This window comes from Solanum verrucosum, unplaced genomic scaffold (assembly GCF_900185275.1).
Source record: "Solanum verrucosum unplaced genomic scaffold, falcon-dt-bn FXZP01000086.1, whole genome shotgun sequence".
Lineage (NCBI taxonomy): Eukaryota > Viridiplantae > Streptophyta > Magnoliopsida > Solanales > Solanaceae > Solanum > Solanum verrucosum.
This window is the reverse complement of record NW_026020100.1, coordinates 1,754,167-1,816,556: the sequence shown is the minus strand read 5'-3', so window position 1 is coordinate 1,816,556 and position 62,390 is coordinate 1,754,167. Positions and strand designations below refer to the sequence as shown.

Here is a 62,390-nt window from a genome sequence, read left to right as displayed (position 1 = left end):
TTTTTATAGTCATGCTGCTGACTTTTTATTTGTTGTAGCTCTTTGTCAATATTTTCTACTTTTGTGCAAAGTAGAGTCATAGCTTTAAGTATTTCTTCTATAGTATTTTCTTTTTCAGTCTGTGTAGCTTTGTCTTGAGATGTAATCTGCAATAACATTCTTGTTAGTACATATCACTTCTATTGTAAATGTAAAATTTAATATATTTAATACTAGTCTTCGTATATCTTTGGTCGTTACTGAATCTTGTACCTTTCTTGTTATCCACCATTTTACCTACGTATTATCTGTTCTGACAATAAATTTGTTATATACAATGAATGGTTCAAAGGCTAATAAACATTTATATATTGAATATAATTCTTTTCTATTTATTTCCCATTTTATTTCGGGAACGTAAATGTTCCTGAATAATATCTGCAATGATGTTCTTGTCACGCCCCGAGCCTACACCCTGGGCGGGACCGGCACTCGGAGACCATTGCTGGCCCCAAGCGAACCCTTGGCCTGGCTTTCTTAACTCAGCGGAAACCTACTCAACAGAATAACTCAATGCTATGCAGAGGCATAAACAACTTAAATGATACATATCTGGCCAAAAAGGCAACTCGAGTCTCAAAATAGAATACTTACATATATACATAGATAAGAGACTCAAAACTAACTGACTGACTGTCTATGAAGCCTCTAAAATACTTAGATGGATGTTGGGACAGACCCCACAACACCCTAATAAACAAAACTAAGAGAACAAAATAACTGAGCCCTTTGGAAGCAAGGAGGCTCACCACTGACTCTAGAGTGCTCAACTGGATCAACGGTGTGCAGGATGCTGATCCTGGGTACCTGCGTCTGCCTCATAAAACGATGCAGGCCAACTGGCATCAGTACATGGAATGTACGAGTACGCGAGCTGGACCGCTAAAAACAACTTAAGCTTGAAAAGGGAACAAGAGATCACTTACCTTGACTCTGAGCGACTCATATACATAACTGAACTCAAAGTAAAGCAATAAGACACGAGCCACACATATAAAGCTTGTAAAAGAATGTAAACAACTTAGATCGTTAAGGATAAAATGACAACAAACTCCACTTTTCTTTTATAAACATAAAACAGCTTTTTGTGGGAGGTTCTTTAACCGACAACCACCACTACGAGCCTTAGTGATGATACAACGTTTTACCTCACGTTGCCAAAGGACCATCCTATACCTTGCCATCGATATAGGACCTTACTTTTGCTTAGTGGATCCACTAGCCTAATCTTGCGTGATCATCTAAAAAGAATGATACGACAAGTCCCATGTTGGCGCATGGTTCTTATGGAGAGTTGAGTTAATATGAACTCGTGTCCCCAATTCGGTGCTCAATACTACTCCCAAAAATACTTTGGCTCATGCTTTTAAAATAACTTCTTTCTTTGATTGAGATACTTACTCAAAACTTTAGCCCAAAGGCTCCTTTGGGGAAAGAAAACGGGATTCCCTTCTTATTCAAATATAATAGCATTTACAACCTCCTTTGGGAATACTTAGTTCCCTAATAGTTTTCTCTTTTTTTTTTTTTTTTGAGAAATCAACTTTAAACTCATGACTTAGCTTGAAACTAAGACTCTTACTCGACTTGAAACTTCACTTGACTTGGAACTATCTTCCCTTGAAGTGGAATTATGAATTCAAGGTGTTCGATCACATGTTATGGAAGGATTCTTGAACGCTTAGACGCACTTTGGAACGTCGAAAACAACTATAAAACATAGGTGAATTACTTTGGAACATGTATGAGAAAGTGAGAAAAGAAGAGGGGAAACTTGGCTGAGACTTCAGATTTCTGGTGACACAGATGGGACTTACGGTCGCCATCGACGGACCGTAGATGGACTTACGGTCCGTACTGCAGGTCCGTAGATTGCGTCAGAGATTTTTCCCCAGAATTTCATTTAAGAAAAAGACTAAGTGTTGGCCTACGGTCATGACTTACGGTCCGTAGGTCAGGCCACGGACCGTAGGTCGTGACCGTAGATCGATGCCCCAAAAACCAACTTCTGTTTCGATTGACGGTTGACCAGTACGGACCGTTGATCGATCTACGGTCCGTAGGTCAGTCCCGTAGATGGGGATCGACAGCTCAGAAACTTTTGCAAATCGATGGTGGATCAACCTCTAAAGGGTCATAGCTCTTAGAATCATAATCCCCTCAACATACAAATAGGTTTCAACTTAATGCACAACCCAATCAAACCTCACAACGAACAATATCAACCACAACTAACAACTTCGACACTTCAACAACAATTCCCAAATCTTTTCTCAAAGCATAAAATAAACTTGGTGTGTGTGAGGGAAAGGATCAACCCACACGGAAAACTCACATACCTTGATAGGGATCACCCCCGACGAAATTCCACAATGGTCTTGACAAATCTCCTCTTTCTTCTCTTCTTCTTCTTCTCCTTCTTCTCTTCTTCAATCACAAGAACCCTAACTCTTTCTCTTACCAAAAATGGGACAAAAATGATCCAAAGATCATCCTAATACAACAATATGAGCTCAAAAGAATTGGCTAGGGAAAAGACTAAAATGCCCTTAATGATTCCCGGACGGATCTCCTTGTCAACTGCCCAACTTTCGAAGGTCATAACTCCCTCATACGAACTCGGAATCGTGCAAACTCGGTGGCGTTGGAAAGGTCGTTCCACGAACTTTGCAACCATAACTGGAATTCCACCTAACCCATCCTGAGCTAGAATTTATGTCTGTTCAAAGTTGGCCAAAATTTCACATTTTCCATACTTAGCCAAAATTTTCCAAAACTTTAAATTCTTTCCAAAAAATGAAAATTTCCAATTCTAAGCCTCTTCAATTATTTCATATTGCCGGATGTTACATTAATGTTGTTGTCTGTTAGCGACCTTTCTTTCTCTGTTGTAATCCATTGCACCATTATCCAACCTTAAAAGATGAATGTGACAAAAGATTAGAGATATAGCAAGCATAATCAGTCCTTTTGCATCAGGCATCATCAAATGTCCCTTGCAAAAATCAAAATTCAAAAAATGTTTGGGAAAATGCATAAGTACCCCCAGCCTATGCCCAAAATCCCTGAGACACACCTAACCTTTACTAAGGTCCTATTACCCCCGAACTTATTTTTTAATTAATTTTCCACCCCTTTTCGGCCTACGTGGCACTGTCCTTGAAAGAATTGTCAACACGCGTTGGGCCCACAAGATAGTGCCACGTAGGCCGAAAAGAGGTAGAAAATTATATATAAAATAAGTTCGGGGGTAATAGGACCTTAGTAAAGGTTAGGTGTGTCTCAGAGATTTTGGGCATAGGCTGGGGGTACTTATGCATTTTCCCAAAAATGTTTGGCAATTTATTTTTAAAATCCTAGTTACTGTGTTCTCGCAATGCAGTTTCAAAATAACACAAACCAGTATCTGGCGACACTGGTTTGATTAGTTTTTGGTTGCTACCAAAAACGATCTTTCTAGAACAGGAATGAACATAGCTTTTTTATTATTGATGATCATAAGAATTAGTACTCTGTGGTGAAAAACACACTTGAATTTCATTTATGAAACCTGCACACCCGATAGTTCAGATATGAAATTCACAAAAATGTGATACTTCAGCTGTGTTTTTCACCACTAACTCTTAGATATTAGAAAGGGAAAATGCATAAGTACCCCCCAGCCTATGCCTAAAATCTCTGAGACACACCTAACATTTACTAAGGTCCTATTACTCCCGAACTTATTTTATATATAATTTTCTACCCCTTTTCGGCCTACGTGGCACTATCTTGTGGGCCCAGCGCATGTTGACAATTTTTTCAAGGATAGTGCCACGTAGGCCGAAAAGGGGTAGAAGATTATATATAAAATAAGTTCGGGGGGAGGGGGGTAATAGGACCTTACTAAAGGTTAGGTGTGTCTCAGGGATTTTGGGCATAGGCTGAGGGGATACTTATGCATTTTCCCTATTAGAAAACATACTCTTTTTGTAAACTACAAGAAGGTTACCCCTCTGACCGTTTTAAAGTGAAGCCTTGTCAAGTTGTTTCACTTGGAAAAATTAAACGACTTTCCAAGTGAGACCTGACTGCTATCGTAAGGTTTATTTACGTAGTGACTTCAGAAAAAAAGAACAAACATTTTTGGTTTTATTTGGTTCTCGAATCCTAATAAATAATTTAAATAACATGTTGATGCAATGCTCATGAAAAAGTGCAATTACACTTAACCAAAGCCGACTCAACAACATTGGGGGCTTAAAACAAAATTTAAGAGAGAGGCCCTAATTTTGTTTCCATCATATGTACTTTTATTTAAATATACTTTTCTAGCTATTTCAGATGCAAAGTCATTAAGTACTGTTTTATAATCAATTTTTTTAATAATTCATTTTCAAATGATGATATAGCTAATTCATTCAATCTATCTTGAGACATTGTTGATCTTAAAGAAGATTTAAACAATTTTAATTTCGAACAAAGAAAAATTTGGTTGAGCCAACGATTACAGGAACTGTTAACATTATCTAATAAGCAATATGTGTATATGAAAAAGAATCAAATCTTTTTATTTGATTGAGTATTTTCATTACCTGATTATCTTCTACTTGTATTATTTATCTTTAACACTTTTAATTCAAAAAATAAATCTAAACCATCAATTCAGAATAACTAGTATGTGTTAAAGAAAGTTCAAGGTTAAGACAATATTTTTAAAAAAATTTCATCATCTAGTAATCTTAATATTTTACCACTAAATAAGAAATCAAAAATATTTTTATATGCTTCAATTGGTTCAAATTAAAGTGAAAAAATAGTTTGATCTACTCTACATATATAACGTAATCAACTCTAAAGATTCTTCAAGGGACTTAGTGATTTCGTTATCCATATTTTCATCAAATTGTTTCTTACGAAAATCATATTTATAATCATGTCATATGCAATTTCTTTAGTAGAAATCATAGCACTCATAGTACATATAATTTTATTTTTTAAAAATAAACAACATATATAAGTAATTATTTTTTTTAAATGGAGGCCCCCAAAAATATGGGGGCCCAAGTGATGGCTTTAGTAGCCTAGGGGTTAAGACGGTGCTGCACTTAATTATATATTTAGAGAAAACAGAGAGTAAATTGTTCAATTTTTACATAGAGAATGTTTCCTTAGTCTTAATTTACTTATGATTTTGTTTTGTTTAGGTTTTACGATATAAGAGGTGGCTTGTTGTGGGACGGGTCCATTTCGAGGGATTCTTAGTTGTGGAGGGAAGAGGCAGGTAAAAGAGTATGAGTTATATAACAATGTGAAAGATTACTTGTTTTTCGACTCTGTTCATCCCACTAGCTGGCCTACCAGAAATACACCGAATTACTATGGAATGGAACTCCAGATGTAGTAGCACCTCTTCAAACTCCAGATCTTTAGATTGGATGAGATGACTTCATATCTCAGTGAGTCGTCATGATTGAACAAAGTCGAGAAATAGATGGAATCACGCAATGTAATAAGAAGGTTGTGTGCATCTCTTACCTTGTTCTTCTACATCCACTTTGTTACTGTAGTTTGGCATTGCACCATCACGTGATTAGATAGCAGTCAGCAGACATGATCAAATGTCCTCTGCTAAAACCAAATTTTCAAAAAAGTTGAAGAAGAACATAAAGAACAATCCTTTTCTGGCTTCATTTACATTTGAAGAGGAGAGAAAACATGTTTGTTCAGTGTTTGATCTTTTAAAGTCACTTTAACTATTGATAAGTAGGAAATAATCTTTTTTCTTCTTCTTAATCTTATATTAATAATAAAAATAGAAAAAGTTCATGTATCTTTTTAACTGATAATATAGTAATCATGGTAATCCATCATTACTTTTTATTTAGATAATGATAAAAAAAATCATGGTAAAATAGAAAATATTTTTGTTTCATAATTTCTTCGGAATTGAAATAGGATAAACATTTTCTAATAAAAACAATCATCATTAGAAAACATGTGTGTTTAAAAAGAAAAGAAATAATGTATTTATTTGAAAAAAATGACATTTTTAGTCTATTAAGTAATAATAAAGATATTTAGACCAAACTATTGACGACAAGAGCACTTTTAGACCAATCTATTAACTGACGATATTTTTGTTCACTTTTTATGGGAAAACTATACAAACTAGACCCACTAGGGAAGGTATTTACTCAAATTGGACTTAACTAATATATTTACCCTTATTGGACTCACTGTCCAAATATTTTAGGAAAAACTATATAAATAGACCATAAAACTCAAAATAATTACATGCCCAATCCAAATTAATTCAAGAAATACCTATTCTTTTTGAAAAAAAGTACAACTCATACCCCCATTCATTAAGGTTGATAATTTTCGCTTAACTGATACTAAATCAGTATCATATACTGTATTGGTATCATTAAGGCTGATAATTTTTCTTAATTGATACTAAATCCATATATATATATATATATATATATATATATATATATATATATATATATTGTATTGGTATCATAAAAGTTTCTTGTTCAGAAATTACTAATTAGTAGTATTAAAAAAATTATGCGGGGCGGATTCATGCGGAGCGGGTCTATGCAGGGTGGGATGGGTTGAAAATAATAAAAAAAATATTATGCGGGACGTATTAAAACATTTGCGAGTTAAGTCAATCCGCCCCGCCCCCACCCCACACCACCCCATTTCCATCCCTAGTTGGTGCACAATTTAGACCACAAATCAGGTGGAAGAATATTAATTTTGATACAATTTGGGGGGAGGGGGCTGGTAATTGTAACGACCGGTTTCTGTCGTTATAGTAAATCCAACGGAGAAAGATTTTGGGCTGGAAAACTTTTTTGTAGTAACTTGGGATTTCCCAACCTAGTCCAGATTTGGACGAAATCGGAGTCAGTGAGGTCTAGGGAAATCTGGTAGAAATTTGGTGATTTAATTATGATTTTGATTATATGAGTAGATAGCAAAGGCGTTAAGAAATCCGTACGACTTTACGGAATTGAATTCGGGTGAGCAGAACTCCCGAAATAAATCTTGGCGTGAATGGGTAGTTTCTGATAGTCGTTGGTTGAAAGTGTGTTGTGAAATGGGGTCTTGAAATTATTAAAATAGCTCACTGTTTTGTGCAAGCCGCTTTGGCAGGGATTTCTGTTGCCATGGCGGGGACACTGTAGTGGGCTAGTGTCGCAATGGCAAGGCAGACGCGACTTAAAGTCAGAAATAAATCCCAAAAATGTTTTATTCTGCAATTTTCAAACTTGAGAGCTAAGGAACAAACCCAGGAGACTTCTTGACTATTTTCCACCATTCTTGAGGCTAAATGTAAGGTTTTAACTCCCCGAATTCATTTTTTGATCCGTAGAACGTAATCTAATGGGTAATTATCGATGGGGGAGGGTTTTGATATGGAAATTATGGTGGAAACAACCCTAATTGGGATATTGGGATCTAGGGTTGATGAGATTGTTAGTAATTCGAGTAATTAGTTTTCGTTTATTGATTCCCGTATTATATTAATTGTTTGTAGACTAAGAACAAGCGGAACGAATCCGAAAAGGGAAGAATCAAGTTTCTTAAGGGATTCAAGCTTTGTTTGAGGTAGGTGATGGTTGTGATTCTATGATTGTGTGATATATGTTTGTTCTTGCTTCATTATGATGCATGTATGTATGCGAATGTTGCATTATTGATCACATTAATTGTAAATGAGGATATATGAATGATGAATGCCATGAATCATGACTTGATTGTATGATTATCAGAATGTACTTTGTGATTGTGATTATGGCTTGTTGAATGGATCGGGTGTTGCATTCCGATACACTAACTTGAATTGGTTGCCACGTTGCGGCATAATTATGAGATCGGTTGCCACGTTTTGGCATAATCATTGGATCGGGTACCACGTTCCAGTATGCTAACAGTTTGTGTTTGGGTTCCATGAGAGAACCAATGACTTGATATAATTGTGATATGTGAGAGTTGTGAAACTGTTCGTTGTTCGTAAATGTTGATGATATTGTATATGTTCGGTGTATGCATGTTTATAATGTTGTTTGACTTACTTATGTTGCACTTAGTAAGATAGCCGCGTGATCCTACCAGTACACTGTGGTTGTGTACTGATACTGCACTTGCTCTTTCTTTGTTGAGTAGAAGAGCATCTTCAGGCGGCTATTGACAGACCTCGCTTAGAAGATCAGTGATAGTTCGAATTCAAGGGTGAGCCAGTTCTTCCGGGCTGCCATGAGTTCTCTTTCTGTCTATAGACTTTCTAGTTAGTTATTAGTACATTAGTTTGGGGTTGTAACAGTTCTTGTTAGACTTATGGATCTTGTTAGATGTTTTGGTACATTGACTTTTAGGTTCTAGGCGTATTTTTCCGCATTGTTTAGTTGTTAGATCATTTGGAAGTTTATGGGAACTTCAATTTTTAGCTATTTAACTTGCTTCCGTAACTTAAATGCCTTAGTATTTTGGTTGAGTTGTTAGTTTGGGTTGTCGTAATGATTCTCCCACCGGAGAGTTAGTGTGGCTGCCAATCATGATGGTCTGGGTCGTGACAGTAAATTATTTAAGTAGTGAGTCTAATAAGGGTAAATAATTAAATATATTGAATTGAGTACAATTTGAATAAACATTTTGCCTAGTGTATCTAATTTGTGTAATTTTCCTCTCTTTTTTCTTCAATACCGAATCAAGTCAAAATTTGATATTCGAATGCTCTTAGATTAGAATATTTGACTTTTGTATTTCAAAAATATTTTGTTCATTTCAATTTTTTGAAATAGGATTTTTTTTTTTGCGTTTACCACCAATATATTATTTTGCTATATAACTAAGTCAAGTTAATATATTATATTTCATATTTAATCAAACAATGTCGTGTCAAATTAATCAGCAAACAAATTCAATGATTTCTTTATTTTGTTTATTACTAATGTTGAATAAAATGAAATTGAAGCAATCCAAAGGGAAGAAAAAGATTGCCTACACGCCAAATTTTGTATAAAACAATAATATCAACTAGTAACCGACCATACTTTCCTTTTCTTTTAGAGGCTCATGTGTCATGACTTAGCCAAGTAGGTGATTTTTAATTCCAGTTTTTGTGATTTGGACTTAAAATGATAGTTCTATCACTTAAAATACTTATACGTTGGCTTATTGATTTAGGTAACTCAGCTAAATTATTTTCTCAGTTAGTAAGATTCAGGATTCACTTAACAATCAATTAAAATCTGATGCCACGTACGTTTCACTCTAATTTTAAAGCGTGGCAATATCCATATGCTTTATGGAAAGATATATAGGAATTTCTCCATGTGTTTGGTACTTTAATTTAATAATATATAACTCCAATTTATTCTTGAATGAAAAGTAATAATGCATTATATAAACTAACGAACTTGGTAAATGAAAGGAGAGTTGGTCTATATTTGTGCACACATAAAGTTAGAGGGCATAAATGTGAACTAAGACCAAGTTAAATGACATATTTATGTATTATCACCTTCTTAATTGTAGGCCAAGTTAACATGTTTACTAACTAAATGATTGTCAACCAGCCAGAACTCCTTCGATACATTGAAAAATAAACTGACTCTTCCAATAGAGTTGATGCAGACACAAGTATTTTAGTTTTAATCATTTGCACATCACTAGTACTATATATATACTATGCAAACATAAACCAAATTAATATATCCAAGTAATTGATCTTTCACAAACTCTAATGGCTTTGATCTCAAGTTTGTGCATCTTTGTTTTGGTAGCACATTTTGCCACACCAATTGTGTGCCATGAAAAACCTTATCAAGCTGCCCTTTTTGTATTCGGTGATTCAGTTTTCGATCCTGGAAATAATAATTACATCAACACCACTGCTCACTTCCAAGAAAATTATTTGCCTTATGGAGAATCATTCTTCAAGCCCCCTACCGGCAGGTTCTCCAATGGACGCCTCATTCCTGATTTTATTGGTAAATTTATTCACGTTTTCGCCAATTCTTTGAAAAGAATTTAATTGCGGTAGATAGTAGATAATCAACTTATGTGCAAGCTGACCTGAACACAATTATAATTAGTTGTATTTTGCAGCTGAATATGCTAATTTGCCACTTATTCCTCCGTATTTTGAAATTGGGAAGAAACCTTTCGTTCATGGAGTAAACTTTGCATCAGGTGGTTCTGGTTGTTTGGCTGAAACCGCTCGTGGCTTTGTAAGTGACAATATTTCCTTTAACTAATTACTTTTATGTAATTCTTGTTCTAATTTGATATTGGATGATTTTTTTTTTTATAAAAAAAAATGTTGGTTTCCATTTGATAGGTTATAGATCTTCAAACTCAGTTGAAATATTTCCAAAATGTGGCACAACTGATGAAGAAGAAAGTAGGTGAAACAGAGTCCAAACAGATCCTCTCCAATGCTGTATATATTTTTAGCACTGCCAATAATGATATGTTTGCCCCTTTATTTGCAAATTCGTCTTTTCCATATTCCGATAGAGAATATCTACAGATGATTATGGGCAACTTGACTTCTGTTTTAAAGGTAATATTGATCTTTTCTATTTCTTTTGATTTGATTTACTAGTTGTAGTTTTTATCTAGGTGTGTCAAATGGACAGGTTAGGCCAACTCTTTGTACTTTGTTTACAGGGAATTTACAAGGAAGGAGGGAGAAAGTTTGTGATGCTTAATTTGGGTCCATTGGGTTGTCTCCCTTTAATGAGAGCTCTCAATCTTCAAATTGGAGTTACAAATGGAAGTTGCATGGAGAAGGTGTAACATCCGTCAATTTGAAATAGCTATGAAGAAGCTTGAAATTGGAAGTAGCCATTTTTGGAAAAAAATACAGAATCTGGAAAAAATTGGCTAAGTGTGGAAATCAGTGATTTTTGGCCAACTTTGAGCAGTCGTAACTCCTAGATCAGGATGAGTTAGGAGTATTTCCAGTTATGGTTGCGAAGCTTGTGGAATGATCTTTCCAACGCCACTGAGATTTCTCGATTTCGAGTTCGTATGAGCGAGTTATGGCCATTGAAAGTTGGGCAGTTGGCAGGGAATCCGTCCGGAAATTTTAAGGGCATTTTGGTCTTTTCCCTAGCCATTTCTTTTGAGGTTATATGTGTGTGTTAGGCTGATTTTGGATCATTTTATCCTATTTTAAAAGAGAAAGAGTTAGGGTTCTTGAGAGAAGAAGAAGAGAAGAAGAAGAGAAGAAGAGGAGAAGAAGAGGAGAAAGGAGATCAACAAGTTCCGTCGTGGATTTTCGTCGGGGGTGATCCCTATCAAGGTATGTGAGTTCTTTGTGTGGTTTGATCCTTTCCCCCACACACCAAGCTCATTTTTTTTATGATTTGAGAAAAGATTGGATTTGTGTTGAAGTTGTTGAAGTTGTTAGTTGTTGTTGATGTTGTTAGTTGTGTTGTTGAAGTTATTGTTGGTTGTGGGACATGATTGGGTTGTGTATTTGAGTTGTGATTTATTGTATGTTGAGAGATTGATTATCCTTAGTGTTTGGGGTTAAATCCATTGAAGTAAGGGTGGTTTAGAGTTGAAGAAAAGAGGGAGAAAAGTCGGTTTTTTTCTGGGGAAAGGGCTGGCAACTGGGCAGAATGCAGAGTGCCCAGCAGCCCCTGTTGAAGCTGGACAGCAGTCCCATTTTATTTTATTTTATTTTTGTTCCTAGGTATTATACCTATGTTCCCTAGTTGTTTCCAACACTCCAAGGTACTTCTAAAAGTCAAGAACTCATCCGTAACATGTGAGCAAACACCTTGAATCAAAAATTCCAATTCAAGGAGAGTTAGTTAGAAGTCAAGTGAAGTTAGAAATTAAGAGTTAAGTTTAGAAGTTAAGCAAGTCAAGCTAGTTGTAAAGTTGTTCAAGAGTCTTTATTGAACGTTTTAATTTTATTTTTAGACTCAAGTGTCAAGTCAAGCAAAGAGCTTAGAGTTTCAAGCTAAGTAAAGAGTCTCAAGTTTCAAGTTGAGTTCATTTTCTCAAAGTTATTAGGGAACTATGTATTCCCAAAGAAGTTTTAAAGAAATGTCTTTACATTTAAACAAGGTTGGAAACTGAAATTTCCAAAGAGCCTTCGGGATAGTTTTTTTTGAGTAATTATCTCATGTCAGCAGGAAGAAATGTGTTTTAAAAACATAAGAGCCAGTACATTTTTGGGAGTAGTATCGAGCACCGAATTGGGGGAGCGTTCAAAGAACCCACAGCCCCCATAGAACCATGTTAGCCACCATGGGTAGAAAATGATCATACTCTTTAGATGAATCCTTTTCATATTAGACTAGTGGATCCATTAGGCAGTTCAGGTCTTATACCTTTGGCCGGGTATAGGATGCTCTGGCAGCGTGAGGTTGATCGCTGTATCATCACTTTAGCTCTTATGTGATGGTTGTCGGTTAGAGAAACTCCCACAGCAGTTATTGTATTTTTATACACGGAAATTATTGTATTTTATATACATCAGTTCAATTGTATTTCTATATACATCTCAGGCTTATTGTATCCTTGTATACACACAGAGTTTATATCATGTTTTAAACAGTCTTTCTTTATATCACACTTGTTTTAAATTGCCTTATATTGAAAGAAGTCAGTCAGGTTGAGTTGAGTTGAACAAGGTAAACTTTTCAGTTTCTTTCAAATTTCCTTCTAGCCTTTGTTGCTTAGTTTTCCAGCTCGCATACTAGTACCTTCCATGTACCGATGCCAGTGGGCCTGCATCGTCTTATGATGCAGATACAGGTACCCCGGATCAGCATCCTGCACGTCGTTGATCCAGCTGAGCACTCCAGAGTCAGTGGTGAGCCTCCTTGCATTCCGGAGGACTCAATTATTTTGTGTTCTTAGTTTTTGTTTTATTAGGATGTTGCGGGGTCTGTCCCAACATCCATCTCAGTATTTAGAGGCTTCATAGACAGTCAGTCAGTTAGTTTGGAGTCTCTCATGCATGTATATATTTAAATATCCTATTTTGAGACTCGAGATGCCTTGTTGGCAAATTACTTCCAGTTGAGTTGTTTTATAACTTTTCATTGCATTGAGTTATCCTGTTGAGTTAAGTTTCCGCTGAGTTAAGAAAGCCAGGCCAAGGGTTCGCTTGGGGGCCAGCGATGGTCTTCAAGTGCCGGTCACGTCTGGGGTGTAGGCTCGGGGCGTGACAAACTTGCACCAACTTGGCCAAAATGTTTAATTTAGCTCTCCCAGAAATGCTCAAACAACTAGAGAAGCAATTGCCTGGATTTAAGTATACAATATTCAACTTCTTCAAAGTACTTGTAGATAGCATTGACAATCCAACAAAATATGGTGTGTTCTATCTCTTCGAACTCAAAATCAAGTATATTTATGTTTGATTATATATTGGGCACCGTTGATTTATGAAAGAATAACTATTATACCAAGAGTACTAGTGTACGATAAGTACCAACATGAATAAGTGGAGAGGTAAGTACTTTTTTATCGTTAACCAGAGTTCTCAGGTTCGAACAATGGTATGAAGTCACCTTTGTTAAGGAATGCATAACCCCCAATGTAGAACTTCATGGTGCGAACCTGGATATAGTCTACCCCATGAAAAACTTTCAATAAAGCAAAAGAAAGAATTGGAATTGATCATAGAAAGATAAAACATAAATCATAAATAGGTTGTCTATTTCTATTCAGTTCAAACACTGTAGCAGAAATTTCATAGTTCTGCTAACAGAGTAGAATGTAGATGCAATAATCATAACAAAATGAAATCACACAAATATAAAGAATGTTTCCTTAGTCTCAATTTACTTATGATTTTGTTCTGTTTTGTTTAGGTTTGAAGATATCAGAGTCGGCATGTTGTGGAACTGGTCCATTTCGAGGGATTCATAGTTGTGGAGGGAAGAGGGAGGTAAAAGAGTACAAGTTATGTAAAAATGTGAAAGATTACTTATTTTTCGACTCTGCTCATCCCAGTGAGCTGGCCTATAAAAAATACACGGAATTGTTGTGGAATGGAACTCCAGACGTTGTAGCACCTTACAACCTAAAATCCTTTTTTAAACTTTCAACATAACCTGATGGTGGCATTTGTGGAATTCTTTTGTTAAAGCCCACTAAAGGAAAGAACAAATAATGTAAAAAGCTTGATCTCTAGTAATTTTTTTTGTGCTTGTTGTGTTCAACTTATGAGGAGTCAATCTTTAGATTTGATGAGATGACTTCATGTCTCAGTTGTCATGCAAGTTGTGTATGCAATTGGAGAAGGATTATTTGTGAGTGAATGTTCTTTAATTTGTTTTAAGTTACTTTGTTCAACAGCAATCTTTCTTTTGATCTCTGTTGTATTTAGGGGCTGCTCAATAAAGTTGGTCGTCTAAAGCCAAACTGTGATAAGAGAAGCGGCCCAATAAAGATGATGGAATACTAACTTTAGTCAAGAGCCGGGCACTCATCAGATGTCATCATATCCTTGGCAAAAACCAAAGTTAAAAAAATATTGTTGATGAACAAAAACAATCGTTTTCTGCCTTCATTTTACTTATAAGGAAAACGAAGAACATGTTTGGCAAATGATTTTTAAAACCTGATTTGCAGTAATTTCAAAGTAACACATACCCGCTGCCAGTATATATCTGTGAAGACATTGGTTTTCCAATTAGTTTTTGGTTGTTACCAGAAACGATCTTTCTGGATTAGGATTGAGCATACCTTTTTGAACCATTGATGTTTATCTTCTGAGAATTCGTAGTCTGTGATGAAAAACACACATGAAGTTCAACTATGATCAAACTCGCAAACCTGATACTTAATGTTGTACTTCAGGTGAAAAATTCACTTTTAGATATTCCCTCTTACACAAATGTTTTTTTTTTTTTTTTTAAATGGCACAGTTTCTACAACTTGATCATTTGCTGTCACACAAAAAAAAAAAAAAAAAAAAAAAAAAAAAAAAAAAGAGCTTCATGGCATCGACTTCAGCCAGCCAACGGTCTTTACACATAGATGATAGCTATAAATCTGATAGAGAAAAGTAGTCGAAAGATGATTTTATGTAATAAATTTTTGAGATTATAATATTTTGAAATTAAATCACTCAGTTATTTTTTCAATAATTATATGTAATAAATTTAATAAACAATTACATAACTATATCAAATGAAGTTATACTCGTTTTCGAATTCTCTCACCATATAGAGCTAGCTCGTACATATTATCCAACAGACATGAGACAACCTATCCTTTGGTGATTGACTTAGCCAAGTATGAATTTCAGTTTTTGATTTCAATGCAATTTTAGACTTGACGGTTCTTTAAAGTCGAATGTCAATCAAGTCTCACTCTAATTTTGAGGCATATTGACAATATCTTTTTTTTTTTCCAATGTCCATGATAGTGGACCGTGTTAAGGTTTTGTTCTGATTTTTTTACCTTATTTGAAGTTTATTTTTCTTTTGAAGGAAAGTCAAAGTATCATCATAAATGCTTGAACTTTTTCGAAAAGGAAAATATAATTCTTTTCCATATTTGATTTATTTTTTCCTTGAGGAAAAAAATTTGAACTCTATAATTAAAGACGTCTTCTCATATCAACAACACAATAGCATGCACAATCTAGTTGTCACGCCCCGAGCCTACACCCTGGGCGGGACCGGCACCCGGAGACCATTGCTGGCCCCAAGCGAACCCTTGGCCTGACTTTCTTAACTCAGCGGAAACCTAACTCAACAAAATAACTCAATGCAATGCAAGGTTACAAACAATTTAACTTATAAAATCCGGCCACAAAGGCAACTCGAATCTCAAAATAGAATATTTACATGTATACATAGATGAGACTCAAAACTAACTGACTGACTGTCTATGAAGCCTCTACAATACTGAGATGGATGTTGGGACAGACCCCGCAATATCCTACTAGAACAAAACTAAGAACACAAAATAACTGAGTCCTCCATAAAGTAAGGAGGCTCACCACTGACTCTGGAGTGCTCAACTGGATCAACGGCGAGCTACATGCTGATCCTGGGTACCTGCGTCTGCATCATAAGACGATACAGGCCAATTGGCATCAGTACATGGAATGTACGAGTATGCGAGCTGGGCTGCTAAACAACAACTTAAGCTTGAAAGGGATACAAAAGAGAACTTACCTTGGCTCTGTTCAACTCATGAATAAGTGAACTCAATGTAAAGCAATGAGACACATGCAATATATATAAAACTTGTAAAACTATTTAAAACATGACGTAAAAATCATATTTATATAATATCATGAAAATACCATGCTTCCTCTCAAAGTCTACTTGTGCAATGCATGAATGAAGTTCCATACCCCCATCCACACTAAGCAGAACTTATCGAGGAACCAAGCTCTTTCTACTGCTGTGGGAGTTTCTCTAACCGATAACCACCACTATGAAACTAAGTGGTGATACAACATTTTACCTCACGTTGCCCAAGGACCATCATATACCTTGCCGTGATATAGGTCCTTACTATTGCTTAGTGGATCCACTAGCTTAACTTTCGTGGTCATCTTAAAAGTATGACCCGAGGAATCCCATGTTGGCTACATGGTTCTATGGGGGCTGTGAGTTCTTTGAACGCTCCCCCAATTCGGAGCTCAAGACTACTCCCAAAAATACTTTAGTTCATCAGTGTTTTAAACACATCTTTCTTTAGTTGAGATAATTACTCAAAACTTAGCCCGAAGGCACTTGAAAACACTTTTTAAAAAAGAACAAATCAAAACCATATTTTTAATATGGTCATTGATGACTCGGGATATTCATACTGCTTAAACATTGATGGTATATCTAGAGACCATATTGTTTAAACATTGATGACATACTCGATTTGTCATACTAATCATATTTTAGAAACTCTTTTGCAAAAACTCATCTTTTCTTTTAAAAGAGATAGTGCTCAAACTTCTCAAAACTCTTTTGGAAATCTCAGTTTCCTCTCAACTTAAATGTGAAAACACTTATAAACTTCTTTGGGAAATACTTAGTTCCCTAATTACTTTTGAGAAATGAACTCAACTCTTGACTCTTGACTTAACTGAAAACTCTTGACTTAACTCGAAACTCGATACTCTTTACTCGACTTGAAACTCTATACTTAACTTGGAATTTGAGACTCCTTACTTAGCTTGAAACTCTATACCCTTCTTCTCGACTTGAAACTTGAACCTTAAAATGAAGGTAAAACATTTAATAGCGACTCTTGAAAAGCTTTAGAGACTTGCTTGGACTTACTTCTTAACTTCTAAGCTTGGCTCTAACTTCACTTGACTTCGATCCTAACTCACCTTGAATTGGATTATGGATTCAAGGGTAATGATCTCATGTTTACGACACTTTTCATTTTCTTACTCACTTGCTCGAGTCTTGAAACAAGTTACTAGAAATTGTAGACGACTCCTCACAAAGACTCAAAGGGATTTCCTTAGAATATTGAAAGAATTCTCAAAACATAACTCTCAACTTTACCATGAATTTGAATTATGAATTCAAGATTTTGATCATGTTAGGAATGACTTTTTAGGTGTTTAGAAGTAACTTAGAGTAGTTAGAATCGAAAAGGAGTGAATGCGCACTTTAAATGAACTCAAATGGGGCAACCGACGACAACTGGATGGGGCAGGTGACCCTGGTGCCATGGGTGGTGCGGGGCGCCAGCCCCTAAACTTCAGAGGTGAGTTTGGGGCGCTCTGGCAGGCGCGTCGCGCCAGGCCCCCAACCCAGAAATTTCAGCAAGCTCATTTTCTCGTTTTCTCACCTTATTTCACCTAAAATCGAATGGTTTCTTCCCCAAATCACTTAGAATCATTAAAACCCTCAATATACCATAGATTCAACTCAAAACACCACCGGAAACATACACCAAACCAACTAGAAACTTCAACAACACAACCACAAACTTCAACCAACACAACCACAAACTTCAACAAATACAACCAACAACTTCAACAAACACAATCAATCTTTTCTCGAAAGTAAAATGAGTTTGGCGTGTGGGGGAAAGGATCACCCAACACTAAAAGCTCACATACCTTAATAGTGAGCACCCCCGACGATACCACGACGATCTTCTTGCTTGATCTCCTCTTCTTCTCTTCTTCTTCTCTCAAAACCTTCACTCTCACTCTTTTAAAAAGGTAAAACTGATAAAAAAAATCAGCCTAACACATTCATATAACCAAAAGAATAATTTAGGGAAAAGACCAAAATACCCTTACAATTTCCGGCTAACTGCCCTGCCAACAGCCCAACTTCCAAAGGGCATAACTCACTCATACGAACTCGGAATCAAGCAAACTCAGTGGCGTTGGAAAGATCATTCCACAAGATTAGCAACCATAACTGGAAATACTCCTAACTAATCCTGAGATAGGAGTTATGACTGATCAAAGTTGGCCAAAAACTCACTGATTTCCATACTTGGCCAAATTTCCAAAACTTTAAAATTCTTTCCAAAAATAAAAATTTCCAATTCTATGCCTCTTCAATTATTTCACATTGCCGGATGTTACACTAGTCGTTTAAAGACTTTTGCTTAGGTGGAGATTTTCTCTCAACAATTTTTATGCTTTTTATTAGTCGTTTAAAGACTTCGCGCGATCATAAATTTTCTTAGTTATTTTATAAAATAGTCGTTTTCTAATATTTCAATCATATATTAATATTCAAGAGATTGATTTTTATATTAAAAAATTATTTGAGAAAAGATGGTCTAAGCACACTAGTTTATTAACTCTTTAATTTTAAGAACGTTGATTTTAAGAAGGATTTGTGGTTACTTACCGACCCTTATATCTGCCAAACATGAGAGTAAAGTTCATGTCAAAGACATTTTGAAATACTTAAAATTTCAAAAAACTAAAATAAAAGGTCAAATCAAAACTGTCACGCCCCGAGCCTACACCCTGGGCGGGACCGGCACCCGGAGACCATTTCTAGCCCCAAGCGAACCCTTGGCCTGGCTTTCTTAACTCAGCGGAAACCTCAACAGAATAACTCAATGCAATGCAATATTACAAAACAACTTAACTTATAAAATATGGCCATAAAGGCAACTCGAATCTCAAAATAGAATATTTACATATATATAGATGAGAGACTCAAAACTAACTGACTGACTGTCTGTCTATGAAGCCTCTAAAATACTGAGATGGATGTTGGGACAGACCCCGCAACATCCTAATAAAACAAAAACTAAGAACACAAAATAATTGAGTCCTCCGGAATGCAAGGAGGCTCACCACTGACTCTGGAGTGCTCAGCTGGATCAACGACGTGCAGGATGCTGATCCGGGGTACCTGAATCTGCATCATCAAACGATGCAGGCCAACTGGCATCAGTACATGGAATGTACGAGTATGCAAGCTGGAAAACTAAGCAACAAAGGCTAGAAGGAAAACTGGAAGAAACTGAATAGCTTACCTGGCTCAACTTAACTCAACCTGACTGACTTCTTTCAATATAAGGCAATTTAAAACAAGTGCGATATAAAGAAAGATTGCTTAAAACATGCTATGAACTCTGTGTGTATACAAGGATACAATAAGCCTGAAATGTGTATAAAAATACAATGAACTGATGTATATAAAAAATACAATAATCTCTGTGTATGAAAAATACAATAACTGCTGTGGGAGTTTCTCTAACCGACAACCATCACATAAGAGCTATAGTGATGATACAGCGATCGACCTCACGCTGCCAGAGCATCTTATACCCGGCCAAAGGTATAAGACCTGAACTGCCTAATGGATCCACTAGTCTAATCTGAAAAGGATTCATCTAAAAAGTATGATCATTTTCTACCCATGGTGGCTAACATGGTTCTATGGGGGCTGTGGGTTCTTTGAACGCTCCCCCAATTCGGTGCTCGATACTACTCCCAAAAATGTACTGGCTCTTATGTTTTTAAAACATATTTCTTCCTGCTGATATGAGATAATTACTCAAAAACTAGCCCGAAGGCTTTTTGGAAATCTCAGTTTCCAACCTTGTTTAAATGTAAAAACATTTCTTTAAAACTTCTTTGGGAATACATAGTTCCCTAATAACTTTGAGAAAAGAACTCAACTTTAAACTCTTTACTTTACTTGAACTCTTGGCTTGATGTGAAACTCTTAACTTAACATGAAACTCTTAACTTTTGACTTGACTTGAAACTCAATACTTAACTTGGAACTTGAGCCTTAGAATGAAGTTAAAACGCTCAATGAAGACTCTTGGAAAACCTTAAAGACTTGCTTTGACTTACTTACTTCTAAGCTTGACTTCACTTGACTTGGAAACTAACTTCACTTGAATTGGAAACTAACTTCACTTGACTTGGAAACTAACTTCACTTGACTTGTAGTTTTACTTGACTTTTGGAAGTACCTTGGAGTGTTGGAAACAACTAGGAAACATAGGTATAATACCTAGGAACATGTATAAAAAAAGAAATGGTGAATGAAAGGGAAGGATTGGTGTCCTTGGCACTAGGAGAGGTGCAACAGCCCAGCCCCTTTTTCCCCAAAAATCCGACTTTTTCCCCTTGTTTCTTTCCAATTCTAAACCCTCTCAACCTCAAGGTTTCAGCAGCAACACTTAGAATCATAAAGACCCTTATTATACAATAGATTCAACTCAAAAATCACAGCCAGAAATCTGTACTAAATCAGCAAGAACTTCAACACAACACCACTACAACTTCAACAACCAATAAATCTTCTCTTGGAATTAAAAACGAGTTGGTGTGTGGGGGTATGAACCAACCAACACTAAGGATCATCAATCTCTCAACATACAATAGATCACAACTCAAATACACAGCCCAATCCTGTCCCACAACCAACAATAACTTCAACAACACAACTAACAACATCAACAACAACTAACAACTTCAACAACTTCAACAACAAATCCAATCTCTTCTCAAATCATAAAAACGAGCTTGGTATGTGGGGGGAAAGGATAAACCCACACTAAAGACTCACATACCTTGATAGGGATCACCCCCGACGAAAATCCACAATGATCTTGACCAATCTTGTTGATCTCCTCTTTCTTCTCTTCTTCTTCTCCTTCTTCTCTTCTTCTTCTCTTGAACCCTAACTCTTTCTCTTTCAAAATGGGACAGAATGATCCAAATATCAGCCTAATACAACAATATAAGCTCAAAAGAAATTATTTGTGAAAAGACCAAAATGCCCTTAAATTTCCGGAACGGAATCCCTGCCAACTGCCCAACTTTCAAAGATCATAACTCGCTCATACGAACTCGGAATCGAGCAAACTCAGTGGCGTTGGAAAGATCGTTCCACAAGCTTCGAAACCATAACTGGAACTACTCCTAAATCATCCTGAGCTAGGAGTTATGACTGCTCAAAGTTGGCCAAAAACTCACTGATTTCCACACTTAGCCAAATTTTCCAGATTTTAAATTTTTCCAAAAATGACTATTTCCAAATTTCAAGCTTCTTCATATTCATTTTTAAATTGTCGGATGTTACAATATCTCCCCCTTGGGAACATTCGTCCTCGAATGAGGTAACTCTTACAAAGCTAAGGGTGTAACATCAACTCAACACCCAACAAACAACCATGCAAACACAACAACAATAACGACATGCTCATTATAATTTATAGAGCACTAAGAAGGAAATTAATACCTTAATCTGCGGATTCAAAGAGATATGAATATCTCTTCTTCATGTCTTCTTCGGCTTCCCAAGTTGCTTCCTCAACAATTTGGTTCCTCCATAGGACCTTAACTGAGGCTACATCTTTCGTTCTCAACCTACGAACTTGACGATCCAAAATTTGAACAGGAATCTCCTCATAAGATAAGTTATCCTTGATCTTGATACTTTCAGTCGGTAGGATCAATGAAGGATCGCCTATGCACTTCTTCAACATGGAGATGTGAAATACCGGATGAACCGCTGCTAGTTCCTGTGGTAACTCCAACTCATAAGCAACATTGCCAATCCTCTTGGCTATGCGGTAAGGTCCAATATACCGGGGACTAAGTTTCCCCTTCTTACCAAACCTCATAACGCCTTTCATGGGTGAAACCTTCAAATATACCCAATCGTCTATTTCAAATTCTAACGCCCTTCTCCTAACATCGGTGTAGGATTTCTGACGACTCTGTGCCGTTTTCAACCTCTCTTGAATCACTTTCACCTTCTTCATAGCTTGGTGAACTAAATCTGGTCCTATCAACTGTGCTTCACCAACTTCAAACCATCCAATAGGAGATCTACATCTTCTCCCATAAAGAGCTTCATATGGAGCCATCTGGATGCTAGAGTGATAACTGTTGTTGTAGGCAAACTCAATGAGAGGTAGGTGATCATCCCAACTCCCTTTGAAATCGATCACACAAGCCCTCAACATATCCTCTAAGGTCTGAATAGTGCGCTCTGCTTGCCCATCCGTCTGAGGGTGAAAGGCAGTACTTAAGTTCACCTTTGAACCCAAGCCCTTCTGAAAAGATTTCCAGAACTGTGCAGTAAACTGTGCACCTCTATCTGAAATAATGGAGATTGGGACTCCATGAAGTCTCACTATCTCTTGAACATACAACTTGGCATAATCTTCTGCTGTATTGGTAGTCTTTACCGGTAGAAAATGAGCTGACTTTGTCATTCTGTCGACAATCACCCAAATAGAATCATGTTGTCTGCGAGACCTTGGCAACCCTGTGATGAAATCCATATTGATCATCTCCCACTTCCACTCTGGAAGTTCTATCCTCTGAGCCAAACCACCGGGCCTTTGGTGTTCAACTTTCACTTGTTGGCAATTTGGACACTTAGCAACAAACTCAGCAATGCCCTTCTTCATGCCATTCCACCAATAAACTTCACGCAAATCACGATACATCTTGGTGGAACCCGGATGAATAGAATATCTGGAGCTGTGAGCTTCATCCATAATCTTCTCTTGGAGTCCATCTACCATAGGTACGCACAATCTACCTTGAAATCTCAAAACACCATCTCCCCCTTGTTCAAAAGCTAATACTCTTTGCTTTTGAACATTTTCCTTCAACTCGAGCAAAATGGGATCTTGATCTTGCTTCTCTTTCACTTCTGACATTAATGATGACTCGGCCCTGCTCGTCACCGCTATTCCTCCTTCTATGGAATCTGTAAATCTGACTCCCAGGCATGCCAGTCTGTGCACATCTTTTGCTAACTCTTTCCTTCCTTCTTCAATATGGGCGGTGCTACCCATAGACAACCTGCTCAAAGAATCAGCAACAACATTAGCCTTACCTGGGTGGTAAAGAATACTCAGGTCATAATCCTTGAGTAACTCTAACCACCTCCTCTGTCTGAGATTAAGCTCTTTCTGAGTAAGCACATATTGAAGGCTCTTGTGATCAGTGAATATGTCGACATGCACACCATACAAGTAATGACGCCATATCTTCAAAGCAAATACTACAGCAGCTAGCTCTAAGTCATGGGTTGGGTAGTTCTTCTCATGAACCTTTAACTGTCTGGAGGCATAAGCTATAACCTTGCCATTCTGCATTAAGACACAACCCAAACCAACTCTAGATGCATCACAATACACCACAAAACCTTGAGTACCTTCTGGTAGCGTCAAAACTGGAGCTGTAGTCAATCTCTTTTTCAATTCTTGAAAGCTTTTCTCACAAGCTTCAGACCATTGAAATTTCACTGTCTTCTGAGTCAACTTTGTCAAAGGAGATGCAATAGTCGAGAACCCTTCAACAAACCTTCTATAATAGCCAGCTAATCCCAAGAAACTCCTAATTTCAGTTGGAAATGTGGGTCTAAGCCAATTCTGCACTGCCTCAATTTTCCGAGTATCAACTTTAATTCCATCACCGGACACAATGTGGCCTAGGAATGCCACAGACTTAAGCCAAAACTCACACTTAGAGAACTTAGCATACAACTCCTTGTCTTTCAAAGTCTGAAGAACTGTTCTGAGATGACTAGCATGATCTTCTTCATTCCTTGAATAGACTAGTATATCATCAATAAAGACAATAACAAACATATCTAAATAAGGTTTGAAGACTCTATTCATCAAATCCATGAAAGCTGCAGGCGCATTAGTCAAACCAAAGGACATGACCAAAAACTCATAATGACCATACCTGGTTCTGAAAGCTGTCTTTGGGATATCACTTTCCTTTACCCTTAACTGATGATAGCCGGATCGGAGGTCAATCTTTGAAAAACAAGTGGCACCCTGAAGCTGATCGAAAAGATCATCAATCCTCGGAAGAGGGTACTTGTTCTTGATGGTAACCTTGTTCAACTGGCGGTAATCTATACACATTCTAAGGGAACCATCTTTCTTCTTCACAAACAAAACCGGAGCACCCCAAGGTGAGACACTCGGTCGAATGAAACCCTTTTCTAGGAGATCTTTCAACTCTGCTGGTGCCATTCTATATGGCGGAATAGAGATAGGACGAGTATCTGGAATGAGATCTATGCCGAAATCTATCTCTCTCTCAGGAGGAATTCCGGGTAGATCATCAGGAAACACTTCTGGAAACTCTCTTACTATAGGAACTGACTGGAAATGAGGTATCTCAACACTAGAATCATGAACTCGGACTAAGTGATAGATACAACCCTTCGAAACTAACTTTCTTGCCTTAAGGTACGAAATAAAACGACCCTTAGGCACTGCTGAACTGCTACTCCACTCTATGACTGGCTCATTCGGAAACTGAAACTTGACTGCTCGAGTTCTACAATCTATCGATGCATAACAAGCATGAAGCCAATCCATACCTAGAATGACATCAAAATCTACCATTCTAACTCAACCAAATCAACCATGGTGCTCTTGTGATTGATAGAAACAGGACAATCACGATAAACTCTTTCCGCTAGAATAGACTCCCCAATAGGTGTAGAAACACAAAAGGGTTCACAAAGTCTTTCAGGAAGAACCTCAAACTGATTTGCAACATAAGGAGTTACAAAAGATAAACTCGCTCCTGGGTCTAGCAAAGCATACACATCAAAAGCAAAGACTTTGATCATACCAGTGACAACATTCGGAGAATTCTCTTGCTCATGGCGACTGGTGATAGCATAAAGGCGGTTTGCTCCTCCACCTACACTAGAAGTAGCTCCTCTAGGTGCCGTCCTGTCTGGTGGAACAACTGAAGAAGACTGTGCTTTATTGCTTCCATTACCCTGCCTATTCTTTGGACACTCTCGCATGAAATGTCCATTCTGACCACACCTGAAACAACCAATGGAGCCATCTCGACAAATACCTGAGTGGTTCCTACCACATTTGGCGCAAACAGGAGGCTTACTACTCCCTTGCGCCACACTACCCGAAGATTGTGCTGGTCTAGCCCTGAAGTCCTTCGAATTCTGAACATTAAATTCACCTCTGTATCTGGGTGCAGGTGCTCTAGCAAATGATGGAGCAGGTCCCTTTTGCCTTTGCTGAAAGGAGGAACGGTTTGAATTACCTCTCTGCTGCCCGGACTCGTTCCCGATCTTAGCTCTCTTATTTCTGAACTCTTCTCTGTCCCTCAGCTTCTCTTCCTCAACCTGCTGCACATAAACCATCAACCTTGATATGTCCATGTCCCCGATAAGCATTGCAGCCCTACCTTCCTTGCTCGACAACCGAGACAACCCAGCAACAAACAAGCTCATTCTATTCCTCATGTCCGCAACCATCTCCGGAGCATAGCGGGATAATTGTGTGAACTTCAAACTGTACTCATGAACACTCAAGGACTCCTGCTTAAGTGTGAGGAACTCACGTACCTTGGCCTCTCTCAATTCTCGAGGAAAGAAATGCCCCAAGAAAGCTTCCTCAATATCGGCCCAACTTGTAGGTGGTGCATTCTCAGCTCTGCCCCCTTTCCACTGGTCGAACCAAGTTCTAGCAACATCCTTCAATTGATAAGCAGCTAGTTCAACCCGCTCAATATCTGCCACATGCATCACATCAAAAATCTTCTTCAACTCCTCAATGAAATCCTCTGGATCCTCAGTAGTGCTCAAACCCATGAAACTCGGAGGATTCATCCCCAAGAACTCACGAATCCTTGAAGTGTCAGCTCCTTCATGTCGAGCTCCTCTTTGCTGACCAATCTGATTTGCTACAGCTTGACTCAACATTCTAATTGCCTCTCTGAACTCGGCATTAGAAACTTCCCCTTGATCTTGCACTCCCGGTGCATAGGGTAACTCTTGCTCATCAACATAACGTCTAGGAAGACGCCCTCTACCAACTCTTCGTGGAGGCATGACTATCTGAAACACGCGCAAGCATGGATTAGAAAGAAACTTTTTAGAGATCAACTCTAACGCATGAAATGAGTGTGAAAGAAATGAGAAATCTTCCTAAATGTTGCAGCCTCCCAATTATAGATGTGGCGCGCTTCACACCGATAACTAGGACTCTACAGACACGGCTTCATAGACTCTCTAGGACTCCTGAACTCTGTGCTTTGATACCAAGTTTGTCACGCCCCGAGCCTACACCCTGGGCGGGACCGGCACCCGGAGACCATTTCTAGCCCCAAGCGAACCCTTGGCCTGGCTTTCTTAACTCAGCGGAAACCTCAACAGAATAACTCAATGCAATGCAATATTACAAAACAACTTAACTTATAAAATATGGCCATAAAGGCAACTCGAATCTCAAAATAGAATATTTACATATATATAGATGAGAGACTCAAAACTAACTGACTGACTGTCTGTCTATGAAGCCTCTAAAATACTGAGATGGATGTTGGGACAGACCCCGCAACATCCTAATAAAACAAAAACTAAGAACACAAAATAATTGAGTCCTCCGGAATGCAAGGAGGCTCACCACTGACTCTGGAGTGCTCAGCTGGATCAACGACGTGCAGGATGCTGATCCGGGGTACCTGAATCTGCATCATCAAACGATGCAGGCCAACTGGCATCAGTACATGGAATGTACGAGTATGCAAGCTGGAAAACTAAGCAACAAAGGCTAGAAGGAAAACTGGAAGAAACTGAATAGCTTACCTGGCTCAACTTAACTCAACCTGACTGACTTCTTTCAATATAAGGCAATTTAAAACAAGTGCGATATAAAGAAAGATTGCTTAAAACATGCTATGAACTCTGTGTGTATACAAGGATACAATAAGCCTGAAATGTGTATAAAAATACAATGAACTGATGTATATAAAAAATACAATAATCTCTGTGTATGAAAAATACAATAACTGCTGTGGGAGTTTCTCTAACCGACAACCATCACATAAGAGCTATAGTGATGATACAGCGATCGACCTCACGCTGCCAGAGCATCTTATACCCGGCCAAAGGTATAAGACCTGAACTGCCTAATGGATCCACTAGTCTAATCTGAAAAGGATTCATCTAAAAAGTATGATCATTTTCTACCCATGGTGGCTAACATGGTTCTATGGGGGCTGTGGGTTCTTTGAACGCTCCCCCAATTCGGTGCTCGATACTACTCCCAAAAATGTACTGGCTCTTATGTTTTTAAAACATATTTCTTCCTGCTGATATGAGATAATTACTCAAAAACTAGCCCGAAGGCTTTTTGGAAATCTCAGTTTCCAACCTTGTTTAAATGTAAAAACATTTCTTTAAAACTTCTTTGGGAATACATAGTTCCCTAATAACTTTGAGAAAAGAACTCAACTTTAAACTCTTTACTTTACTTGAACTCTTGGCTTGATGTGAAACTCTTAACTTAACATGAAACTCTTAACTTTTGACTTGACTTGAAACTCAATACTTAACTTGGAACTTGAGCCTTAGAATGAAGTTAAAACGCTCAATGAAGACTCTTGGAAAACCTTAAAGACTTGCTTTGACTTACTTACTTCTAAGCTTGACTTCACTTGACTTGGAAACTAACTTCACTTGAATTGGAAACTAACTTCACTTGACTTGGAAACTAACTTCACTTGACTTGTAGTTTTACTTGACTTTTGGAAGTACCTTGGAGTGTTGGAAACAACTAGGAAACATAGGTATAATACCTAGGAACATGTATAAAAAAAGAAATGGTGAATGAAAGGGAAGGATTGGTGTCCTTGGCACTAGGAGAGGTGCAACAGCCCAGCCCCTTTTTCCCCAAAAATCCGACTTTTTCCCCTTGTTTCTTTCCAATTCTAAACCCTCTCAACCTCAAGGTTTCAGCAGCAACACTTAGAATCATAAAGACCCTTATTATACAATAGATTCAACTCAAAAATCACAGCCAGAAATCTGTACTAAATCAGCAAGAACTTCAACACAACACCACTACAACTTCAACAACCAATAAATCTTCTCTTGGAATTAAAAACGAGTTGGTGTGTGGGGGTATGAACCAACCAACACTAAGGATCATCAATCTCTCAACATACAATAGATCACAACTCAAATACACAGCCCAATCCTGTCCCACAACCAACAATAACTTCAACAACACAACTAACAACATCAACAACAACTAACAACTTCAACAACTTCAACAACAAATCCAATCTCTTCTCAAATCATAAAAACGAGCTTGGTATGTGGGGGGAAAGGATAAACCCACACTAAAGACTCACATACCTTGATAGGGATCACCCCCGACGAAAATCCACAATGATCTTGACCAATCTTGTTGATCTCCTCTTTCTTCTCTTCTTCTTCTCCTTCTTCTCTTCTTCTTCTCTTGAACCCTAACTCTTTCTCTTTCAAAATGGGACAGAATGATCCAAATATCAGCCTAATACAACAATATAAGCTCAAAAGAAATTATTTGTGAAAAGACCAAAATGCCCTTAAATTTCCGGAACGGAATCCCTGCCAACTGCCCAACTTTCAAAGATCATAACTCGCTCATACGAACTCGGAATCGAGCAAACTCAGTGGCGTTGGAAAGATCGTTCCACAAGCTTCGAAACCATAACTGGAACTACTCCTAAATCATCCTGAGCTAGGAGTTATGACTGCTCAAAGTTGGCCAAAAACTCACTGATTTCCACACTTAGCCAAATTTTCCAGATTTTAAATTTTTCCAAAAATGAATTTCCAAATTTCAAGCTTCTTCATATTCATTTTTAAATTGTCGGATGTTACAAAAACATAATTTCATAAGTAATAAAATAAAATATCTCAACAAAACAATAGTGAAAGCCTACGGAAAAAAGTGTCAAAACCATATTATATTAAAGACTTTTATAATAATCAAATTATCATGAAAAATCAAACAAAAATTTTCACATAAAAACATAATTTATAGTCTTATACATGTATTTCATTTTTCAAGACATTACGACATCATTTCTGTAAATATTAACATTAATGTTCAAGATTCACTAACAATTATCTCAAAGGATATGTGCAAGACAATATTTCATAACATATAATTTAAAATATAACTTAACATATATTTTATTAAAATATAATTTAACATATATTTTATCAAAATATAATTTAATTTTTTTAAATTAGTTTTAAAAAAACTAATTTGAAGGCAAATTTTTTTTGATGTCGTAACTACAACTATGTATACTTAATATTTTAATATATCATCTAGCAATAAATATTTTTTTGATAAAAATAATAAATAATACTAATAAAGAAAAATATACATGTGATGAAACTTTGACCTTGTTCATCCTTAACAAAATTGTGTTGTCATTATAATTAAAGAACTATGAAAAAAATTTCCTTTCAAATTATTTTGATAAAGTTTCCTTTTAAAATCATGGGAAAATGCATAAGTACCCCCCTAGCCTATATCCGAAATCCCAGAGACACACCTAACCTTTACTAAGGCCCTATTACCCCCCCCCCCCGAACTTAATTTATCTATAATATTCTACCCCTTTTTGGCCTACGTGGCACTATCCTTGAAAAATTTATCAACATGCGTTGGGCCCACAAGATAGTGCCACGTAGGCCAAAAAGGGGTAGAATATTACATATAAAATAAGTTCGGGGGGGTAATAGGATCTTAGTAAGGTTAGGTGTGTCTCTGGGATTTCGGGGATAGACTGGGGGTACTTATGCATTTTCCCTAAAATCATCAAAGAACTGTCTTTTTTTAATTTTCCAGTGAAGCATCATCAATAATTTATCCAAAAAAATTCTTATACGCCTCTAGTACTTCAATAAAATTTAAAAATGATTAATTTTAATGAGTCTTTACTTGTATATGATGTGATTCATATATAATCGACGATATGAAGGCAGCCACTTAATAGAGGAAACATAATGTTAATTTCAATTTTCTTCATGTTTCACTCGCAGTGTCTACATTCTAAATATAATCGGATAAAATATATTTTTATCGCCGACAACTTCAAATAAATAATTTTTTTGCCAATTCGCTCAGTTTCAGATTTTTTATTGTAAGTAGTATAAATATAAAAAATTAGTATTTATTAATTTAGATAATCTACACTTTACTCCTTTTTGTACTTTTTGAATTTTTTCATTTTTAGTATTAAGAAATCAGAAAAATGTAAAATAAATAAACAAAAAAGAATTAAGGAAAAAGAAGGAAATGTAGAAAATGAAAAAGAGAAAAAGACACCAATTAAAAAGGTTTGACAGGTAAGCTAAAAAGAAATTAAAAGCAGTTTCTATTTTTTACTTTTTTGGCCCTCTAATTTTTCTCTTTCTCATTTCTTTGTCCTCCATTCTTTCCCTCTAAATTCTAATTCATTTCCCAAGCTTGTCATTCCTTTTATTTTTCTCATTTTTATTTTCTTATCTTTTGTCCTTCTCCTCCTAGCTTGTCATTAAGATGAATTCTCCATTTTTTTCTTCTACTAATTTTACTTTATCAGAAGTTGTGAATACATCTATAAAATATAATACCTTATATATGATTACATTCACAAATTTACGTAGTTTACATTATATATATCTAATATAATTAAATACACAAATTATTGCAATTGACATTCGAAACAAATTCATTTTTCTTTTTAAAAATGTCGTCCACTTATTCAAAATAATAAATAGGAGACATTTTTAAACAAAAAAAATAAGATAATACAAATTAAAACGTTTTGACATATTATGCAAAAGAAAAGTTCTTTTAATTTGACTTTAAAATAATTCTGGATATAAATTCAAAATATCGTTTCTCATATAATTAAATATATAGATTTATGCAATTTATATTTGGAACATATCTCTCACCTTCTTGTGTAGTCGCCTTTTTTTTTATAGGGTCCCAATTTTGAATCATAAATTGTTGCTTATAGAACCTCAAAAACAATAAAATATATATTAGTGTATGTTTGTGAAATCAATACAAATAATAGCATAAAAGTGTGAACAAATGAAGGATAAAAAAGACATGAGAAGGAAATTATAGTAGGAAAAAATATATATGTCTAATAAGGAAAATGAAACTTGAAGAAGGGAGAAGATGAAAGAAATGTAAAAATAAAGTAAAAATAAGCTTTCAGCAAATGAGGTAGTTTTTATGGATTAAGAATAATATTAAATGTGTAAATAAATGCTAAGACATTTAATTTGAATATGACAACGTTTTTGGAAGATGTTTTTAAACTTTTAATATGGCAATGTTTGTGGAAGACGTTTTTAAACAGCACTAATAAAACGACACTTACATTAATCTGTCATATTTAATATATTTGTAATTTTTTTAAATTAAAAAATGGAAAGAAAATCTAAAAATTTGAGAAAATAGATAAATTCATTTCTTGATCAATGAGGTATGCCACATCAACAGACTTGTGATCCTCCTTTATATAAATATATAGATTATGTCGTTTAGTATAGTTTTATTTGTCATCTAATTTATCACCTTCTTAATTTGCAATTAAAAATTTCCGTATGACGCCCTAATCACTTTCGTACCCAATAGTCTGTGGGGGTTTAGGCATTGACTCCAACCTGTAAATGAAAGAAGAAAATAAGTACATGGAGGAGGAAATAGACCATAGCCCCCAGAACAAGAAAAAGGACGAGGTAAATTATCTCTTTGCTCATATTGACCATCTCCATATGCTTCATCTGAAGATATAAAATTTCTCCATGTGTTTGACATTTTAATTTAATAATATACAACTCTAATTTATTCTTGAATTTTAAAAAAAAAAGTAATAATACCTATTTTAAGAAAGGAGAGTTAGTAAGGTACACGTTACTAACAATACATATTATTTAAACAATGTTATGGTATAAAGAAATGAATCATGCCCATTAATCATTATTATTCAAGTGACTATTCCTCTGTGACATTTTAACCTAATAAAAGAACTTCTACAAGCAAACATGCTACGCCAATATGGTATAAAGAAATGAATCAGAATCAAGCCAAATCACAAGAAATATTATAGAAATAATGAAATTGGAATAAAATCCAATTTCAATGAATTATGATCTCAAAATGAGTGTAAATTAAAGTACTCTCTCCGGCCAACTTTTACTTATCCACTATACTAAAAATAGTTATCCATTTTTTGCTTGTCGAGTTTAAAAATCAAGAGATAATTTAGCACTTAATTCATAATTTATCTTTATTATTATACTAGTTTTTGGAAACGTGTGTTGCACATTTGTCCCTTGTAATTACTACAAGATTTCTATATAATTAGAAAAAATGAATTTTATAATAGAAAATATGCGTGTATTTCACGCTACTTAGTATAAATATTTGTAAATGATTTAAATACAATTACATTATGTATAAATAATTATTCATAAAATTAAGTAATCAAAAGAGAAGGAGTGTAACATCAAAGATAGTGCCACGTAAGCCGAAAAGGGGTAGAAAATTATTTATAAAATAAGTTTGGGGGTAATAGGACCTTAGTATAGTATAAGTGTGTCTCTGAGATTTCGGGCATAGGTTGGGGGTACTTGTGCATTTTCCCGACAATCATATCAAATAGTTTTAAGATATTCTATCATTTTGATACGTAGATTTCACATGAGTTATTAGTTGTGAAGATGTCATATAATGTTTGAAGAGAATATATACAAATTTATCAATATCTATTACATTATTATAGCATCACAAGAAATTGTACAACTTCAGATGTACATTATGTTCATTCCACAAATATTCGAAAATAAGATGAAATAGAGTAGACTAAAAACAATAAAATAGCTAATGAATTCTAAAACTTTTAAATAACAAAAATTCAAGAGAGAAACAATTCTAACTAACAAAAGCATAAATATATTTACCTCTTTTTTGTTGAATATGATGAACAATAACATCCATCATCAATCATCCATCAACAATTATACATTAGAATAACTAAGTGTATGCATTAACATAAAGTAACTGTGATGAGCAATATAATTACATCCACCAATAATCATCCATCAACAATTATACATCAGAATAACAAAGTGTATGCATTAATATAAAGTGATTTTGAAAACAACTTTTTGGTATATATAATTATGAGTCAGGAATTATAAAAGTCATTTAAAATTTGATGAAATAGATAACATTTATGAGAATCAGATTGGTTAAAGTTGGGTTATGTAAAGTTTCTGATTTTAAATATGTGTGCCATATTAAGATGTCTGGTAATTCAAAGGACATTTTGTTGTTTAATGTTTAAGGATATTTCAGTTTTTAAAAGATATAATTTACTGCCTTTTCTTGTTACGAAACACTTCATCTACCTAACTAAATTTTAGAATTCCGTGAATTAATTCTATCGAGAAATATAATGGATTAATACCATATAATTATTATTTAATATTTTATTAATTAGTTTTTTTTAATAATAACACTTCATCTACCAAACTCCATTTTAGAATTCCGTGAATTGATTCTATCTAGAAATATAATGGATTAATACTGTAACATCTCGCAAATTGAAATGTCTAGGAAGAAATTAAAGAATTGGAAATAGCCATTTTTGGAAAGAATGAAAATCTGGAAATTTACTTAAGTTAGGAAAAAGTGAGTTTTTGGTCAACTTCAAACGGCCATAACTTCTAACTCAGAATGAGTTAGGAGCACTTCCAGATATGGTAGGAAAGCTATCAGAATGATCTTTCCAACTCCACGGAGTTTACGCGATTCCGAGTTCGTATGAGTGAGATATGCCCTTTGGAAGTTGGGCTGTTGGAATAAGGAAATGTCCAATCCGGATTTTAAAGGGCATTATGGTATTTTCCTTACCCAATTATTTTATTTCGTTTTTTGGGTAATTAATTTGGGTCTAAACTGATCTTAGTCAGTTTACGCTTTTGGAAAAAGAGTTAGGGTTTTGAGAGAAGAGAAAAGAAGAGAAGAAAAGAGGAGAAGAAGCAAGATTCGTCAAGATCGTTCAAGTTTGATTTTGGATTTCGTCAAGGGTTGATCCCTACGAGGTATGTGAGTTCACACAACATTGGGTTCATTCACCCACGCGCCAAACATGTTTTATTCAGTGTAATTTCGTCCTAAAAAGATTGAGAACTTGATATTCTTGAGTTGTATTCTTGAATTGCTTTCGTTCTTGAATTTGGGATGAGATTGAGGAGTTCTTGAGAGTTTAAGATTGATTATTAGAGTTGATTTGAGTTAGATTCTTGTGTATATGTTGTGGGTACCTGAATCTAAAGAGATATGGAGAAAAAAAATCGAAATTAGGCGAATTGGGGCTAGAAAACGAAGAAGGAACAAGTCGGGCAAATCTGGGTACCAGGTCCGCGTTGCGAACCCATTCCCCAGTTTTGAAAATTTTCTCCTCACGTCGTGGAGCGGTCACGGACCGTTATGCATCAAAATTGATTTCGCGACCAAAAAATTAATTACATCTCCGCGTCGCGTGCCAGCTTTCAAGCAGTGATTTCTAAATATTTTCTCATGTTTAGCTATCTAAAATCATTCCTAAACATCATGAGATATTTCCTATCACAAATCTCAATCCTTGAATTCATAATTCAATTCAAGGATCAGTTAAGAGTCAAGTTAAGAGAAGTTAAGAGTCAAGTTAAGAGAAGTTCAGAAAGTTTTCAAAAGTCTTTTACAAATGTTTTAACTTTGTTTTAAGACTTAAGTTTTGAGTTGAGTAAAGAGTAAAGATTGAAGTCTTTTCTTCAAAAGAGTATATGGGACTATGCATTCCCAAAGAATAAATGTTTTCACATTTAAACAAGAAAGGAAACTGAGATTTCCAAAAGAGCCTTTGAGCTAGTTTTTTCAGTAAAGAGTAAATGTTTTCACATTTAAATAAGAAAGGAAACTGAGATTTCTAAAAGAGCCTCTAAGCTAGTTTTTCAGTAAAGAGTAAATGCTTTCACAATTAAGCAAGAGAGGAAACTGAGATTTCCAAGATAGCCTTTGAGCTAAGTTTTGAGCAATTATCTCAAACCACAGCAGGAAGTTATGTTTTTAAACATGAAGAGGTAGTATCATATTTTGGGAGTAGTACTATTGAGCACCGATATGGGGGAGCGTTCAGATAACCCACAACCCCCATAAACCATGTAGCCATCATGGGTAGAAAAGGGTCATACTTTTTAGATGAACCCTTAGTGCTTTTTAGCATAGACTAGTAGATCCACTTAGTGAGTTAGGTTCTATACCCCCGACAAGGTATAGGACGGTCCTTGGTAGCGTGAGGTAAAACGATGTATGATCACTATAGATCTTAAGTGATGGTTGTCGGTTAGAGAAACTCTCACATCAATATTTTGTATTTTTATATACATCAAATATATTTGTATTTTTTTATATATACAAACAGGGTTCATAATGTATCTTTGCATACATACAGAGTTATCATTGTACTTCTAAATACACAAAGTTGAAAACCATGTTTTAAAGCTTTTCTTTATACTGCATTTATTTACACTGCTTTATATTGAGTTCAGTTAAGTTAAGTAAAGCCCAGGTAAGTGTATCATCAGACTCTTTTCAAGCATATGTTATGTTTAGCATTCCAACTCACATACTCGTATATTTAATGTACTGATGTCAGTTGGCTTGCATCATATTATGATACATATGCAGGTAATCAGGATCAACATCCAGCGCATCGTTGATCGGGTTGAGTACTCAGAGTCAGTTGGTGAGCCTCCTTGCTTTCCGGAGAGCTCCTTTTTCATTTGCTTTCAGTTTTAGTATTTCAGTTGTTAGGATGATCGGGGGTCTTGTCCCAATATCCATCTCAGTTATTAGAGGCTTCATAGATAGATAGTCAGTTAGTTCATTGTCTTTACTTTGTTATTGACTTATGTTCAGAATTGAGTTGCCAATTTGGCTAAGTTAAATGTTTATTTCTAAAACATTATGAGTTAAATTTGAGATAGTTGAGTTATATATCTTGCATTTGAGTTATTTTCTTAATGCTTAAAGTCTTCCGCTGAGTAAGTAAGCCAGGCCAAGATTTCACTTGGGGCCAACAATGGTTCTCGAGTGCCGGCCACGCCCAGGGTGTAGGCTCGGGGCGTGACAGATACCATATAATTATTATTTAATATTTTATTAATTAGTTTTTTAATAATATTTAAATTTAGTGAAGGTGTAAAATCGTAATCCAACTTTGAAGTTAAGATCTTCCCACTTATAATAATATATGATTAGTTTTTTAATAATATTTAAATTTAGTGAAGGGGTAAAATCGTAATCCAACTTTGAAGTTAAGATATTCCCACTTATAATAATATATGATTAACTATAGTCATTTCTCAATATATGAATTTTCCAAAACACTAAACTTATTATATTTAAAGAGCGATATAGTAAAAATTATAATTATATTTGTTTCTCATTAAGGAGCATGTCAAGTTAAATAGTTCATAATGAACAAGTAAAAACAACTGAGTATATAATTGTACTCTCTATTAAAGAAAGAAAGAGAAAGAGCTTAGTTCACAACAATAATTGATGAAGAGACATATGCAAGATAAAAAGTAAACAATTGGCTCTTTTGTGGGTCATTTTCTTAATTGATAGTGAAAATGTAATTATTTTTTTGTCCATGCATATTTAAAGGTGATTTTTTTAAGTAGTGATTAAATTAAAAGCAATTAGCTCATTTCCATTCTATCGTGAAAAGTCTTTTTTGTTGTAGTGATTGAGTTATTGAGAATCGAGATGAGTAGTATATATTAAATTTTGTTACACAAATTTACGCTCAAAATAAGGGAAATTTAAATCATTGTTTAAAAAATAAAAAAGATATTATGGTATCAAGACATTTGTTAAGAAGTTAGGTAAACAATGAAAATACCACAAATTATACAATTTGTTTGGTGCTTAATTCCTTTCAAGAAGAATGATAAAATCCTTAATGATGTATTTTCCTTATATCACATGATATAATATATCTAAAACACAAATTCTAAAAAAAAATATATTATTTTTTTAACTCCACCTTTCGTTAATTAATACGGTCATATAAGATAAAACTGAGGGTATATAAGAATTTACATCATGTTTTAACTTGTTTACTACCCAAAAATAATAGCCAGGCAGCCAACACTTCCTCACGTCGAGTTGATAGTTGATGCAGACACGTTTTATTTTTTTTAATCATTCTGCATACCTTTAGTACTATATATATATATATTTCCAATTCTATGTAAATATAAACCAAACCAATAATGGCTTTGATCTCAAGCTTGTGCATCTTTGTTTTGGTAGCACATTTGGCCACACCAATTTTGTGTATTCGCAGCCATATTCATCAAGCACCTGCCCTTTTCGTGTTTGGTGATTCAATTTTTGATCCTGGAAATAATAACTACATCAACACCACTGCTACCTTCCAAGCAAATTATTTCCCTTATGGAGAATCATTCTTCAAGTACCCTACTGGCAGGAACTCCAATGGACGCCTCATTCCTGACTTTATAGGTAAATTTATTCACGTTTTGGGCAATTATATTCCTTGAAAAGTATTTAATAGTGGGAGGTAGTAGATAATCAACTTTTGCGCAAGCTGACCTGAACATAATTATAGTTAGTTGTATTTTTCAGCTGAATATGCTAATTTGCCATTTATTCCGTCCTATTTTGAAATTGGGAAGAAACATTTGGTTCATGGTGTAAACTTTGCATCAGGCGGTTCTGGTTGCTTGGCTGAGACCGATCGTGGCTCTGTAAGTCACAATATTTATTTCCTTTAACTAATTACTTTTATGTAATTCTTGTTTCAATTTTATGTGTCCTTTTTAATGACTCAGCATGAACAAGGAAAAAAAATCCTCATTTCTATTTCTTCTGAGTCGAGCCTCTCACATATGACTTACCTAAAGCGGTGCTCACAGCAGGACAGAGGGCTGTCACAGAGAATAAAAAAAAATAAAAAAATTACTTTTAAGTAATTCTTGTTTGCTTTGATATCAGATGGGATTATTTTTTAATTTTTCTTTAAATGTTGGGTTTCGATTGGACAGGTTATAGATCTTAAAACTCAGTTGAAAAATTTCGAAAACGTGACACAACTGTTGAAGAAGAAAGTGGGGAAAACAGAGTCCCATAAAATCCTGGCCAATGCTGTATATTTTTTTAGCAGTGGCAGTAATGATGTATTTGCCACTTTATCAGCAAATTCGACTTCTCCAAATTTCGATCAAGAATATCTACAGATTATTATGGGCAATTTGACTTCTGTTTTAAAGGTAATCAACTTAATTTTTCATCTTTTCTACTTCTTTCGATTTAATTTACCAAACACATATTGTTACTTCCATTTTCTATATGTTGAGTTTTGACTAGAGAGTAGTTAAACCTGGGCGTCTCAAATGGACTAAATTTAAGTAAGTCTAAATCAATTGACCTATTAACCCGCTCAATTGTTATTTGGGTTGAAATGACTTGGTCAAAATGAACTAGATAATGGGTCATAGCTTCACTCGCCCAACTCTTATGCAGTTTTTAAAGTTCTTCATTTTTTTTTTTATGGTTTATTGAATTATCGAGTAATTAATTTTATATATCACAATATTGTACATGTAAAGATGTTGAGGTCTAATGGTATTAAAACAAAATAGACATTTTAAAAAATATTTTAATAAGATTTCTGATATGTCAATCTAGATTTTATATCAGCCTAACGTTTAGGTCAGCTTAAAAGGGCATGTCAAATTGAATTGGATTAATAAATGGGGAGGTCATTAACTCGCTGACGGATCGTTTGTTTGTGCTTTGTTTAAATGAATGCAATAGGGAGTTTATATTGAAGGAGGGAGAAAGTTTGTGATGCTTAATATGGGCCCCTTAGGTTGTATCCCTACTATTAGGGCTCTCAACTTTCAAAAGGGAGTTACAAATGGAAGTTGCATGGAGGAGGTCACAAACATTGCCAAAATTTTTAATTCAGCTCTCCTAGAAATGCTCAAAAAACTAGAGAAGCAATTGCCTGGATTTAAGTATACAATATTCAACTTCTTCAAAGTACTTGCTGATAGCATTGATAATCCAACAAAATATGGTATGTTCTATCTCTTCAAACTCAAAATCAAGTATTTTTATGTTTGATTATTATATATTATGCACCGATGATTTTGTCCTGTTTTATTTAGGTTTTAAGATATCAGAGACGGCTTGTTGTGGAACGGGTCCATTTCGAGGGATTTTGAGTTGTGGAGGGAAGAGACAGATAAAAGAGTATGAGTTATGTAACAATGTGAAAGATTACTTATTTTTCGACTCTTCTCATCCCTCTGAGAAGGCCTACCAAAAATACACGGAATTACTATGGAACGGAACTCCAGACGTTGTGGCACCTTACAACCTAAAATCCTTTTTTGAACTTTCAACATAACATGATGACAATTCTATTAATTGTTAATGCCTACATTTTGTTTGAGTGGTTGTTACATATTGTTTCATAATATATCGTATTGTATTGTAATGTAATGTTTTAATAAATACAATGTTTTACATTCTCCGTTGCTACATAATATTACACATCAACAATTTGAATGATAAATCTACAAGAATAGAAGGGTACGAGGTAGAGCGACTAAATAAATGTGGGGTAAAGGCAAAGATAGAATTACTAAATAATAAAGGGAAACTCATATATGTCATTTAACTTTGAGAAAAAAACTCATTTATACCCTCTGTTAAAGGTTTGGTTCACCTATGCCATTTTCGTTTGAGAAAAAGCTAATTCATGTCATTATGAGTTAACTAAAAATTCATCTAGTTTTGCATACTCATTTTTCCATGTGGGCGAACAATGATTCGGCCACATCATTAATTTTTATTTTTATTTAAAAAAATCAATCAAATTTCTAAAATCCATTTGAATTATTTTTAAAAAAGCACCCAAATCATAAACATTTTCTAATAAAAAACAATCATCATTAGAAAACATATGTGTTATAAAGAGAAAAAAAAAATTACTTATTTGGAAAAATGATATTTTTGACTTATTAAGTAACAATAAAAACATTTGGATCAAACTATTGACGGCAAGAGCTCTTTTTAGATCAATCTATTAACTGATGATATTTTTTTACAGTTTAAGGACAATTTTACCTCTTTTCATTTTATTTTTTAATCATGAACGACAAAATTCTGTATTTATAGATTTTAAGTCCAACTTTCTCATTTAACCCTTAATGACATATTCTCATGGTATATTAAAGGGAAAAGAGTCTGAAAAATACTTCTACTTTGACCGAAATTGTTTTTACGTTACCAAACTTTATGGAGAACCTTTTACCACATGGACACATTACTATTTAAAATGATGCAATATTTATGATGTCCACGTATACACATATATACTTTTAAAATACACTATTAAATAGTACTGGGGTAAAAGGTCCTTTCCAAAGTTTGATATTGTTACAGCAATGTCGGCCAAAGTTGAAGTATTTTTCAAACTTTTTTCCCTATATATATATATAAGAAATGTTAATATGTTCCGAAACACAAATTCTAATTCCTTCGTAACTGAGTTGACTTTTGAATATAATTAAGATTTTACATCATGATTTAACATGTTTGGTAAGTACGTAATGATTGTCAGCCAGCACACACTCTTTCAATTAATTGAAAAACTTACTCTTTACATAGAGGGATAGTGGATGCATACAAGTATTTTTTTATTAATAATTATGCACATCACTAGTACCTATATATATATATATATATTTCCAACTCTATGCAAATATAAACCAAACCAATAATGGCTTTGATCTCAAGGTTGTGCATCTTTGTTTTGGTTGCACATTTTGCCACCCCAGTTGTGTGCCATAAAAGACCTCATCAAGCTGCCCTTTTCGTGTTCGGTGATTCAGTTTTTGATCCTGGAAATAATAATTACATCAACACCATTGCTAGCTTCCAAGCAAATTATTTACCTTATGGAGAATCATTCTTCAAGTACCCAACTGGCAGGACCTCCAATGGACGCCTCATTCCTGATTTTATCGGTAAAATTTATTCGAGTTTTGGTCAATTCTTTAAAAAAGTATTTAATTGTGGGAGGTAGTATATGTCCTGTAAAATAATCAACTTATGTTCAAGCTGACTCGAACACATGGGTGAAGAATTTGATTTCTAGTTGTATTTTGCAGCTGAATATGCTAATTTGCCATTAATTCCGCCGTATTTTCAAATTGGGAAGAAACATTTCATTCATGGAGTGAATTTTGCTTCTGCCGGTTCTGGTTGTTTGGCTGAAACCGCTCGTGGCTTTGTAAGTCTTGTTTCAATTTGATAGTTAGATCAATATTAGGTGGAATATATTTTTTTAATTTATTTTTAAATGTTGGTTTCCATTTGACAGGTTATAGATCTTCAAACACAGTTGAAATATTTCAAAAACGTCGCAAAACTGTTGAAGAAGAAAGTGGGGAGAAGAGAGTCCAAACAGATCCTCTCAAATGCTATATATATTTTTAGCACTGCCAATAATGATATGTTTGCCTCTTTAACAGCAAATTCGACTTTTCCATATTCCGATAGAGAATATCTACATATGATTATGGGGAATTTGACTTCTGTATGGAAGGTAATCAACTTAACTCATCTTTCCAATTTATTTTGTTGAATAGTAGTTTGGCTAAATAAGCTATACATAATTCTTTGTACTTCGCTTAAAGCTAGGGATAAGAATCATAAAAACACGTGGACTATCATTTTTTCATAACTCACACCTTAATTATTGGTTATAACCTTTTTCTAATTGAACTATCACTATCTATCAATGCAACAGGGGATTTACAAGGAAGGAGGAAGAAAGTTTGTGATGCTTAATTTGGGTCCATTAGGTTGTCTCCCTTCTGTTAGGGCTCTCAACCTTCAAATTGGAGTTACAAATGGAGGTTGCATGGAGAAGGCCACCAACAAGGCGAAAATGTTTAATTCAGCTCTCCCAAAAATGATCAAAAAACTAGAGAAGCAATTGCCTGGATTTAAGTATACAATATTCAACTTCTTCAAAGTATTTGCAGATAGCATTCATAATCCAACAAAATATGGTATCTTCTATCTCATTGAATGTCAAAATCAAGTATTTTGATGTTCGATTATATATTGTGCACTGTTGATTTATGTAAGAATAGCTGTTTTACCAAGAAGTACGAATATGAATTGGTGGAGTGGTGTGTACTCTTTCATTCTTAACCAGACGTCTTGGGTTCGAGCATTTGGGTATGGAGTTATCTTTGTTAAAAGGAGTTTTACCCTCAGGCCTCAATGTAGGACTCCACGTGAGAATCTAGATTTAGTTGGACTCCATTGCTGGTATCACATATGGACTGAGAAACATTAAAAAAAAAGTAGAAGAAAGAACCAGAATTGATCATAGAGGAGAATCTTAATGGCTCAACTGATTGATTATCTAAATTTTCACCTTGTTAGTGAGGGTTCGATTCCCCACATTGTAATCTCGCTTGCCTTTTAAAAGAGAATTGATCAATAGATTTCTCGAAACAAACAAAAAGGATATGGAAAGATATAACAGAAAATCATGTATATGAGTTGTTTTCTTGTCTGTCTTTAATATTCAGTTTAAACACTCAAGCAGCAATTTCATCGCTCTGCTAACAAAGTAGTATGTTGATGTAAAGAATTTTTCTTCAGTCTTAATTTACTTGTGATTTTGTTCTGTTTTGTTTAGGTTTTAAGATATCAAAGACGGCTTGTTGTGGAACGGGTCCCTTTCGTGGGATTCTTAGTTGTGGAGGGAAGAGGCAGGTAAAAGAGTATGAGTTATGTAACAATGTGAAAGATTACTTGTTTTTGACTCCACTCATCCCTCTGAGCAAGCCTACCAAAAATACTCGGAATTACTATGGAATGGAACTCCAGATGTTGTAGCACCTTACAACCTAAAGTCGTTTTTTGAACTTTCAACATAGCCAATCTTTAGATTTGATGTGATTACTTCGTATCTCAGTTGAGAAATAAGTTGGAATAAATGCAATGTTCATTTGGTTGAGATCAATTAAAAATTTCCCTCTTCATCTACAACGACTTCTCTTTCTCTGTTTTCATCCATTATTGGACCTTAAGAAGATGAACATGAATGTAGATTAGAGTTATCGAGGTCAAGGTATACTCTGAAATACTAAATCAATGTAAATATATGTGTCTGAGTTACTCACCTGAAAGAAAAGCGAGAAAATGCTAGACTGGGAGTTGATGTTATGCATCATGAAAAGATACAAAGAAACCTCCCCATGTGTTTGGTACTTCATTTTATAATACTAACTCTAAAGAAACAAAGACAACTAATTGGGACGGGTGGGAGTAGTAATTTGTATTAAATCAAATAATCTTCGGGAATGTGGTGTCAAGTGTTTGGTTCAATTGAATTTTTTTAAAGATTTTACATCAGGTTTGCTAAGTTAATGATTGTCAGCCAGCACACCCTGGGCCACCTGAATGTACATATTATTTTGCTTTAATAAAGTGGCCCTGGGGTCTTTGATTTTTTTTTTTTAAAAAAAAAAATCTTTCAATCAATTGAAAAACTTACTTACTCTTTACATAGAGTGGATAGTGGATGCAGACGAGTAGAGGCGGAGTTATGTGGGGGTTCGTGGGTTCAGATGAAATCAGTAATTTTTTCGTAGACCTTGTATTTATACTAAAAAATTAATTTTATATATATATATATATATATAAATTTGTGAACCCGTAATAAAATTGACGAAATTTAGAACCCTAAACTCTTAATCATGACTCCGCTTTTGCAAACAATTTTTTTTTCTTTTTATTAATCATTCTGCACTTCACTAGTACTATATATATTACCAACTCCGTGCAAATATAAACCAAACCAATAATGGCTTTGATCTCAAGCTTGTGCATCTTTGTTTTGGTTGCACATTTTTCCACCCCAATTGTGTGCCATAAAAGACCTCATCAAGCTGCCCTTTTCGTCACTACAACAAATTCGATTATCAGGGACAAATAATTTCATCATTTATAAATCATATTTCGTCACTAAAATTCTTGTGAGACGAAAAATAATTTGTCACTCAGTCGTCACTAAATGTGTGTCTCTAAAAGTATACAAAGACGATTTAGTGCTTCGTCGCTAAAAGTATTATGTTGACTACAAAAAGAAAAATCGTCCCAAAATGCTTCAACATTTGTGACAAATTCATTTGTCGTAAAAAGTATATTTTTTGTAGATAATAGTATGTTTTGTCACTAAAAAGGTTATTACTACCGACAAAATTATATCGTCAATAATGACTATATTTTATATACCAAAAATTATTTATTATTATAAAAAAGATTAATTTTCTTATTATCTTCCTCCCCCCACCCATCTCAAATTTATTTTAAACTCCTCCCTAGGAGCTCCCACATCATGCTTTCTTGGGGATTCGAACTCATAACCTTAAGGTTGGAAGTGAGGAATGCTTACTATCAGATCAACTCTCTCTTGTCTCTCATTTTTAATTTATTTTCTACTTCATTCACTTCTTTCAAATTTAACTTTTGTAGATATAATATATTATATGATTATTTATACACATACACAAGTGCATGAAATTTACCACCCACAATTCATTCAAATGTAGATTATATTTTAATTAAACTGTATATTTTTTAACATATCTTTAAATATATTCAGTACGATTCTGTTATTTTATTCAGTTATTTTTAAAAAATTTAAAAATTATATAGTACAATTATAAATTTAAATAAAATTAAACTTTCGATTTTATTTAAAAAATTGAATAATCGGTTCAATTCGGTTAGTAAATCAATTGTTTTGTAAAAAAAAAAAAACATCGATACCCATAACTATAGTACTTCATCATAATATATTTGAAATCCTAGGTTGTTCGTTTCTTTCATTTGTGCTTTCATTTTTTTAGTTTATTTCGATTTTCACACTGATGGAAAAGTTAATAGAAATTCATGAAATATTTCGCACCCTTGCAAAGTCTAAGTTTGTAAGTTGATGTTATCTCTGTATAGTTGATCTACATGCATTTGTGAAATTACTATTAAATAACTACATATTTTTAGACAGAAACAAATAGATCGACTTAGTCTATGCAGTTTACCAACCACAAATCAATAGACAAACACAAAAATTAGCACCAAGACTTGAGAAATTATTTTTTCTATCGTCTTTATCGATGAAAGTGTATCAAATAAAAAACAAAAGTGTTAAACCAACAAATATTAATTAGTGATCTAGTGGCAGAATCATACCCCACTCACGATACTTACAACCTAAATTGTATTTTTGAAATGATGCATAATTGTGTAATTTAAGAAAATTCATGAATTGAACTTTTTCATTTTTACAAAATGGACCGAATTCGTTGGTTTTACTATTTTCCCTCTCCAATTAACGAAAGGACTCTGTCTATTTCTTATGAAGCACTTATATTATTCTTTTTATAAGTTGTCACTTGTAATTATGAACAATTGTAGCAAAAAAAATTGTATTTAGCTATGAATTTTTTCGTAGCAAATAGTTGAATTATTCACTACAAATTTTAAGTTGTCGCTATTTAACACCTTACATATTTCGTGACAATTTTTTTGTTGTCACTGAATCACAGATTGTTTAGAGACAATAAAATCTTTGTCACCAATTATTTATATTATTAGTGACGAAAATAAATATCATAATTAAAGTTAAATTCTTATAGCTAAAACTTATAATATTTAACTATGAATTCTAATTTGTCGATATTGTAACAACAATTTTTTTGGGTAAAAAAATCAATAAATTTTAAGACAAAAAATAATTTGTCATGAATTAGATACATTATTAGTGACGAAATAATGTGTCACCGATAACTTTAAATTTGTGACTAACACTACTTAACAAATGGCGCCAATTAATTTTTTGGTGGGAAACTTTAGTAGACGAAACTTTGCTACGATTTTTTTGTTTCGTCACTAAAAGTATGTGTCTCATATATTTAAGCACGAAAAGTAAATTTTGTCACTAAAAGCGAATAATTAGTGACGAATTTGATGTCGTAGCTAATAATTTCGTAGCTATATATGTTGTAGTGCGTGTTCGGTGATTCAGTTTTTGATGCTGGAAATAATAATTACATCAACTCCACTGTTAGCTTCAAAGCAAATTATTTTCCTTATGGAGAATCATTCTTCAAATACCCTACTGGCAGGGCCTCCAATGGACGTCTCATTCCTGATTTTATCGGTAAATTTATTTGCATTTTCGTCAATTCTTTGAAAAGTATTTAATTGTGGGAGGTAGTAGATAATCAACTTATGCGCAAGCTGACCTGAACATAATTATAGTTAGTTGTATTTTGCAGCTGAATATGCTAATTTGCCATTTATTCCGCCGTATTTTGAAACGGGAAGAAACATTTGGTTGATGGAGTAAACTTTGCATCAGGCGGTTCTGGTTGTTAGGCTGAAACCAATAGTGGCTCTGTAAGTAACAATATTTCCTTTTATGTTATTATTGTTTGAATTTGATACTGTTTGTTTCCATTTGACAGGTTATAGATCTTAGTAGTCAGTTGAAATATTTCAAAAACTGTTGAAGATGAAAGTGGGGAAAACAGATACTCTCCAATGGTGTATATATTTTTAGCAGTGGCAGTAATGATTTCGTCGCCCCTTTACTAGCAAATTCGACTTCCCCAAATTACGATAGAAGACATGTACATATGATTATGGGGAATTTGACTTCTGTATTGAAGGTAATCAGCTTAATAATGATTCAACCTCACCTTTCAAATTTATTTTGTTGAATACTAATTTGCATTTGTTAAATATTAATATTTTAATTACATAATAATATATATGAAGCCCAACAACTACATTTTGTTTCTTGTGTTATGGCATTATAATTATAATTGATTACATTAATTAATCTAATTAAAGTAAAAGATAAAACAATGTACGAAACTCTTCCAATCAATGACTCTTTGAATTATGAAACCAAAAATAAAATTTATGTGTCATGATTCAATGTGCCCCATTATTGAATTTTGATAGGTGAAAAGATAGTTAAATACCAGTAAATTATAGCCACAATTTGCTTGTCCCTAGATCATCATATTCTTTTCTTTTTTGTTATCTACGGTTCTCTAATCTTCTTCCTAGATAATGATATAACATGTCATCAAGAACTGAGGAGAAGAATAGATGACATCATTCTGAAGTTAAAAAAAAAAAAGTTTTCTTATCGTAGAATAGTTGAACTCCTATTCCTTGAGATCTTTTGTTTATTACCTCATGATTTTAAGCTTTCTTTCCCATTTTGGAGTCAAGATATGGTTGTCAAAATTAAATTTGGTATGCAATCCATATTTTTATGTAATTCTTGTATCATCTTGCAATATTGTTGTGGAAATTTATTTTTATTTGTTGTTGTGTTATTGTTCTTGTAAGTGTTACTTAATTAATCGATAAAACTTCTATTAATATATGATGCATTTGATAATACTTGAATAATTTATGCAATATACTCATATATCCATATTGTAAATTGTCAAAATTCAAGTTAATTTAAATAAAGATTGCTAAATAACTGTTACTTTGAATGAAAGATTTTAATTATGTTATTTTATCGTCTATCTAATATATTGTTTCGAACACATACATATATTGTTCATTTTCACCTTTTTTGTTTTATTTTTAATTTTTCTACGATTTGTATGAATGATAATAAAACTTAATTTTCAAATAAAAATGAGAGTCCCATTTACATTTGTGCGACACTAAGCCTAATAATTTTCTTAAATATGAGTAATCTATATTGATGATAGTTTTCTGTAGTGTTAAAACTCAAATGGTTGGTGTGATGACAATTTTGCTCTTGGACATTTTGATTGTAATATTATAAGAAAGGAGTAATTAAGCTTCATTTTGTTTAGATTTTACTAATATAAATCAGCAAGATTATTCCATATTCTATTTGAAAGATATTTTTCAAGAGTAACATTATAGTGTCTTTTGCAATTGTTTTATATTGTTGCAACATATATTTTCACATGAAAAATTGTATTTTCACTTTGAAATTGGAAACACTTACACATGTATGTTTTATCAATATTTATGTCATTATATTTTAAAAAGTTTGAAATACTTGATAGGAATACACGTATAACGCATGTGTCCATATCTAGTTAGAGTAGAAACTTGAACTTGGTTGAGGGTTAAAAACAACTTCTTCTGCGACTACTTAGAAGTACTTATTTGTTTTCTAAAAAAAAGTCAAACACCTCAATTTTCTTTTAAAAAATAATAATTGACTTTCTAGAAGGTTGGCTAAATAAGCTATAAATAGTTCTTTGTACTGTGCTTAAAGAATCAAAAACATATGTAAACTATCATATTTTCGTAACTCACACCTTAATTATTGGTTATTACCTTTTCTTAACTGAGTTATTACTATTTATCAATGCAACAGGGGATTTACAAGGAAGGAGGGAGAAAGTTTGTGATGCTTAATTTGGGTCCATTTGGTTGTCTCCCTTCTGTTAGGGCTTTCAACCTTCAAAAAGGAGTTACAAATGGAAGTTGCATGGAGAAGGCCACAAACTTGGCCAAAATGTTTAATTCAGCTCTTCCAAAAATGCTCAAACAACTAGAGAAACAATTGCCTGGATTTAAGTATACAATATTCAACTTCTTCAAAGTAGTTGCAGATAGCATTCATAATCCAACAAAATATGGTATGTTCTACCTCATTGAAGTCAAAATCAAGTATTTTTATGTTAGGAATAGATATTATACCAAGAAGTTCCAATAGGAGTTGGTGGAATGGTAAGTACTTTTTCATTTTTAACCAGAGGTCTCGAGTTCGAGCATTTGAGTATGGAACTGTCTTTGTTAAAAAGAGTTTTACCCTCAATGTAGCACTCCCCGTGAGAATCTAGATTTAGTTGGACTCCTATGTTGGTATAGTCACGGGCTGAGAAACCATAAAAAAACAAAGAGTAAAAGAAAGAACCAGAATTGATCATAGAGGAGAATCTTAGTAGCTCAACTGATTGACTTGCTAAATTCTCACCTTGTAATCTCGCCTTCTCCTTAAAAGAGAATGGATCAACAGATTTCACTGAAGCAGCAATTTCATGGCTCTGCTAACAAAGTAGAATGTAGGTGTAATGTTCAAAACAAAATGAAATTACACAAACTATATATGTAGAGAAAACACAGAATCAAATGTTTGTTGTTATATAAAAAATGTTTCCTCGGTCTTAATTTACTTGTGATTTTTTTCTGTTTTGTTTAGGTGTTAAGATATCAGAGACGGCTTGTTGTGGAACAGGTCCATTGCGAGGGATTCCTAGTTGTGGAGGGAATTGGCAGGTAAAAGAGTACGAGTTATGTAACACTGTGAAAGATTACTTGTTTTTTTATTCCACTCATCCCTCTGAGCATGCCTGCCAAAAATACTCGGAATTACTATGGAATGGAACTCCAAATGTTGTAGCACCTTACAACCTAAAATTCTTGTATGAACTTTCAATATAGCCAATCTTTAGATTTGATGTGATGACTGTTAAATTTGACAAGATTCAAAGATGAATTAATGTGAAGATTTGGTAGTTAGGAAGATAATTCTTAATTGGTACAAAAGTCAAGATAGCACCTTTTGTAGGTGAAATTTAGGTGGACCATAAAATGGTTTCACAAGGTAAATCTTGACATCTTGACACATTGTGATGTCATGGATGACATAAATAGGAAGAATTCACTCCTATAAATAGGTAGTTCCTAATTCATTCGTAACACACCTCTCATTTGCCTTCTCATCTTCAAAGGCATTTGATCTTCTTTCTCTCTTGTAGTATTTCACTTGTACTCTTTTGGAGTGAAATAAATATTGGTTGGTTGTGTCCGAGGAGTAGGCAAAAGAAAACAAAAGTTTGCCGAACCTCGTTAATTCCTGGTGTTCTTTTTATTGTTGTCTCATCTACTATTTATTAGCTACCTTTAGATATAGCAGTTGAGATTTCATCACTCTCTATATATTCGGCTTACGCAACAATTGGTATCAGAGCCAAGGTATTATCTGAGTATGCTCTGTGGTTGCAGCACAGTCTGAACTTCCACATTAGAAAAGATTTACTTTGATCTTTGCATTGTTAGCTAGTAAATAGTATTTGTAGCAAAAATGGGAGACAATAAAAATGATGAGTCCACATCGAATGTCAATAATACGTCATCATTGGTATCTTCGCTTATGACACGAATTGTGTCAAATGCAAAATTTGCAGTTGAAATTTTTGACGGGTCAGGACATTTCGGAATGTGGCAAGGCGAGGTCCTTGATGTTCTATTTCAACAAGGGCTAGATATTGCCATAAAAGAAAAGAAATCAGACGGTGTAGGAAAAGAAGATTGGAAGATTATCAACCGTGTTGCTTGTGGTACCATTTGATCTTACCTAGCAAGAGAACAAAAGTATCCATACACAAAGGAAACATCTGCAAATAAATTATGGAATTCATTGGATGAGAAATTCTTGAAGAAAAACAGTCAAAATAAACTTTACATGAAAAGAAGACTGTTACACTTCACTTATATTCCTGGTAGCACAATGAATGATCATATCACCAGCTTTAATAAGTTGGCGACAGATTTGCGGAATATGGACGTGACTTTTACGAATGGAGATATGGCCTTAAGTTGTTAAGTTCACTTCCCGATGAGTTCGAGCACCTTGAAACTACTCTACTGCATGGGAATGATGAAGTATCTCTCAAAGAAGTTTGTTCTGCCTTATATAGTTATGAACAAAGAAAGAGAGAAAAACAAAAGGGTGGAGAAGCAGAAGCTCTGATTGTGAGAGGTCGTTCTCAAAATCATGTGAGAACGAAGAATGGGAGATCCAAGTCAAGTTCCAAACTCAGCAAAGATGAATGTGCCTGTTGCCGAGAAAAAGGGCACTAGAAGAAAGACTGCCCAAAGTTGAAAAGCAAAGCCAAACCAAATAATGGGAAGGCTGTCATGGATTCAAATGTGGCTGATTGTGATGACTCCGATTACTCACTAGTTACAATAGATCTATCCAAATCATCTAATGTATGGTTGATTGACTCAGCTTGTAGCTATCATATGTGTCCCAATAGGGACTAGTTTGTTGATTTACAAGAAGGAGAATGTGGAGTTATTCACACCGCAAATAATAATCCTCTTACCGCATATGGTGTTGGTTCAATTCGATTAAGGAATCATGATGGATTGACCTGATCATTAACAGATGTTCGGTATGTACCGGATTTGAAGAAGAATCTCATTTCTGTTGGAGCCCTAGAGTCAAAGGGATTCAAAGTCATTGCAGATAATGGCGTAATGAGAATATGCTCTGGTGCGCTGGTGGTAATGAAGGCAATTTGAAGAAATAATAACACGTACCACTATCAAGGTAGTACAATTATTGGGACAACAGTAACAACATCCAATGACGACAAGGAGGCAGAAATGACCAGGCTGTGGCATATGCGCTTGGGACATGCTGGAGGAAAATCCTTGAAAACTTTATCAGATCAAGGATTGCTAAAAGGAGTAAAAACTTGCAACTTGGAGTTTTGTGAGCATTGCGTCAAGGGAGAGCAAATAAGGGTTAAATTTGGAACAGCTATCCATAATACTAAAGGTATTTTGGATTATGTTCATTCAGATGTTTGGGGTGCTTCCAAAACACCTTCATTAGGTGGGAAACACTATTTTGTAACCTTTGTTGATGACTTTTCCCGAAGACTGTGGATGTATACGATGAAAACAAAAGATGAAGTATTAGGAATTTTTCTCAAATGGAAGGCGATGATAGAAACTCAAAGTGGCAAAAAGATCAAGTGTCTTCGCACAGACAATGGTGGAGAATACAAATATGATCTTTTTCAAAAAAATTGTGAGGAAAATGGCATCGTCAGACATTTCACTGTCAGAAATACACCACAACAGAATGGAGTGGTAGAACGCATGAACCTAACTTTGTTGGAGAAGGTTCGGCGTATGTTGTCAAATGCTGGCTTGGGCAAAGAATTTTGGGCTAAGGCAATAACATATGCATGCCACCTCATTAATCGTCTACCATCTGCTGCTATAGGTAGGAAGACACCATTAGAAAAATTGTATGTAAAACATGCTGAAGATTATGGTTCTTTATATGTATTTGGCTCAATTGCATATTATCATGTAAAAGAGTCAAAATTGGACCCAAGAGCAAAGAAAGCTTTATTTATGGGAATTACTTCAGGAGTCAAGGGATATCGTTTATGGTGTCTAGAGACAAGAAAAATTATTTTCAGCAGGGATGTTACCTTTGATGAATCTGCCTTGACAAATAAGGTAACAGTTGAAGAAGTCAAACAAATTGATGGTGCTTCAAAGCAAGTGGAGTTTGAGGGAAAGATAATTTTCCCAACACATGGATCAAATGAGGAAACAACAAAAGTTTTTCCTCTAGAAGAAGAGCCAGTCGAAGGGGAGGTTTCATCTCAAGAACCTCAACCACAACTTGAATCAATAGCAACCAGCAAGCCAAAAAGGACAATAAGAAAACCTGCTCTACTCATAGATGTGGTAGTTTATGCGGACTCAATTGCAGCGGATGGCATTCCTACCACTTATAAAGATGCAGTCCAAAGTTCAGAAGAAGATAAGTGGAGGTTTTCCATGGATGAAGAAATGCAGTCCCTTCATCAGAATCATACATGGAAATTGGCTAATCTCCCGGATGGAAAGAAAGCAATTGGGTGCAAATGGGTATTTGCAAAGAAAGAAGGATTTCCTAACCAAGAAGATGTTCGCTACAAAGCAAGATTGATGTCCAAAGGATACGCTCAAAAGGAGGGAATTGACAATAATGAGGTATTTTCTCTAGTTGTGAAACACTCCTCCATTAGAGTTTTGTTGGCTTTGGTAGCACAGTTGAATTTGGAACTAGTTCAGTTAGATGTAAAAACTGCATTTTTACATGGAGACTTGGAAGAGGAAATCTACATGACTCATCCAGAAGGATTCAAAGTTGATGGAAAAGAAAATATGGTGTGCAAACTTGAAAAATCGTTGTATGGATTGAAATAATCTTCTAGAAAATAGTACAAACGATTTGACAAGTTTATGTTGCAGCAAAGGTACATAAGAAGCAAATATGATCATTGTGTGTATTTGCGCAAGCTTGAAGACGATTCCTTTATATATCTTCTCATATATGTTGATGATATGTTGATAGCTTCTAAAAATCAAGAGGAAATTGGGAAGCTAAAGATTCAACTAAAAAAGAGTTTGAGATGAAGGATTTGGGTGAGGCAAAGAGGATTCTTGGCATGGAGATAAAAAGAGATTGACATTCAAAGAAGCTTTTTTTTATCTCAGAAAGAATATTTGAAGAAGGTACTAAATCGATTTGGCATGAATGAGAAAACGAAGTCGGTTAGCACTCCGTTTGCTCCTCATTTTAAGCTTAGTGATACTATGTCGCCAAAGAATGAAGTTGCACGAGAATATATGTCAAGAGTACCATATGTGAATGTTGTTGGTAGCTTAATGTATGCAATGGTTTGCACAAGGCCAGATATTTCACACGATGTTGGAGTTGTAAGCAGGTACATGCATAATCCTGGAAAGGATCATTGGCAGGCTATAAAATGGATTCTACGGTATATTCATAGTACTATAGATGTTGGCTTGGTTTTTGAGCATAAAGATAATCAATATCTTGTTGGATGTTGTGACTCAGATTATGCAGGTAATTTGGACAAACGAAGATCAACTATTGGTTATGTTTTCACTATTGCAAACACACCACTTAGTTGGAAGTCTATTTTGCAGTCAACAGTTGCTTTGTCTACCACTGAGGCAGAGTATATGGCAATTACAGAGGCTAGGAAGGAGGCAATTTGGCTTCAAGGATTGCTTAGAGAGCTTGGTATTAGACAAGAAGGAATCACAATATTTTGTGATAGTCAAAGTGATATTCAATTAGCGAAGAACCAAGTTTATCATGCAAGGACGAAGCATATTGACGTCCGATATCATTTCATACGAGACATCATCGAAGAAGGTGGAGTCATAGTGAAGAAAATCCATACTATGGATAATCCTGCCGATATGCTGACAAAAGTGGTGACTGCGGTCAAGTTTCAACATTGTTTCAACTTGGTCAACATTGTTGAACATTGAAGATTGAGGTTGAAGACACACTCAAAAGTTGTTGAGAGAAAGTTAAAAATGGAGAATCTTGCCAAGGTGGAGATTTGTTAAATTTGACAAGATTCAAAGATGAATTAATGTGAAGATTTGGTAGTTAGGAAGATAATTCTTAATTGGTACAAAAGTCAAGATAGCACCTTTTGTAGGTGAAACTTAGGTGAACCATAAAATGGTTTCACAAGGTAAATCTTGACATTTTGACACATTGTGATGTCACAGATGACATAAATAGGAAGAATTCACTCCTATAAATAGGTAGTTCCTAATTCATTTGTAACACACCTCTCACTTGCCTTCTCATCTTCAAAGGCATTTGATCTTCTTTCTCTCTTGTAGTATTTCACTTGTACTCTTTTAGAGTGAAATAAATATTGGTTGGTTGTGTCCGTGGAGTAGGTAAAAGAAAAAAAAAGTTTGCCGAACCTCGTTAATTCCTGGTGTTGTTGTCTCATTTACTATTTATTAGCTACCTTTAGATATAGCAGTTGTGATTTCATTACTCTCTATATATTCGGCTTCCGCAACAATGACTTCATATCTCAGTTGAGAAATAAGTTGGAATAAATGCAATGTTCATTTGGTTGAGATCAATAAAATTTCCCTCTTCGTCTACAATTGTTGACACCCAATTTTGACCCTTCCTGATAATAATTAATTTCCGAGCTTCTTAATTTTTCGAATGATTTAGAATAATTAGCTTTATATAATTCAAATTAGTTTCAAGGTTATTTTAAGTAATTTCAATCGATCTTTATAGTATTTTGAATAATAACTATATTTCATATAATTAAATATGTATTTACTACGTCTTACAAATATTTTGAAAATCGTAGCAACAAAGTTCTACATTGATTAAAATAAGTATTTTATTAATTTAGTTTTAGTTTGAATTATAGTCTTGAATTAATTAGTTTATGTGAAAATCGAGCAGTTTATGATTAAGTTGATTATTTTATCTCGTTAGAAGGAAAAAGCACATAAATTAATTATGTTAATTTGTCCTATTTGAATTCTAGCCGAACCTTCTAAAATTAATTCATTTGGCTACCTTTTTAATCCGCTTGGTTAAATTGTTAATTAGTTCCCATTACAATTTTGGCCTAATCTAACCTTTTATTCAAGGGAAAATTAGCAATTAAGTCATAATACCTAACATAATTAGTTAAAATAACAACACTTTAAAATATTTATTTAAAATGGCAGAATGACAATATTTTTATAAAATAATATGTATTCAGATTTTAGTATTTAAAATTAATTTTATTTATGGAAAGAGTCTTATATTGGACCAAATTATATATCAATAACCGTTTAAAAGAAAAAAAAATTAAACCAATATCCATTAACCTTCTTCTTCACCATTCACGATTCTTCCCCACCTTTCACGTTTCTTCCCCTCCTTCCACGTTTCAAGATTATCTTTCTTCAAAGTGCTCAATTATTGTTCATGAAGAAATTCTCTCTATTGTTAAACGATATCGCTTTATTAATTCAAGCAGATTTCTCGATTGGCAAGGTAATTTCCATTATCTATTTTGATTTATTTTGATTTGACGTTTAAATCACCGATTCTATATATTACGGATTTACAGTCGAATTTTCCAATTTTTATGTGATTTTGTTTAGATATTCATCAAATAGTTATGATACTTTACATATTACGGAGTTATTGCTCTGTGTATTTGTGGCTACTTGCTGCTAGTGACCCATGAATATTTTACATGAGTTGAGAGAGAACTTGAGGCATAAGTTCTTATAGTATATATTTCAAACGTAGCTTTGGGCTTCCATAATAGTCTATATGGACCTAATATATTAGTTGTGTTGTAACAGTTTTTTGAATGAATTGTACATTTAATCAAACATGTTGAGATATAAGAGTGGGAATTACGGCAAGAGAATATAACATGACTCACAAAAAGTTTTACTTTATTCGGGAAAAAAGAGTTTGAATTACAACTTGTGTTATGGAGAATATAGCTGAAAAAATAGTTTAAATTGAGTAGTTTATTGGGCTGATTGTATTCATTCTATCTATATATCAAAAAGTTTCACATTTTTTGTTTTTACATTGTATTTCAATCTCAATTAGTATACCAACATGTTTGTATTTCCTTCTTAATTTGTATTCATTCTAACTGTATGCTAACAATTTTGTATTTTATTGGGTATTCATTGTGTATTTCAATCTCAATTTATATGTGAACAAGTTTGTATTTCTCTTTTGTTTTGTATTCAACCTAATTGTATACCAACATGTTTTGTATTTTATGTGCCTACTTTAGCTTTCAAAGTCACTTTGTATTTCAAATGAAGAGAGTATTTCTTTTGTATTCACAACTTTATATTCAATCTCACTTTTGTATTCATATATTGTTGTATTCAACATATAGTTCATGATCGATTAGTTTGTATTTTACCTTTCAAAGTCACTTTGTATTTCAAATGAAGAAAGTATTTCTTTTGTATTCACAACTTTATATTCAATCTCACTTTGTATTTTCATCTCACTTTTGTATTCATATATTGTTGTATTCAATATATAGTTCATGATCGATTAGTTACATTAACTTAATGGGATACAAATTATTGTATGCATTCAAACAAAAAAAATAGCTATTAAACTAAAAAAAAAAAAAAAAATTCATTCGTTATACATCATAATTTTGATACAAAATGTCCAAAAAAACTATAAATCCCAATACATACAAAGATTTCACTGATTCAATAAAAAAAAACACTCTTGTACTCGACATATACAAATATCTCAGCCAAACAAATAAAAAAATCAAAATACCTAATTGTTTTTCGATTGTTCACTGAATGCGACAAATGTATAGTCGTCGATTTTGAAAAATTATGTTTTAAAATATGCCGTATTTGACTTGAAGAAGCTTTGGAAGTTATCAGATGAATGATCGGAAGACAAACTAAATTATTTTAATTTATTTTTTTTGATCTTCTTAAGAAGAAAGCAAAAAAACGCTCGACAGAAAGATGACTATTTATGCTCTTTTCAAAACGTAACTAATTTGTATTTAAAATCTTTTTAACCTTTTTTGAATTTTTTTGTTCCATGATTTTCTCTATTCTGTTATTAATTATTTGTATTCTTTCAAATTAATCAAAATAAAATAAATACATAACTAATTCCTTAACAAACTAAAATAATAACATTTTTAATAAATAATGGAAATGTTGCTAAGAAATCCCACTTAAAGCTAAAATATTGTTGTTTTAAAAAATTTTCCATTATTTAAACCCATCTCTAGACCAAAGTTTGGGCCACTTTTCAGCAGCCCAATACAATTTCCCAGCATAACACAGACCCATCCATACAACAATACAATACATCAGCAGCCCACTCCCAAAACCCGGCCAAGTCTCTTCTTCAACAAGACCCGAATACCAGTTCAACGTCAGCAGCTCCAATGCTCACAGAGACCGACAGACCAACAGCAGTACACGGCGTCCTCACGATGAGAGTCGTTTCCAAAGGAATTAACACGGAATATTCGAACTACAACAACCAACAACGTCAATTCCAATAAACGGAAAGCAGCGGCAGTACACGGCGTCAACACAGCAGGCAGTACTCTGCGATTTTTATTTTCTTCTCCAACATCCCTCTCAATCCGTACAGTGCAGCAAAAGCAACACGCGTTTCTCCCCTTTCCTCTTCCGGAATGGGGCGAAATTTCAGAAAAAGAGTGTCTCCCTTTAATGGTGAAAGGATTTTGGGAGTTTGAATTTTGAATTGGGCCCTTTTCTATCCGGATTTTATCCGTTTCCCCCTTTCCGAACCCTAGATTCCATTCTATATATACTCTCCCTTTATTCAGTAGAAAGGGATTAGAGAAAAAAATATCGGAGGAAGGTTGAATTTTTTTTAAGTAAGCTAACTAAGAACAACTTAAGCGAAAACTAGCCAAAATACATACCAAATACACTTCAAGAAAACAGAGGAGACAGCTAACTTCGATGCTTGAGTTCGACATTCTGCCTGACTTTCTTGATCGTTGTTCGAGTCGAGTCTGTGTGGTAGAGGTTGTCATTGCTCTGATCATTTTTGTCTCATTTCATTGCCCCGAGAAAGGTATTGTCGTTTCCTTCCGTATTCCGTTTCAATGTAACATATTGTGTGTATTCGATATTCATTTTCTTGTGAGTTTTCGGACAGTAAGCTTGGATCCGAAATCAATAAAGTTTGCTTTGATTCATATTGGTCATGCTGCTCACATTTATGTGATTTACATTTTGAATATGTTGCCTATGATGTTCTGTCCCTTTTACTATTTTTTTTTTTACGTTCCTAGCTGCCTTTTAGTCTAGTTGTCAAAGCTGTTCTATTCGTTCTACTTCATTTTCAGATCGCCATGAATCTGTAATATTGTTTAATTTTCGATGTCATATGCTTCATTCTTTCACCTCAAGTTGAATGAATGAACCAAGATGTCAACATTATGAGTTAGGTATTGTATCTGCCATTGTTGTGAGCCTTTAAATCAAATTTGCTGCTGCCCGTTTTGACTCGTTACTGGTTCATTTTTGGTTGAGTCTATTTTGAAAGGCAAGTTTTAGTTTTCTTTTTTTTTAGTTTGCAGCATGTCCTTTTTTTGTGTTTCTATTCTCAAGTTTGATGCCTACGGTTCATTCCTTTCGCCTCTTGAAGTGTTGTAATCTGAAAGTTTGTGTGTTATTGTGTTGTTGTCAACCGGTATTTAATTGTTTATTGATGTAAGTGCGGTTCTCGGTAAGCATCGGTTCTTTCTCCGATTAAATTTAGCTTATATGTCATTTTGGTCTCAGCCTTGAAGCATACTAAAATTTGATTTAATGTCTGCATCAAAGTCATTCACATTTAATGGTGTTTGGTTGCCTCCTCCTTCCCTCCCCCATTGTTGTTCGAAGTGTGGAATGTTCCTGTTTAGCTTACCTTGTTTTTCATGTTCGTGTCTCCATCTTGCGTAGAATTTTAGTTAAAGAAAAATGCCTAATTTTGCTGCTCAAGTATGAGTTCCTTAGCATGCTTCCCTCATCTCTTTCTTATTTCGATCTTTTATGAGATCTATATTGGTGTTGCTCAAATATATAGTTCATTCTACTTTAGTATAAAATATTAATATTTGTTGTTAGATTTGAACTTATGCGTATGATAGTCAGTGTAGTGTTTGGCCATTTCGTGTGGTTAATCTGTTTAAAATATAAGATTGCATTGGCTTAGCTAATTTTAAGAGATTGAATGCTAGTTTCATTTTGTTGGTTTAGTTATCATTTTCCCAAAATTTGAATTAATCTTTAATATAGTCTTACTTGGATTATTCTCTAATATTGCTTTATAAATTAGTTGGTCGTTTTTTGTATGTGATATGTCATTAGGACTTTTTTTTGTTTTATGTTCATTAGGTTAGTCCAAGCTTCTGTTCATTTTTTGTATGTTATGGCAGTGTGTTTCTTCCTAGCTTATCTTCTAATTTTATTTGAAAACATGTGTAAGTTTGTATGGGTTTAAATAGAAATAAAAGCATTATGGGTTTTCCCTCCTCTTTAAATCAGACAACGTGTTATGTATTTAGGGTGATCATTTCTTGATTGTTTGTTTCAGTTAACCCCTTTACTCATTACTTGGTTTTTCTTTTGAGATTTGGGATGATCAGATGTCTTAATGCGTTCTTTCAAGTTTCCTTTGATAGAATTATTAATCCGAGTGCATTACATTTTATCCGTGTTTGACTTTGCTTGGAATTCTTAAGACCTGTTAGATCAGCCTCTATTAAATACTTACTAATTCGTTTCTTCTATCCCCTTTCTTTGCATGTGAATCTGCCTTGAGTCCTCACAGACTTCTCTTTTCCCCTTGCATTCCGATTTGGGCCGTAAAAGCCCAAATTTGCTCTTCTTGCTCGAGTCAGCCCCATTTTCGAGTGAAAGAAATTGATGAACAGGTGGAAAGCAGTACATGTGGCTGGAAACTGAGTTTTCAGATCCCAAAAAGCCTAAAAGAGGGCCGTATATAGGATGTATACAAGTGTATACACAAGTATACATGGAAAGAACAGTGATATACAGGTCTGGAATGACGATACAGGTGCTGGAAATTTGAAGTGGGCTGCATACATTCGATATATATCCCAATATACACGCAAACGAGCCTAAATATGTCCCGTATACAGTGATATACATAAAGAATACGGAAAAGGGTCAAAATTGCCCCTGAACTATATGAAATAGATCATTTATACCCTTCGTTACATTTTGGGATCAAAAATGTCCCTGTTGTTATCCTAAGAGACCACAAATACCCTCAAGAGTTAACACCCCAAATTTTTGTTGACGTGGCAAGCCACGTGGGACTAATCCTTCCACCTAAGCGTTGTCAACTAGGATTCACTACAAAAGAACTAGACCTTTAGCGACAACAACAGTCGCCACAAAAGCCCAGAAAATCGTCACTAAAAGTTTTTAACATTAAATTCTAATTTTGTGTTTTTTTCTTCATTGTTTTTAAAAAACCAAATATGATATCGATTAAGTAGGAGTTTGAAGACACTATATGTTTTATTTTTATGTCATATGTAAATGTATAAAATGTACAATGATGCATTATATATATATAGTAGGAGATTTGAATCGAGAAGTAATTTTGATTATTTTTCGTAATAATATTGGATGTTTTTAATATGGATGTTGCAAGTTATTTATTTTGGAAAATTAGGTCGCAATCGAAAATTAATTATCATATTTTTTTGTTGAAAAAATAGGTTTTACTAGCGAATGGTTGTTGGAGCCTTAGTCGCCACTAAAAATCACTCATAACCTTTAGTGGCAATATTTTGGGATTTTGTGGCGACTTTGTCGCCACTAAAAGTCAAGTTATTTTGTAGTGAATCTTAGTTGGCAATGCTTAGGTGGAGGGATTAGTCCCATGTGGCTTGCCACGTAACTAAAAAATTGGGGTGTTAACTCTTGAGGGTATTTGTGGTCTCCTGGGATAACTGCGGGGGTATTTTTGATCCCAAAATGGAATGGAGGGTATAAGTGGTCTATTTCGCATAGTTCAGGGGCAATTTTGACCCTTTTCCGTAAAGAATATACACAGATTTTCTGAAGGCAAATAGGCCCAAAGGCCTTGACCCATTTCCAGCAGGTCCAGGTGACAGAAAAGTGGGCCAAAGCCCAAAATTTACAGCTGCAGGATTTTAATTAAATAGGCCCAAATTCATGTTTTGGATCATTTTTAGTATTAGGACAGGTTCACGAATTTGAGTCAAAGGCCCAATTGATATTTCTTCCCTTTGCTCTTTAATTACTTGTTATATTGACTAACTGTATTTATGTTATGGTTTAATTTAATTAAATTCCCAAAGATAGTCATTTCACTTTTTATATACTCAAATTAAAATATTTATATTTCATACTTAGCTTTATTTTATTATTTTTTGTCAACACTTAAGTTATTCCCCTTTAGAAAAATCCTCCCTTTAGTTCATTTCCCTTTAAGATAATTAAAATGACAATAATAATAATAATTAAAAAACAATAATAAAAAATGAGTTTTCTTAGTTGATATTTTCTAAAAAATTAGTCAAAGTCATTTTAGTCAAATCGCCGGTCAACCGCAAGTTAGCGGACATTTCGAGGACCTAACACCTTCTCGAAATGTACATTTGAACTCGAACCCCTTTATTTTCAACTGATTTTATATGTTTAAGTCTTTTGAAAACTTTAAGTTTTTTCTTGATTTTTACTTAACATTAAGTGACGACTCTGTTCTTTTG

General features: G+C 34.3%; 2 protein-coding genes and 2 pseudogenes across 2 annotated transcripts; all 4 read left to right on the top strand.

Moving 5' to 3' along the window:
- Positions 1-9,781: 9,781 nt before the first annotated feature.
- Positions 9,782-14,122, top strand: LOC125825023 (GDSL lipase-like; annotated as a pseudogene).
- A 23,494-nt stretch (positions 14,123-37,616) lies between these two features.
- Positions 37,617-39,781, top strand: LOC125825022 (GDSL esterase/lipase 5-like). The gene is made up of 5 exons (XM_049504374.1): positions 37,617-37,869; positions 37,993-38,114; positions 38,412-38,636; positions 39,184-39,448; positions 39,540-39,781. Exons 1-5 carry the CDS (start codon positions 37,617-37,619, stop codon positions 39,779-39,781), a joined length of 1,107 nt encoding a protein of 368 aa, XP_049360331.1.
- A 1,377-nt stretch (positions 39,782-41,158) lies between these two features.
- LOC125825025 (GDSL esterase/lipase 2-like) lies at positions 41,159-43,337 on the top strand. The gene is given in 6 exon segments (XM_049504375.1): positions 41,159-41,405; positions 41,550-41,671; positions 41,762-41,986; positions 42,191-42,455; positions 43,097-43,213; positions 43,216-43,337. Coding segments are annotated over 6 exon segments (1,098 nt in total).
- Positions 43,338-44,266: 929 nt separating this feature from the next.
- On the top strand, positions 44,267-49,923 carry LOC125824979 (GDSL esterase/lipase 4-like; annotated as a pseudogene).
- The last annotated feature ends 12,467 nt before the right edge of the window (positions 49,924-62,390 follow it).

Bases quoted from the DNA above. Each gene is read 5' to 3' on its own strand.
- LOC125825022 (XM_049504374.1), top strand. From the start codon at position 37,617: ATGGCTTTGATCTCAAGCTTGTGCATCTTTGTTTTGGTAGCACATTTG. The intron at 38,115-38,411 runs GTAAGTCACAAT...TCGATTGGACAG, and splicing joins CTGAGACCGATCGTGGCTCT to GTTATAGATCTTAAAACTCA. The intron at 39,449-39,539 runs GTATGTTCTATC...TGTTTTATTTAG, and splicing joins TGATAATCCAACAAAATATG to GTTTTAAGATATCAGAGACG.